The 60,948-nt window shown below is 50.8% G+C and overlaps 2 protein-coding genes across 12 annotated transcripts; one reads left to right on the forward strand and one right to left on the reverse strand.

The window, feature by feature from the left end:
• The first annotated feature begins 30,004 nt into the window (after positions 1 to 30,004).
• On the forward strand, positions 30,005 to 45,481 carry ROBO3 (roundabout guidance receptor 3). 10 transcript variants are annotated; one of them, XM_023645073.2, is made up of 28 exons: positions 30,005 to 30,164; positions 33,205 to 33,531; positions 33,837 to 33,994; positions 34,469 to 34,589; positions 34,686 to 34,824; positions 35,124 to 35,251; positions 35,538 to 35,662; positions 36,648 to 36,819; positions 37,139 to 37,344; positions 37,562 to 37,643; positions 37,941 to 38,106; positions 38,317 to 38,483; positions 39,023 to 39,144; positions 39,335 to 39,560; positions 39,768 to 39,889; positions 40,134 to 40,305; positions 40,463 to 40,648; positions 41,421 to 41,444; positions 41,526 to 41,568; positions 41,752 to 41,891; positions 42,188 to 42,382; positions 42,551 to 42,689; positions 42,862 to 43,074; positions 43,447 to 43,610; positions 43,739 to 43,849; positions 44,056 to 44,217; positions 44,727 to 44,917; positions 45,237 to 45,481. In XM_023645073.2, exons 1-28 carry the CDS (start codon positions 30,005 to 30,007, stop codon positions 45,246 to 45,248), a joined length of 4,173 nt encoding a protein of 1,390 aa, XP_023500841.1. In that variant the 3' UTR covers positions 45,249 to 45,481. The 10 variants fall into 10 exon arrangements, with proteins under 10 accessions (XP_023500841.1, XP_070129009.1, XP_070129005.1 ...); XM_070272908.1 differs by lacking the exons at positions 30,005 to 30,164; positions 33,205 to 33,531; positions 33,837 to 33,994; ... (12 more) ...; positions 40,134 to 40,305; positions 41,526 to 41,568 and having other exon boundaries at positions 40,559 to 40,648; XM_070272904.1 differs by lacking the exons at positions 30,005 to 30,164; positions 33,205 to 33,531; positions 33,837 to 33,994; ... (13 more) ...; positions 40,463 to 40,648; positions 41,421 to 41,444 and adding an exon at positions 40,812 to 40,955 and having other exon boundaries at positions 41,505 to 41,568.
• Positions 45,482 to 46,981: 1,500 nt separating this feature from the next.
• ROBO4 (roundabout guidance receptor 4) lies at positions 46,982 to 60,713 on the reverse strand. Of its 2 annotated transcripts, none has more exons than XR_011440535.1 (18): positions 60,474 to 60,713; positions 59,803 to 60,132; positions 59,359 to 59,516; positions 59,078 to 59,198; positions 58,654 to 58,781; positions 58,325 to 58,553; positions 57,965 to 58,077; positions 56,873 to 57,041; positions 56,529 to 56,714; positions 56,360 to 56,402; positions 54,248 to 54,384; positions 53,869 to 54,132; positions 50,304 to 50,411; positions 49,975 to 50,113; positions 49,593 to 49,822; positions 49,059 to 49,417; positions 47,774 to 47,980; positions 46,982 to 47,638 (listed from the first exon to the last, which is right to left on the reverse strand). XR_011440535.1 is itself a non-coding variant. In XM_014741293.3 (18 exons), exons 1-18 carry the CDS (start codon positions 60,541 to 60,543, stop codon positions 47,628 to 47,630), a joined length of 3,018 nt encoding a protein of 1,005 aa, XP_014596779.2. In that variant the 5' UTR covers positions 60,544 to 60,713; the 3' UTR covers positions 46,982 to 47,627. The 2 variants fall into 2 exon arrangements, 1 of the variants encoding a protein (XP_014596779.2); XM_014741293.3 differs by having other exon boundaries at positions 49,577 to 49,822.
• Between the last annotated feature and the right edge of the window lie 235 nt (positions 60,714 to 60,948).

Genomic DNA, 60,948 nt, shown 5'->3' on the forward strand with positions numbered 1-60,948 from the left:
GTTGCCTAATATGCTTCTCAAACTCTATGTACCAAACAGTTGCCAATCTTCCCCCTCTAAACCTGTTCCTTCCAGTCTTCCTCATCATTCCAGTTGCTGAGGCCAAAAACCATGGTATTATCAGCGACTTTTTCTCACTCTGTGTCCAAGCTATTAGCCAATCCTGTCGGTTCCACCTTCAAAATGAATTCAAAATCTGACTTTTCACAGCTTTCACTGCTGTTCCAAATCACCATTTTCTCTTGACTAGATTGTTTTGAGAACTGCTTAAGTGGTCTTCCCACTTCCATCCAGTTACCTCTCTGACCTTATCTGCTATTGCTGCTCTCTCAGTCACATTGGCCTTTTTGTTGTTTCTTGAATATACAAAGCACATGGATGAGCATCTTGGGTTGGGAATACTCTGTATATTACCACACATAGATGCCAGGAGGAAAACACATTCCTGAGGACACAAAATTTTGCATTTGCAATCCTCTTAGTTCTAGATTCTGCCATATGTGTCCTTCCTCCAGCTGGTTCTAATTTATACTCTTTTATTACAATAAAACTATAGTCAGAAGTCCTGAGTTCTGTGAGTCATTCCAGCAAATTATTGAACCTGACAGTGGTCATGAGAGCCACTAATTTGTAGCCAGCGGGTCTGAAGTGAGGGTGGCCCTTGGGGTCCTTGAATTGCAGGTGGTGCCTGAAGTCTTGGACAGAGTTGGCAGTCTGGAGGGCTGTGCCCTTAACCTCGAGTTTGGCTGCTCATGGTAGCATTAGAAGAGATTATGTAGAAATATCTAGTATGTCAGGCTGAAAGAAATAGTTGTGTCCTGCAGGCAATGATGGTTTAGAATCACTCAGTCTTCACACCACCTCATCCCAACCAAGCCCCCAATTTAGATCACACCCTGCATTAGATCCTGGATGGTCCAGAACCTTTAGCTGAACATCATAACACTAAATATTTGTACAACTTACCTTTGCAAATTGCTTTCACATTTGAGCTTCAAACAGGTCATATCATCTTCCTTTTACAGGTGAAGAAACGGAAGTGAAGGGGAAGACACTTGTCCAAGGTCATTAGACTCCAACACAGGTGTTCTGCTTCAATGAAGAGCTCCTTATACCAGGGCTCACAACGACAGAAGTCAGTTATAACACATATGCAGTGAGTATCTGTATCATCAGCTCTCCTTTAGCCCCTTTTGGGAAACTGAATGCAACTAGGTCTCTTCACAGTTAGGACTAAGGATTCTCTCCCACCCACATGATTTTCTCCTTTGAGGGTAGTGAGATTTGGAAGAAAATATCAGAAACTCAGGTCTTCTCCAGGGAGAGAACCACATATTCCCTTTGAGCTCATCCATTGTCTCCTCATACTACTGGCTCTTCGCAGGGGAGGAGAGAATTGTTACCCTCAGCAAGATCAAAACTGAGTATTTAAGGAAATTTTTAGTTCAGAGACTCAAGAGACCCTGTCCCAGAATTGGCATCCAACTATCCCACTATCGACATGTGCAAGTTGTCGAGTGCATTGCGAGGTGATAAGCCAAACCTACAAGCCAAATGGAAGATGGCACACATACAAATAGCCAGTTTCAAATTAAAAAAGTACTTGAAAGAACCAATTGGCTCTTAAGTAAATAAAATATGTCCACTCTCACTCATAATATGTAAAATACAAATAAAAGCTACAAGAAGATGCCATTTTTACCTGTCACATTGGCACAGAAAAAAATGTGATAACACAGTGCATTGTGAGATCTGAGGAGACCTCATCTGGCACCCTCATATGGTGCTGGTGAAGTTCAAAATTGGTGTAACCTCTGTGAAGTGTGACTTGGCAATATTTCACAAATATATATTTGCATTTGACCCAGTGAGCTCACTTTTAGGAATTTATTCTAAAGATGTATCCACATGTTAGTGTAAAGATGTCTGCTATAGATTGAAAAACACTGTTACAATATTTTACAACTCTTTCCATTAAGAGATGAGTCTATTCCCCGACTCCTTGCATCTGGAATGGCTCTGTGGCTTGCTTTGACCAATAAAATGTTGCAGAAGGGATGCTGTCCCAGAGCCTCACCTCAAGAGGCTTGTAGCTTCCTCTCTCATGCTCTTGGAATTCTGCCCTTGGACCAGTTGGTGGCGAGAGGATGGAAAAACACCAAAGAGGCTGTTAGCAGAGACGGGAGGAATGGGAAAGAAACAGCTGCTGGAGGTGGCAAATGCAGTGAGAAAATAGTTATTAGAGGCTGGAAAAGAACAACTTGTGTTACGTAGTGATAGAATAATTGGCAAAATGTTGCCTGTGGAAATTTGAAAGATAGAAAATGTACCTAATGAACTTTTAAAAATATGATTAAGGACGTCGCCAGACAGAATATTGAAAGTGCCATTTGGCTTTTTTCTAACTGTGCATGATAAAGGACAGGAAGAGAGACAGCAAAAGAGGAACAGTTACACTGACAAGCAGATTCTAGAGGAGATATAGAAGCCCAAGGATTTGCTGGTTTGGAAAACATAAATTTTTACCAGTTTTCTCAGCTGGTAAAAATTTCTCAAAGTTAAAGGAGTCCGAGCCAAAAATCAAACCCAGGGTATGGCTGTAAGAACCCTTGCTAAGACTCCTGAATGATTTAAGGTAATGCCTAAAGGACTGTCTCAACTAGGGCTTCTGAGAATGTTGAGGGTGTTTCCCATAGCAGCTTCAAAGAATTGCCTAAAAGACCTTAATTGTCTCCATATGTACAACATGGAACACCATGAAGTTCCCCTACTTTGATGGCATTATGTTAATGGGATCACTTGAATACCAGAGGAGAAGAAATGAACCCTAAGATGATTCAGGGCCCCGCCATATCAGTGAAGTTTTCAGGGGGCCAGTCGTCCGGAGCATGCCAAGATACCCATTCCTAGTAGGAGGCTAAGTTAACGCACCTTGCTTCTCCTGCCACTCAGAAGCATGGTACTGGTAGGCCTCTGGATTTTGGAGTCAGCATATACCACATTTGGGAATACTGTTCCAATCCATGTATTGGGTGACTCTGAAGGCTGCAAGTTTTGAGGGGACCCCAGAGCAAGAACAGACTGCAGCAGGTTCTGGGTGCAGTTTAAGTGCCCTTGCTGCTTGAGCCATATGACCAGCAGATTTGACAGTGCTAGCGGTGTTTGGTGTAGATGTGTATGCCATGTAGACCCTCTTGCAAGCACCATTAGGAAAGCTGCAGTATAGACCTCTAGGGCTCTGTTGCACGGCCATGCCTGCAACCGTTAGTGTTCCCAGAAGCAGATCTGAACCAACAATGGAGAGTTGGTAAATAAATATCCCAACTTCCTTACTCCTCACTTGGGATATCTCTGAGAAGTGCCGTACACCATCTCCCAGGGTTCCCCAATAGGATTAAACCCAGTTACCCACAATTCATCCTTTATTGGCTTCCTTCCTTTCTCTTGCACACCTCTATTTTCCTACTGGTGATCTTCTTCCCCAAATAAGCTCCTTGCACTCTAGTGCTTGTCTCAGTGTCTCTCTCTGAAAGGACCTCACTTAACCTACCAATAATTAGAAGAAAAGGAAAGGGTCTTGCTCATCTTTGACTCCTACCTAAAACAGAACTTTTTCCTAGAATAGAAAGTTCCTAAGCAGAGGCTGGCCTGTTGGTGTAGTTGTTATGTTCGCGTGCTCTACTTCGGTGGCCCAGGGTTTACAGGTTCAGATCCCGGGCGTGGACCTACACACTGCTAGTCAAACCATGCTGTGGTGGCATCCCATATACAAAATAGAGGAAGACTGGCACAGATGTTAGCTCAGGGCCAATCTTCCTCTCACACACACAAAAAGTTGCTATGCTGAGGCACCTGGTTTACTGACAGTTCAGTGAGCTCTCTGCTGTATTGCAAGTGCACACATACCCTCTTGATCACACGTAAAGCTCTGCCCAAAGGCGCCTGATGCAGCAGAGATGAAGGAGGCTTCTGTTGTCACAGAGCTTTGGGTCTGGTGGAGACTAAGAACTTCTATTCACTGACACTTTCTGGTAGACACTCTTCGAAGCATCTTACATGCATTATCTTATTTAAGCCTCCCTTTACAAGTGAGAAGATTAGCCCCAGCTCAGAGAAGTTAACTTACTTGCCGCAATCATATCACAGGTAAGTAATGGATCTGAACTTTGATGGTGGGACTGTCTGACCCCAGCTTATGCTCTAAACCTAAACTACTTTCCTATGTCAGTCACCACAGTCATACAATACGATGGAAAGTGTATCCTTCTTTAAAGGTGGAGCAAGGACCTCTGCCTGGCTCGACTCTTTCTCCTCCTGCCCTAAGAAGGCAGGGGATACAGTAGAGAATTCAGGATTGGACAGTGGTTGCAGAGAAGATTTGGGACTAGAATCAACAGACAGGAACAGAAATGGTAGGGACCCTACCACAACTGTGAGCCATTCATAAGACCCCACAACTCCCTGAAACTGCATCTCTGCCAGACAGCCTGGCTTTTCAAGATATAGGGAGAAAGTCCTATTTCAGTGCCTTAAGTGGGTAACGAAAATTCCTTGTTAAACAAACCAGCTGTGTCTATGTACGTATGCTAATAAAGGTTCTTAAAGTTAGCAGTGGGAAAAAAACAATAAACAAACTTATGAAATCTCCTTATGTTTATAAATTAATTTTAAAGATCAAATGTTCGTTTGAATGAGTCTAGCTATTTGCTTTGATCAACAGTATCTCAATCAAAAGTGGGTTTTTCTGAGCCTAGTCTCCTGGTATAAGAGTTAAGAGGTTTGCCAATCCATAAGTGCTACAGATGTGACCACAATTTTATTTGTTGATGGTCACTAATGGCCTATAACCATGGCACAACCTTCCAGGTAAACACTTAACTTTGAAGCTTAGTGGAAGATGATTCACTAACTTTTAAAATTATTCTTCCCTTATAAGAACATCATCCCAATAGGCTTGTAGCTTTTAAGTCCACACGCTCAGACACAGGTCTGAGTAAATTCACATATATTATTTGCAGTGCGTGGTGGTTTACATAAGGCCTTCCTCGTACAAAAGAGGTTGTTAGTTTTGCACCTCAAATTAGTTCCTGCCAGCCCAGCAACTAAAGCAAATTCCTTTGTGAAAAAAGTTTCCAAGCATGACCTGGTAATTGTTTTAATGGGTTTTCAATGAAGGGTGAAGTATCAGCCATGTGCCCTGCAGACATTCCATAAAAATGTTTTGACTGACTCAGTTAATCTACACAGAAAAAAACCGAATGGGCACTGCTTTAATCATCTTGTATTTTTTTCATAGTCTCTATCTTTATTGCAGATATCTACAAACATTTAAGGTGAACAAGGAGGCTGCAGCAGGGGCAGAGAATTGCCCAGTGAGGTACTCTGGGCTGGGGAGTTTTACTTAGCCTAAGATCGTCAGTGTGCACCTCAGATCTGCCCACTCCCAAATGAGGGGGGAGAGCTAAAGCTGATCAACTGAGAGAAAGAATGACCCCTGCAGGCTAAAAGGGTCATATCTCACCTAAGTTAGAGAGCATGATATTGGTCTATACAATTTCCTGTCTCCTATGTAAGGTATAGATCTGCTCTGACCTTGGCATTGCAGTGGAGGCTAGTATAGTCTCAGTATCAGTTGTACATACACTGGAGACGAGAAAAGTGTATACAACAGAAATCTTCATCTGCCCTTCTCCCAAAGAGTTGAGCTCTCCAGTAAGGCATAGATAGATAGATATAGATCTCTCTCTCTGTGCATGTGTAACTCTTGCTACAGTTATCGTATGATTTAGGTTTTGTTATATATTGAGTATCAGCTGAGGGTCGCACTCCTTTGGGGTATAATAGAGACCATCTGCATGTCTATTAGATTGCAAACTGGAATTTAGTAAGAAGGCGCCTGAGTGGATTCTAGAGTTAGAATAAAGCTTTCATTTTTAGTTTGAGGAAAGTCAGTATGGGCAACAGAACAAAGACCTCTTGGGTGGTGGGAAGTGGAGGGAGCCTGCCAGACAGAGCCTGGGAGAAGGAAGCCAAGGGATGTGACTGTAAAGTGGTTTAGGGCTGACACGTGTTTATGTGGTGCCAGAAACCTCTGGTTTGAAGTTATATTCTTTGCATTTTTCTTAGTTAAGTAACCCATGTTCCTACATCTACAAGAGGGTATACCTCTTTGCAGAAGGAAAAACTCGGAATGTTTCAGCAAGCAATAAGGAGGAAGCTCAAGGGATCACTCAAGTACACTGGCAGCAATTACAAAGGGATTTCCAAGCAACCGCTCTCCCTCAGCTCCGGAGTCATCTAAGTGGAGAAACAGCCCTTTGGTCACGGCTCTGATTTGAAAAAAGTAGAGTTTAGGCCAGGCTTCAAGTGTATGGTTAATTCTCATTAATGAGGCAAGGTCTGCCACCTGGTGGTAAAAAATAAAATGCCACTTGCTTTTCTCATCTAATCTCTCTCTCCAGGTCCGCCCCCTGCCCTCACCCCCCTTTTTTTTTAAATCCTATTTTTGCAAACCTGTCCTCAGCCTCTGATTTGGGACTTGCTTGCCACAGGCCAAAATCTCCTAACTGGTAATAAGATACTGACACCTTGAGGAGAATATTTCAGCAAATATCTGGAACTCAACCATCTTAAATCACCTTTGAAGTTGTTTTAGAACAGCTGGGAGAAGCAAAAGTGAAGAGGGGGGAACTGGTAGGTGTTTGGGTTCTCCTAAAGAAGAAAGCAAGCACTCATTCATTCATACACAATTGTCCACTACGTCACTGTTGAGTACGAAAACCTATGCTAATCAATTTGCAAACAGAATTGTGTAAGACAACACCCCTGCTCCTTTAGTGACAAAGAGAAGAATGGATGACCAAGTTAGGCTGGGAAAATAAATTAGGGTAATTCTTCCATTTGAAAGGCTGAGGAGGGTGCAGAATCATTAGAGTCCATTAGGGGGAGTGCTAAGTCTCCAGAAAAGAAACACACACTGGGCTAGTTCTGGAATATGCCCCCAATTCCTTGGGGAGTTAACCTATCTATCCCTCACAGATAGCGAAGATACTCCAGTACCCTTGGCAGCTTGTACTTCCAACACCTTCTCCAGCACTGCACACACTTCACTTCCTCCTCCTTTCACCAGCCCTTACTTTTCCTTTCCCACCAGGCTGGTGGTCTCAAAGTGTGGTCCCAGGCATCAGCACCTTCATCACCTAGGAAACTTCTAGAAATGCAAATCCTCAGACCCTACTCCAGACCAAGTGAATCAGAAACTCTCGGAGTATTTTAACAACTCCCCCCCCCCCCCAGTAATTTTAATGTATGCTAAAGTTTGAGAACCACTAGTCTAGAAAACCACGTGGATGTGGACCAGGCAGACTGGTGGGAGTGGAAGCAAACGGAAGGAGTAATGGATCCTACATGCCAATCTAGTTAGCCCCACAGAGTGTTAGAGGCAGCAGAGGAACAGCTACAAAGGGAGGAGACAGAGTCATTGCCCAGGCTCTTGCCAACTCAGATTGGCACGGGTATTGTGGACACTAACCCCCAAATTCACCCTAGGTCAAACTGGTTCTGGTACCAAGATCTTCAGACTGGAAACATGGACTTAGCCTTCATTTCCTAGAGAGGGAGCCCTACGGTGTCCACGGCAGGTGAGATAAACCACAGCTAAGCCTACCCCTCTCCCCGCCCCCCCCCCCAGCTCCAACTGTCTCCACTTCCTTCCAGATCCATGGGAGGCCCATCTCCCCTCCCTGGCAGTGTGGTATAGTCGGAAGCCCCCTCTAGCACCGACCCCCTCCACTTGTGGTTGGGATACCTCCATCGAATACTAACTCCATCAAACCCCTGGCCTCACTCTGCATCCTGCTCCCTCCTCTTTTGGATGGAGAGAATACTACTTTAAAGGGAAAGGCTATTTAAATGTACAGTGCTGCAGTACATGTAATACTTACCCATGGCAGGCATTATTCCTTAGTATTATTCTGCCACACTTTCCCACCCTACCCCCGTCCCATCTGTGCCTCCCCTTCCTTGCATTTCTAGCACAAAATGGGCACTTAGTGTGGAACCACCAATTGAAGCATGCTTCTGCTATCTTCTGCGTTTTTCTCAGCTGCTGCCAAAAAGTGCTACCTCAGGGCCAGGGGCGCAGTTTGTCAGTCTCTTCTGAAGAAACCACTCTTTTTAGGAGGAAAGTAATAAGCTTATTCGGGCATCTCCCCGTCCTCGGTTCCTCCTCCCCACGCGTGGGCACACAAAGAGCGGAAGTGGGGGTGGGGGTGGGGGAACAGGCTCCTTATCTCTGAAGTCCCGGGTCACCTCAGCCCGGGGTCCGGCTAACTGACCTGCAGACTAGTAGATGGGCCCTGGGCGGGGAACAGAGCCCTCCCCCACCTCCCCGGGCTGGGTGACTGTCAGGCCGCATCTGCTCCAAATTTATAGCTCCTCCTCGGGCCGCCGCCGGCCTCTCCACGGCCTCTTTACCAAGTGCAGACCCAGCTGAGACCCCTCCCGCGGGGAGGAAGCGGACACACCCGCGCCGGCCCCGGGCTGGGGGCGGGGAGCAGGTGTGAAGCGGGGGTCGCAGCCGCACGCGCAGTCACCCTCCATCGCACCGCGGAGACCCAGCTTCACCCCAACGTATACACAATGGCGCTGGGGCCAGGCCGAGGGCGGCTCATTACCCCAACCGGCCCAGGAGACGGAGGAGGTGGGAGCGGGGGAGGGCCGAACGCTTGACCGCCGCGCGCGGAGCGCTGGGCAGAGGACACCGGGCCAGTCGGCCGCCAAGAACGCCTCGCCAAGCCCCCAACGCCGGCGCCAATCTGGGCTCCCAAAGCCGGGCAGGCAGAGGAGCCAGGGAACAATGGGAGGCCCGCGGGGGCCGGGGAGGGCCGGGCCGCGCCCTGGGAGCGCGCTCTCCGCGGATTCGGCTGATGGCCCATTGTCCGGCCCCGCTCCGCGGCCGGCCGCCGCCCCTGCGCTCCGCTCGTGCGATTCATTCTCCTTGCTGGCCTCTTCTGCTCGAAAGGAGCAGCTAGCGCCGCAGACACGTGCCGCGGGAAGGGTCGTTCACTGCGGTGGGAGACGGCGGGAGGGGAGGGAGGGGCTGCAATAAGAAGGGACTGCACAGAGATAGCACTATGCCAGTCTCCAACACTGACCCTCCCGCGTGCCTGTGGATAAGGGGACTTTCACTCGCTCCCTTCCCCTGCCCCAAATCCTCTGTCTCCCCAGATTGACGACCCTCTTCTCTAACCCGAACTGTTCCAAGGAAGGTTCTTGCCTTTTGTTTTTTCCCTGGGCCATGGATGCCTTTGCTCGGGCTCTGGAATGCTGAGGTAAAAGGTGGGAGGTTTGGCCAGATGTTCTCCGGACCTTTTACGCTGAGGAAAGGAACTGGATAGAAGAGGGACGCAGGCGGAGAACTTAAGTGCCAGTTGTGACAGCTCCTAATTCCCAGCACCAAGTACCCTAATCTTCAGGCATCTTCTGTCCTAGAGATCTCACGCTGGTCTTGATGGCTTTGTCTAGTGCTCCCCTCTGTCACAGTATCACATTCCCTGGGAGACGGGGACCTTTGGGAAGGGACCTGAGAAGGGACCAGAAAAGGTTTGGGAAAGAGGTCCAGTAATAAAGGGTCCCACCACTGATGGTTGGGCTTCATGGGTGATTTAGAGTTGAATGGACGCTGAAGTCATCAGATCCAGAGGCCACGATCTGGCAGCCCACGAATCAAATGGAAGGACAGACACATTTTGGCCCATAAAGTATTTTTTAAACATTCTATTAGGGATAATGCATATTGTGGATAATAAACATATACAAAATTAGGGAGAAGAATAGAATGAACCCCCATGTACCCACTACCATGTACTATAAGTGCTTCAGCACTTATCCATTCAAAGGCAATCTTCCTTCATCTATTCCCTCACTCTCCCCTCATGATTTTGAAGCAAATCTCAGAAATCATATTTCTTCTGTGAATATTTCAATATAGTCCTAAAAGATAAGGGCTCATTGAATAACATAATAACAATAATACCATTATCACATCTAAAATATATAATCAATGGTCAAACTTCCTAAATGGTCTCTGTTTGTCTTCATTGTCGTTGGATCCAAATGAGTCCATACAGTGCAATGTCTCTTTTCACCTGATGTTTCTCCTTTAAACTCTTTTTTTCCTTGCAATTTATTTGTTGAAGAAACTGGGTCACTTGTTCTGTAGAATTTTCCACTGAATGTATCCCCATGGTGTCATTTAACATGTTCTTCTGCTCTTATATCTCCTGTAAATTGGTTGTTAGATATAGAGCCTTGATCAATTAATGCTTGATTTTTTTTTGCAAGAATACTTCATGGAAAATATGGTTTAATTGAATCAGGAGTAATGTCTGCTTGTCTGTTTTGTTGTTGTTGTTGTTGTTGTTGTTATATTAGCATCCAGTGATAATCATCGCTCAGATCCATTATTTCATTAGAGAATGCCAAATTGTGACATTCTAATTCTGTGATTCCATCTTCATTTATTAGCTGGAATATTTCTCTAAAGAAAACCTGTCATCAACTATTTGTTCATCCTGAGGGGCATTCCCAATAGGAAAAGTAGGGTAAATGCTTGATTCTTTTCCTTATTCATTATTTTTCCAAATAATAACTTGATTCCTTAGTATCATCTAAAGGTGAGCAATGATTTTTTAATCACATCATTATAAACTCATGGATTTAAATATATATTTTTTAAAGATTTTATTTTTTTTTCTTTTTCTCCTCAAAGCTCCCCGGTACATAGTTGTATATTCTTAGTTGTGGGTCCTTCTAGTTGTGGTATGTGGGACGCTGCCTCAGCATGGTTTGATGAGCAGTGCCATGTCCGCGCCTAGGATTCGAATCAAGGAAACACTGGGCTGCCTGCAGAGGAGCGTGTGAACTTAACCACTCAGCCACGGGGCCAGCCCCTGGATTTAAATATATTTGATGTTTTTCAAACCAAGTATGTCTTGACTGCATTGATATTTTAGAATTAGGAAATATCATATTAAAAATACTGAGATCTGGGGGCCTGGCCCCATGGCATAGCGGTTAAGTTCCATACTTTGGCAGCCGGATCCCAGGCGCAGACCTACACTTGTCAGCCATGCTGTGGTGGTGACCCACATATAAAGTGAAGGAAAATTGGCACAGATGTTAGCTCAGGGCTAATCTTCCTCAGCAAAAAATGAGGAAGATTGGCACAGACATTAGCTCAGGGCTAATCTTCCTTGGCAAAAAGAATGAAAGTACTGAGCTCTGGCTTCTCTTGTAGATGATCTGGCAATCCTGAGCCCCTTTCCAGCATGGCATCTGTGGAAGGGCATTGCCCCCTTTAGTGGGCATTTGTTCTTGTCCTGGTCTGCTCAGATCTTTTCTGTTATCTCCCCAGACCCTGCAGGTATAAGTTTGTAAACCAGATCCAATTGTGTTTCATTTCACAGATGAGAGAACTGATGAAGTAACTTATTTACCTGGGACTAGAAGATAATCTCCTGGTTGCCTCCCCAGAGGCGAGAACCAGCTGGACTCTGCCTTACATTCGATTTGAGCTGAGTCAGAGACCTTGGAACACCTCAAGATAACCTGCCTCCCAATTCCCAAAGCACACTTTGCTGAGGAAACTTGGGAGTATTCCAAACTCCTCTCTCTCTCTTGCCTCCCACACCTAGTCAGTCACCTTGTCTGCTAATTAGCCTCCCTGCCTCCATTCCTGTCCCCCTCCAATTCATCCTCCTCAATCCCAAAGAGGTTTTCCAAAACATCAGTCTAATCATGTCACTCTCTGACTTAAAAGTCTGTCAGCAACTCCTCATTGCCTGTAGGTTAGATCTAACTCACCTTTGCATGGCATACAGGGCCCTCATGAGCTGGGTTTTACCACATCTGCCTCCTTACCTCATGCTGTCCCCTTGTCAATACCCGGTCCTCCAGCCAGACTGACTTGTCCTCTGCACACACAGTGCTGTCTGTATTTGTGGTTTGCTTCTTTAAGCACCCACTCCTTTACCAGCTAACTCCCACTTATAGTTTAAGTCCCACTTCAAGCTTTGATCTTCTTTGAAAAACCTTTTTTGGCATGCCCTGGCTGCATTGGATGTCCTGCACTGCTCTCCTATGCATCCTGTGCTTTCTTTAAGAACAGCCCCTTGCCATCCTGGATTTTTGTTTTTGTTTTTGCTTTTTCAAATTAGCTTCGTTTTTTCACTTATCTCCTTCCTGGACCATGTGGGAGCTTCCTGAGGCCTGACAGGCCCTGCATCTGTATCTTCAACTCCTAGAACTGAAACACACAGTAGGCCATCAGGGAGGATTTGGTGGGTAAATGAAATTAGGCCAAAGAGATGAAGGTTTGTGGACTTTTTTGGTCAGAAGTAAGCTCCCCCTTCCCTTGTAGGGCGGGGACTTGATTTAAATGACAGCACCATAGTAAATTCACTCCCACAGATGCCAGTTAGATGCTAGGGCTGCCTGGGGCTGATGTGAGCATCCTGGGAACCGCGGCCAGTGTCTGCTGCACTGCCTGGATCACGACCGGAGCCCTGCTTGGCTAGGCCATCCGCCTACCGGCGTGTGTGCGCGCGCGCCGTACTGGACCAGTGCGTGTGTAAGATCCGCGGCCCGGTGTGTGTGTGTGTGATGTGTGGACCAGTGTATGTGTGTGTGAGAGATCCGTGGACCTGTGTGTGTGTGTGTGTGTGTGTGCGCGCGCGCGCGCGCGCACTCGCGCATCGCCCACCCCGCCTTCTCCCGCTGGGAGGATAATTAAAGCGCCAAACGGCGGAGCGGGCGGGCAGGGTTCCCGGGGGCGCATTTCATCGGGGCTGATTAATGAGGCCGGGGAGTTAATGAGGAGAAAGCTAAACGAAGGGAGCTGAGCAGCGGAAGGCGTCTCAGAGGCCCTGGAGGGGGCCCTCCGAAGGTATCTCCCGCCCTCTCTTTTCAGGGAAGGCTTAGCGCCAGCCACATGGTGCCCCTGGCTCCACTCACGCCTCTGGCCGCGGGAGGGGAGGGGTCGCCGCCACCTCACACTAGCCGCAGTGGAGAGCTCGCTTCTCCTTCCTTGCCTGTGCCTAACTCTGCTAAACGGAAAAAGAACTTCCCTTACCATCTAAAACACAACAAAGGACCTTAGGAGGCCGCCCACTTCTTTTCTCCTTGAGGAACATTGGGCGGTCCCGGACCACCTGCAGATTTCATTCCGGACTCAAGAACCAACTCTATCGTTACCAACTGAGTAACCTTAGAAAAATTACTTAGTCCTTGAGCCTCACCTTCTGCACTTGTAAAATGGGATCACACTCGTCGCCCACCCAAATGGCTAACGTTGACGGAGAACTTTGCAAGTACCAGACACTACTCTTAAGCATTTGGCTTGTATAACCTCATTTATCGATCCCAACAACTCTAGGAGGTAGGCTCTATTATTATCATCTTTATTCCATAGATAAGGACATTAAGGAAGGGAACGTGACATCACTTGCCTGAGATCACCCAGCTTCCTGGGGTGACCCAGCTACTAAGCGGTGGGGCTGGGAAGTGATCCTACAGGGTGACCCCAGAACGTGTGTCCTTACCCAGTGAGCAATGGTGCTAGCTTGCAGGGTGATTGTGAGGGTCTAATCAGATAACACACAAAAAGGACTGCAAACTAAAATCTAAGCAAGTGTGAGAAGAAGCCACTATTATTATTATTATTATTTTCATTCCCAGTTTTGAATCCAGGGTAAAGATAAGGCAGTGGGGGATGGACGCCCTGAACAGAGAGAGAACAGGCAGTGTGATGGCCTCTCGGACATTCTGCGGCCTGTGTCCTGACCACAGTGGTAGAGCAGAGCAGAAAATGACCTCTCGCTGAGCCCCCCATACCTACCCCTCAATGCACACACCTCTATGGTCAGGCTATGGACACACCAAAGGGTCTCTGTGTGCCCACAAGTGGCATAGGTGTAGTAGCTTCAACTTTAAAGGATAGAGTATAGTGCAAAGGGAGGGGGATGACTTTGGACTCAAAAGAACCGTATTCCAATATGAATCTGCCATTGACCAGCCGTGTGAGCCTGGTTGAGTTGCTTGATGACTCAGAGCCTCATCTGTCATTTAGGAATGGTAACTACTATCCACATTTCACTGGACTGCTGTAAGAGGACAAGCATGAAGCTTTGCATGTGAAAAGCTGTTGTAACTTTATGTTGTGCTTTGTATCTAGAAATGGTTAGAAGGAGAGTCCAGGGCACTTCCCCTGGGCGTGCCAGGGTTTTCTAGCAATAGGTAATGGGGCAAGGTGCCTGAGTCCTCCAATGAATACCCCCCCCCCGCCCCCCCGCAGCTGACTTTGGGATCTACAACTCCATATTGATCTCCAGTCAAGAGTGATTTGAGACCAGAAGTCAATCAGCTACAACAAAGTGTTGATGAGTCTGAAATGAGCCGATTTCCTTTGGATGAGTTTCTTCTGCTGGATCAGGGAAATTGAGGCTGCCCAGGCCAACTAAAAACAAATCAGTCTGCTCCCTCTTGTCAGACACAGCCAGCTTCCCCAGTAACCAGACTCTTAAGCCCCTAGCCCTGACTAACGCTCCACACCACCCCCCTCATTGTGGGAGCCGGCCAGCACTGGCAAAGGAGGGAGCATCAATAATTTTCTCCAAAGGAGCTGTGTCTAGAGAAACCAATATTTAACATCCCCATTTACATTGAAAGCGTGATTCTGATTATGAGATGGTAATGAGGGGATTAGCCAGAGGAGAGAGCCCCCCTGCCTGCCGCCCCCTCCCATTCTTCTTTCCATCACCCTGCACCCTGGGCTTATTCCTGGAAGAGGAGGTGTGGGGGAGGGTGCAGGGCACTCCCACTGGGAGAGCATCAGAGATGCCAGAGCAGGGCAGGGGTCCTCCAAGACCCCATCTGAGAGCCCCTTATTCATGTCTGGAATCAATTAGCCTCAGAAGGGGTGATGGGTGAGGTTTGAGACACCTGACTCTGAGGGTCCTTCTGTTCCTTTCCCCTAGGCTTGGCTGAGGCCTCTACTCTCTGTCGGGTATTTCAGATAGGTGAGTTTCTTTTGTCATGCTTTGTCTCTGAGGTAGAGGACTGAAGTAAAAATGTCTCCTGGGAGTATTTTTGCTTAGCTTTTGGCTTCTCTGGCTTAACCTCAAGCCCAGGCCCCTCCTCTAAATTCCCTGCATCTGTGGAATGGCATCCTTGTTCTCCTTGTCCCAGACCCTGCCTTTTAACTAGGCGGCGGTTTATCTCTGGCTCTTCCTGTGGGGTGAGGGGTGGGGGATGGAGAGAACCCAAGGGGGTCACCCATCCTGAGGCCCCGTTTGTTGGTGGACAATTGCGCTCAGACGGGATAATTCAGTATGTGATTGTGGTCACGCCCCCCCTTTTGTGCCCCTTTCAGAGCCAATCTCCCAGGCCCAGATGGGTTAATCCATAATGCAGACGAGCAAGTAATTGGCTGTCAGCCTGGCCCCTTGCACCCCCTCCCCTATTAGTGCCACTGCCCTAATGAAGCCCAGCTTGGAGAGCCCCCTTCTCAATGAGGCGCCAGTCCCAACCCAGCCAGGCACACATGTGTCTCTGCTGCTCTGCCTGAAGCCTGGCTCCCTTTAGGGACCCCCAGCCCAGCCTCCCCGGGGTGACCCAGCTGCCAGGGCTGCAGCGGCCCGGGGGGAGGCTGTGATGGATGGGAGGGAGTTAGTTAATAGAGCCCAAAACACATGGGCCCTGTCCCCACATCGACCCTCCCCCTCATGCGCACACACACACACACACACACACACACAGGCACACACACTTTTACAGCTTCCTCTGACAGCAGCCCTGGCCTTTTGAAATAGCCCCATGGAATATTCCCCACTCCGGTCTCCAACCTAAGCTGTGCCGAAATAGGACCTAAATGGGGGCTAGGAAGCTGCTTCCTTGGATACTGGCCCAAGTTATTGCTGCCCACTCCATCCCCAACCTCTGCCAATCTAAGTCCCCTTGTGGGTTTTGGGCAGAGATGGCTCAAGGCAGTGTTAAAAGATGAGCTTGGCCCTCAGTCTCCAGTGTCTCAACCAATATTGGAATCTTAGCAAGAGATTTTCTTTTCCTTAATTCTTGGACTCCATCTCTGTTTCCTGATCCTACTTCTCTTTCTCCCCACTTCCCAACCAATTCTTTAGTTAGTGGCAGAACTAGAAGCAAGCCCAAAGGACGAGGCAGGTATCTGCAGACAGAGCCCTTCTCTTTGCCGGAGCTGCCCTGTCTTGTGCTAAGCTTCCCCATCAGGTTTTGAGCTCCCTATCTCTGGAAGGATTCAGGCCAAGCCTGGATGAGATTTGTTTAAAATGTCATAGAAGAGAGGTTTGGGGAGGATATTTGCAAAGGGACCTACCATTCTCTAATTCCCTCCACTTACTTCCTATTCCCACCTCTCTGTTCCCTCCTTCACCCAATACAAAGAGCTGTGGCTTTGCTGTCCCTCATTCTGAACCAATGGAGGAAAGAAGAGACTGGCCACTGCCTGGGTGTGGGCTGCTTGTGGGTACCCACTGAGGCAGGAGCTCTGTGTCCTGAGGAGAGCCCCCCACCCATAATGTGCCTGTTCTCCTTCCTCTACTTAACCCTATAAGAATGATAAGTATATATTTTTCCCTTATTAATTAACAAAATATTTTTAAGTGGTGGAAAGATGGAAAAATTGTGTATGCATTCCCTCACATCTAATTCAACCATTGCTTATATTTTGGTTTATTTTTCTTTCCATTTTTCTTCATATGCATACAGGAAATCATTCAACACAACTGAAATATTTACTGAATGTCTTCGATGTGCCAGTGCTTAGAATTTTTCTATTAGGAATGTAACTCCAGATCCCTTCCTATGGTTCCTCCTCTTCTAATGCCAGGGTTATTGCCCTGGAATAGGTAAACCTTCTCATCATGGAGTATTTGGAAATTCTCACATTTAGAGATAGGAGTCTCAGAGCCTATCAAGGTTGGAATCCATAAGGCGCTCCAAAGTCACAGTAGGCAGTCCCTTTATGATTAAGACCATGGAAAAGAAAATTAGGTCCCCATGCTGATAAGTGCAGGGCCAGGGGGAGGAGGCGTGGAGGCAACTGACCCTGAAAAAAGTCTAGCCCCATTTCTGATTAGATGCGGGAAGAACACTGAGTGGTGAAATATCATTCAGAGGTTGCTTCTAGGAAATGTTGAATATTTATGAGCTATGCAATCAGGACCTAGGAGGTAAGCCTTTAAAAATAAAGAGGCAGCAGGATGGGGGTAGGGAAGATGGAAGGAGAGAGAGACATGAAAGAGAAGCCACGGGAAAAGAGAGGGACACACGAAAGAAAGGACAGAAGGGAAGAGTAGGTTCCCGTGACTTGTCAGAATAGTGACTTCTCTGCATGCTCCTAAAATCTAGCTCCGTCTCTACTCATTGTGTAGATAGCGAATGAGGTCACAAGGAAGCTGGACTTTTCCAGGTCAGGCTGTGCTTCTCTGTGGGAGCCCGTAGAGATCCTGGAGTCATTTTTATTCCAAGGATTGAGCTCCAGGATATGTCAGTGAAACAGAGCCCCTTATGATGTAGAAAACCAAGATCAGTGTAAAGCAGTGGAAGGAGGGGCTCCAGGGCAGAAGGATTCCTGTAGATACTAGAGATAGGTCCAGTATTCAAGGTGAATATATATAAATCTCTGAACACACACAGAAACAACCAAAGAAACACAGAGAATAGACTCAGTGATGTAACGTGGAAAACATTTCACATGTATATTTAACACAAAAGCATTTCCCTTTGAATGTAAATCATTAGAGGCAAGGGAATTTTCCTCTTTAATTGAAAAATGAGACATCCTCTGTTGTATTGCAGGGGATTTGAAGATCTTAATTGGTCTCTTCCTTTGTGAATTTGATGCTCATGCACAGAGAGAGACAGAGAGAAAGCGAGGGATTGAGAATGATAAAGAACAGAGTCCATTTCTGACTTCCCTGAAACTGCGGAAGTGCCAGGAATTACAGAAATGAGCAAATACAAAGAGCGGCAGGTTTAATACTGAAAGGTACCAGGGACTAAGGGGTTTAGAAAATAAAACCCGAATGACAGAAAAAGATCTGGAAGTCTTAGTGGATTATACTCAGCAATGTGATTGTAAAAGTCACTCTATTACTAGAGTTGCACAGAGAGTGAAATGTTGGGGGGAGAGAATAGGGGGCGTCTTCCTTCTGCTATCCTCAGATGCAGGTCTTTCACAGGGATGTGGTATACCAAGCATACAGGTGTAGGGTGAGCCTGAGTTTAAATCCTGGATCCTCCATTTGCTAGCCAAGTAACTTTGGGCAAGTTACCTAACCTCTCTGCCCCATCTGTAAAATGAGGGTAACGACAGTACCTCTTCATAGAATTATTAGGAAATTAAATGGGTAAAGCACTTAGAATAGTCCTGTCAAAAGTAAGTTCACAATAAATGCTATCTATTATAATTCACGTAATTCATGTCTTCATTAACATGAGCACTGACTACATGCTACACATTATGTTAGGCAACAGGGGTACAAGAATGAGTAAGATATAGTTCCTGTTCCCTAAGGGGAACTTAGAGCTTATGGAAAAGATAGACATCTAAGCAAATAATTAAAACATCATATGTTAAGTCATACAGCAGTGGAATAAACCAAGTGTTCTGGGAGGACCCTACAGTCTGGGAGAGTCAGAGAAGTCTTCACTAATTCGGCGATTGAAGCTGGATTGCCACGATGAAAGGAATCCAGCAGGCAGAGAATGGAGGGAAGAGGGCATTTCAGGAAGAGGAAATGGGGAATGGCAAAAGAAAAGACATCAGAAGTAGGGTGAGCACAACACATTAAAAACAAAGGGTAGCTTGGTAGTGGGATATAGATAACCAGAGAGAACGGGGTGAGATAATGGAGATCTTGGAAAGGCAGACAGCATCCAGAGTATGACCTCACACAACTGAGGTCTATCTTGTAGGAACTGAGGACTATGATTTTTAAGTAGGTGAGTAACATGATCAGATTTGAACATTAGAGACAAGCATGTAGTCCAGTGTCTGGTACTTAGTAGGTGCTTAGTAAATGGGGGTTGAACAAATATTTGACAACTCCCTGAAGCACAGAGGAGAGGATGGATTCTCAGGGGGAGACTGAATGCAGGGAGTTAGGTTGCAATAGTCAGAGTGAGAGATGATGAGAACCTAAACTAAGGCAGTGGTGGTGGAGATGGGCAGGAGGTACAGAGCTGAGGAAATGTCTCAGAAACTCACCGGAGTGGCATGCTCAGTTTGAGGTTCAGGGTTTAAGGGGGATATGGAGAAGTTAGAAAGATTCCAAAAGAGAGGTCCTGTTTATAATTGTTAACAATAATAAACATTGGGATAAACAAACAAGAAATGTTCAAGATCTACATAATGAAAACCTTAAAATTATTAAAGGACATAAAAATGAGGCAGATATTTTCTTCCGCAAACCTGTACCACTGGTCCTCAAGGGGGATAGGCATACTCCTTGCTCCTTATTGTTTAATCTGAACCATTCACCCCTCCTGCTCTTTAAAAACCTCCACATCTTTGAGTCTAATGTCATAAGACTCTACTACCCACCATCTCAGTACCACCCACTATCGACTCCAGGGCCATTCCATCTCACTCCTTGCAGATTTTAGCTCCCGGATCAATGTCTCTTACCAACTCTTCCCCTGCTCTAATTCTTGATGATTTTAATGACCACTTAGATGATCCATCTAGAATCCTTGCTGCTCAGCTTCTGGACCTCTCCTCCCACAATCTTGCTGTCTGCTCTACCTTAGTCACTAATTCCTGTGGTCATACTCTAGTGGACTTTGTCATAATCAATGACTGAACTACTCCATGATCTTTTTTTCAAGCATTCTCATTTCCAATCACTTTTTTTATTCCAAAGATTGGCACCTGAGCTAACAGTTGCCAATCTTTTCTTTCTTTCTTTTTTTTTTTTTTTGCTTTTTCTCCCCAAATCCCCCAAGTATATAGTTGTATATTTTAGTTGTGCGTCCCTCTAGCTGTGGCATGTGGGACACCGCCTCATTGTGGCCTGATGAGTGGTGCCATGTCCACACCCAGGATCCGAACCATGAAACCCTGGGCTGCTGAAGTGGAGTGCACAAACTTCACCACTCGGCCTTGGGGCCGGCCCCCTACATCTTCTGATATTCCAGTTCCAACAAACCTTAGACCCCACCAGAACAATTCAATGATCTCAATTTGTTCCATTCATCTCAACCTCTTTTCACCGTCACTCCTTCAATTTATCAACTCATGGCCCCACTTCCCTGTTTACTCAGCTTAAATTCCTGTGGTCAATCATTGGAATAAGTTTCTTATACATTCTCAACTTCCCTACCTGACTCTCACTTCTTTGAGCTTGTTTGGCTAATCCACAAAGTTGGGCAAATCTAACTCTCCACTTCTGCACCTACACTCAGGCAGCTGAATGTACCTGGAGAAAAATACAAAGCTATGCATAGTGGTCTCACCTTTAATTCATGATCACTAACCTAAAGCAGACCTCTAATGCTGCCCAGCAATTATATTGCATTTCCATAGACATCAACTCTCCTCTCTCCTAAGTGACTATCATACACTTTCCTCTGTCCTCCAATTGCCAACACCTCTTCCCCTATCTTCACTCTTAGCTGAGAACTTTGCTTCCTATTTCATGGAGAGTGGAGAAGCAATCAGAAGAGAACTCTACTGGCTCCCACCACTACATCTTACCACCTACTTATGTCTGTGTCCATGCACCGTACCCTTTGTCCTGTTCCTGTGGATGAACAATCGTGTGTCCTTACTAAGTGAACCTGTTCAGTTATGCACTAGACCCCCATCTCTCCCACTCAAGGACATTGTTCCAGTAACTTTCCGCTCTCCTCTCTGGGTCATGGGTTTCCCTTCTCTATTAGATCATTTCAGTCAACACATAAACATGAGGTTGTTTCTCCAATTTTATCAAAAAAAATTTTGATCCCACTTCTTTTTCAACTGTCTCCCTACAAATCTTCCCACTTCAACAAAACTCTAATTCTTTTCCTTCCATTTACTCTTGAATTTCCAGTAAGATTTTGCCTCCACCAATCCACCAAAACTGCCTTTAACAAAGTCAACAGTGACATCCACATCACTAAATTCTATGGTTAATCTCAGTCTTCATCCTGGTTGATCTTACTCCATTTGACCATTGAACCCTCCTTCCTCCTTCACCTGGTCTCACCCTTCTTTACTTGGTTTCCAGGACATCACACTCTCCCAGATTTCCTCATATGTCTCTGACCCTTCTTAGTTTTCTTTTTGCATCCTCCTCAACTCCCTAAATTCTAAATGTAAAAGTACAGAAAGGCCTAGTCCTTGGACCTGTCCATTTTTTCCTATCTTCCTTGATGATCTCATCTAGTTTTGTGGCTTTATATGCCGTTTATATGATGAGGACTCTCAAATTTGTATCTCTAGCCTAGATTGCTCCTCTGAACTTCAAGACTAGTTCATGCAACTGCCCATGTGACAACACCACTGAGATTTCTAACAGGCATCTCAGACTTAGCATGCCCAAAACTGATTTCCTAAAATTACCCATTGACTCTACAATGCATTTGGGTGTCCTCATCTCAGTAAAACCTTGTCAGCTCTATTTTAAAAATATGTATAGAATTCGACTACTTCTCATCGTGACTGGTACCACCTTGATCCTAATCGCTATTATCACTTGCCTGTGTTATTGCAAAAGCTTTCTAACTAGTTTTCCTTCTCTACCCTGGCCCCATCTTCAGTCTATTCTCAGCATAGCAGCCAGAGAAATCCTAGTAAAAAATAAGATTATGTCAATCTTCTGCTCAAAACTCTCCAATGATTCCCATCTCATTCAAAAAAGCACGAAAGTCCTTATTCTGTCTTACAAGGTTCTATGTAATCTCTCCACTCATGACGTCTCTCTCCTTCATGCACTCTACTCTACCCACACAGATCTCCTTTCTTTTCCTCCAGCTCACTAGTCCTGCTACTGTCTCAGGGCTGTTGCATCTGTTGTTTCCTCTACATGGAATAACTTCCTTAAGATAGCCCCATGGTTCATTTCTTTACTTCCTTAAGGTCTTTACTCAAATGTCATCTTCTCAACGAAGCCTTTTCTGGATATTCCATCTAAAATGTTAGCTTCTCCCACCACTACCAAACAATTCTTATCACTACTTAACTTACTATATATTTGACTTATTTATCTTGCTTATTGTTTGTCACCCTCATTAAAATGTAAGCTCCATGAGGGCAGGAGTCTTTGGTTTATTTTGATAGCTGAGGTATCCCCAGCTCCTAAAAGAGTGCCTGGGACAAACCATATAACCAATAAATACTTGTTTAGTCAATAAACGAATACTTTATTTTTTGAAAAGAAAGGATCAATGTCGTAAAGATGTCAAATCTTTTAAATTAATATATAAATTCAATATGGCAATAAAAACATCTAAAAGATTTTTTTAAAAGATTTTATTATTTTCCTTTTTCTCCCCAAAGCCCCCCAGTACATAGTTGTATATTCTTCGTTGTGGGTCCTTCTAGTTGTGGCCTGTGGGACGCTGCCTCAGCGTGGTTTGATGAGCAGTGCCATGTCCGCACCCAGGATGCGAACCAAGGAAACACTGGGCCGCCTGCAGTGGAGCGCGTGAACTTAACCACTCGGCCACGGGGCCAGCCCCTATCTAAAAGATTTTTCCCGAAACTTAATAGAGTGATAATTATGATTGTTTAAAAAGAAATTCAAGAATAGCCAGAAAAAGTCTAAGCATTAAGAGTAATGAAAGGAAACTACCAGAAAATAAAATATATTACAGAGCTATAATAATTGAACAATTAAGTACTGTCATAGTACTAAGAGATCAGTTAGATCTGTTAGATCAACTAACACAGCAGAGATTCTAGAGGTAGAGAAAAATTTACATAGGAATGTAGCATATAAGAAAAATGGCCCTACAAATCAGTGAAGGAAAGATAGGGACAGTTTCTTATCTGTTTTAGGGGAAAAAACTATATCTTTACCTTACTCTTTATATCAAAATAAATTTCAGATGCATCAAAGATCTAAGTGTAAAATATTAAAGCCTAGAATTATCGGAAGAAAGCAAGGATTCTATCTTTGTAATCTCGGCTTGAAGAAGGCCTTTCTAAGCATGACACAAACCCAAAAAGATATCATGGAATATATTAGTACATTTGATTTTATTTTTAAAAATCTGGCAAAGTATTTCAAAGTGAACAGTAAATGACAAACTGGGTGGTGGTGGGGATTGCAACATATGTATGAGAGACAGATAATACATTGTCTGCAAGGACATAAGAGGGCAAATCACAGAAAAATATGCAAATGGCCAATAAACATATGAAATATGCTCAAGTTTACTCAGAATTAAATATATGAGTATTAAAATGATGAAATGCATGTTTCATTTATTGAATTATAAAAAATTGAAAAATTTTATATCTGGTCGTGGTGAACAAATAGGTGCCTTCATACAGTGTTGTGGGACTGGCACTTGTGGCAATATTTTGAAGGGCAGTTTGTCAATATTGATGAAATTTCAAATGCACAAACATCTTGCTATGTAACTTTAGGCAGTTTACTTAAGTAAAGTTACTTTACCTTCTGTCCTTTCTTAGGTCCAATTTTCTCATCTGAAAAGTGGCGATAATAGTACCTCATAAGGTTCCTATGAGAATTACACAAGATTATGCCTGCAAAATGCTCAGGTCGGGTTCCTTGTCTATCTTTCTCGCAACTGTACCTCTGCCATTGAGAACTGTGTCTGGCACATAGTAGGTACTTGGTGAATGTCTGCTGGATGTATGAATAAATAGAACCAATCAATAAATATTAGCTATTGTTAGCTATTATTGACCTCTATAATTTCACTTCTAAGAATTTATCCTACAGATATGCATGTGTATAAAGATATATGTATAAGATATTTATTTGTAGCATTGTTTATTTAAAAAAATCCAGAAAAACTCAAATCTCCATAAATAGGGGCCTGATTCCAAATGTATGATAAGTCTCTGCAACAGATTATTAGGCAGTCATTAAAGTATAAAAGATGGAGGGCCAGCCCGGTGGTGCAGCGGTTAAGTTCGCACGTTCTGCTTCTTGGCAGCCCGGGGTTCGCCGGTTCGGATCCTGGGTGCGGACATGGCACCACTTGACACACCTTGCTGTGGTAGGCGTCCCACATATAAAGTAGAGGAAGATGACCACGATGTTAGCTCAGGGCCAGGCTTCCTCAGCAAAAAGAGGAGGACTGGCAGTAGTTAGCTCAGGGCTAATCTTCCTCCAAAAAAAAAAAAGTATAAAACATGGAGATACACATACTGATATGAAAGGATGCTCTAAAAATCTTGGTAAGTTAAAAAAAGCAAGTTGCAAAGCAGTACAAATAGTATAATCATATTTGTGTTTTAAAAAGGATAGAGATATATATGCTTTCAAAAATCTGAAAGGATACACAAGAAGCCATTAGTAGCTACCTCAGGCAAGTAGGATGAAGAAGTACTTAAGAGTGGTGGGGACTTTGAATGTTCATTTTATAGTCTCTTATTAAGCTTGGATATTTTAGCATGAGTATGTATTATACCTACAATAATAAAATTATTTTTAAAACCATCAAAATAGGAGCGCTATCTCCCTAGGAGAGCATCAGGAATAATGTGAGGGGAAGAAGGGAAGAAAACAGGAAAAGGAGGCATATTGGGTTGAATAGTATCCCCCCAAAATTCATATCCAGCCAGGACCTTAGAATGTGACTTTATTTGGAAATAGGATCTTTGTAGATGCAATTAGTTAAGAAGAGGTCACCCTGTATTGGGGTGGACCCTAATCTAATGACTGGTGTCCGTATAAGACACACATGGGGAAGAATGCCATGTGAAGATGGAGGCAGGGATTGGAGTGATGCATCTACAAGCCCAGGAATGCCAAGGATGGCTGACACCCACCAGAAGCTGGAAGAAGCATGGAAGGAATCTTCCCTAAAGACTTCAGAAAGAGCATAGCCCTGCTGGCACCTTGACTTCAGACTTCTCGCCTCCAGAACTGTGAGATTATTATATAGAAATTATTATTATTTCTATATAATAGATATAAATATATAAATTATAATATATAAATTATTATTATTATATAGAAATTTATTAATTTCCGTTGTCAAAGGCCACCTTATTTGTGGTACTTTGTAACAGAAGCCTTAGGAAAGTAATATAGAAGAGAAAGAGAGAGGGAGGGAGTGGGGAGTGAGAGGTAGAGAGGCAGAGAAGGCTAGTGGGCTCTGAGAGGAATTGTGAGGACTAACTAGTTAATCGGATGTCTTCACTAAACCAGTATTTATGAGTGCTTGCTCTGAGCCAAGCTGTTTAAAAGGAACCAAGAAAGCTCTTGCTCTCCCTAGTCACTGTTCCCTTTGTACTGGGATGTGGACATTTCTGCCCAGTTGCCTCCAGATTTCCAGATTTGGTGGAGTGTATTGCAAAGTGTCTCCCCACAGGTTCCTCCACTGGAACCCTGTGGGGAAAGGGGTACTCTTGGGCAGGGGGCCCTGGCTTATTATCTCAGCAGCTACGGGGGTTGAGCCAACAAACTCTGGCTCCTGCTGGCAGCAGGCTCCTGCTGTCTGCTTTCTAGCCTGGTGCCTGTTCTTTGCTCTCTGATCCCCCCTCCTGTTTGGCCCTCTGGCCCCTGACGGCTGGGTCACTGCCCCCTGGCATCATCACTCTGAAGCCAGCAACCCTGCTGGGTCATTCACAGGCAGGGCCTAGTGGGGTGGGGGACAGATGTTAGTTTTGTGCTCCCCTCCCGCCCCCGCAAAAACACACATATGCTCAGTGTGTATCAGTGCCCAGGCAGAAAGAGTGATGGGAGGCTGCAAGCTCTAGGGGGATGTAAATGGACTGGGCAGTGTGTGTGTGTGTGCGCGTGCGTGCACACATGCACTAAGGAGAGTCTGTGGCAGTAATCAGTGTGAGACAGGGGGGTTGTCCTCAGACTGCCCTCCTGGGCAATTACATGCCAGCAGCTTCATCCGCTACCAGCTGGCATGCAGACTTTGGACCACCAAGAAGCCTCCCATACAGCCCCCAGCTTGGTCACTGAAAATTCCCAGCCACATTCTCTGGCCTATGTGCTGGCACTAGGCCAAGGAAGTTGGTCTGGGATAGCTACTCCCTCCCTTGACACTCACACACACACAGGCGCACACACACACACACACACACACACACACACCAGTGCTGAGGGGAGGGGCAAAGAGTTCCTTTAGAGGCTCATGATTCCCAAAAACCACTCTTGTGCAGGGTTCTTGTGTTACTCATACTGATTTCCCTTTCCCATTTTCCATGCTCCTCTGCAAACCAACTCACCCAAAATACAAAGCTGGGAAAGAAATATCCCTCTTCCGCATCTACCACATAACGCCTGGTCCCAGGCTCTTTTCTGTGGCTCCACTTGAGTAGTTCCCTACACACACACACACATTTCTTCCCACCAGATGCCATAGCCCTGTCAGAATACACTTACCGTCCATTTCTACAGACTCAACTCCTCCTATCCTCCCTGCCTCCTGCTATTCGCTCCTCTTTCTGCCAACTCCCCTTCAAAACCTCCTTTTCTCTTTCTTACCCTTTCTAAAGTGCAGACTGTATTATTTAAAAAATCCTGGAAAAGAAGTAGTCTCCTGAGGCAGCAGAAGAGAGAGGCCCTGAACTCAACTCTGATTCTTTCTTCAGCCTAAGGTGGAAACTTATAAACAAATTGCATGGACTCCCAGACACAGGCCCTCCACTGACAGTGCACATACTCAGAGTGTTTGAGGTGCTGTACAAGCTCCTATAGTCTACAGGTCAGGAAATGGAGGCAGATCCAGTGAGTTACCTGCTCTCTCTAAGCAAGAGGTAGAAGCCAGAGTCGTGTTGGTAATTTGTGGGTGGGGAGGGGCAGGCAGTGAGGAGACGAGTAATCTCCTTCCAGAACTGCCTGTGGGAACAGCCCAGAGAGAAGCTGGACTTGAAAGAGTGCAGGGCCAGTTTCTGGGCTTCCCCCGTGACCTTAAGTAAAGAAGGGAAGGGGAGGAGAGGGCTGAAGAAGAGCAAGGATGTGCGATCCCGGCTGGGCCTTCTCTGCCCCATCCCCTGTCAGGCCCAGGGTTCCAGTACCACTAGGGTCGGGGTAAGGGAGCTCATGCTATGGATGGAAGGTATTCATTCTCCAGTACACCCCAGGTGAGCACTCCTCCCTCTTTTGGCATTATGTCTCAGTTGGTTTAAAGGGTGAGTATTCTAGAGATACAGGGGAGTACAAAGAAGGAAAGAGCAGACAAAATCAATAAAAAAGGTGGGAAGAGGAAAAAGAGAGTACAGAGAAGGAGTGAAGTGTAGAAGAGGGACAGGAGATTTGGGCCAGGAGAGTCCTGGAAAGGAAGAGAGTGGCCCCACTATTTGTCCAGCCTCCAAACCCAGGATGACAGGCATTAGGAAGCAGGCTTGCCCACGGGCTGAGTCGCAGCCTCCGCTCAGGGAGACCTGAGCAAATACGTCCTGATCCCCACATAAAGGGCCAATTAACTGCGCCGTCTCCAGGAACAAATCCGCTAACAGGGTGACAAGCCCCTAGACGCTGGCAGGCCCTGTGTTTGCTGAGAGGCCAACTGGGAGCAAATCAGGGGATTAGGATGGGGCAGGAGCCGCATGGTGGGATGCGGTTTCCTGTCTGCAGCAGCCTTGCCAGCCCCAGAGCAGGGCTGCCAGGATGCTGGATTTCAGTCCTGGTTCAGCCTCTGGTGAGCTGGAACCCCAGTAACTCTGGTCAGCAGGAGGAGAAACAGAGGGCCCCTGAACTGGGAATCTGAAGTGTCAGAGTAGAGCAAGTAGTCCGATTCCTCCTTAACAGACGAGGAAACTGAGGTCCAGAGCGGCGATGTCTTCTAATTGGCAAATTTAGGATTGAAACTCACTTCTGGGTTGGTCATTCCTGAAGGGATATATTTCTGGTGAGGACATACATCCCTTACCATCTCTCTTACCTGAATGAAGCCTGGCCCTAGAGAAAGGGACAGACCTCTAATCCCATCTCATAGTATCCTGGTACTTGAGAAAGAATGTGTCGCTACCCGAACTCGTCCCAGCCTCAAGGTCCGCTCAGGTTCAAGTCGTCCTCGGGGCACCAGACCGCTAGTCCAGCCAGGGCAGGCGAGGTGCTGAAAGAACAGCTCCCAGGGCGCTGCCTCCCCTGGGGCTGTCCCCGCCCTGCAATCCCCAGCACATTTTTGTTTCCAGCCTTGCGAAGTCACGCGCAGAGCTGAGGCGAGGGGTTAGGAGGACACCTAAATGCCCGTTAGTCTGAGGCCCCAAGAGCCGGCGTGTGGACTGAGGGAGGCGTTTTGAGACAAGCTCCCCACCCCCTGACAATGTCTCCGGTTCGCTTGAGCGCTGTCTGCCTGAAATACTCCAACTGTTGACTCCGCTTATTCTGGGGTCTATGACTGTGTAGCGCCCACCTCTCTGGATCGCGACCTCTTCACCTGCCCCCTCCCCGGTCAGAAGCAGCCGCCCAACGAAGGTGGTCTCATCACACTGAGGCTGACGGCTGAGTCAGAACCCGGGGCACTCAGCCATCAGCAGGGCCTTACCCCAGACAGGAAGACCCGGGTCCCTCTCTTGCCCTGACACCCCAACACCAACCATCTCCATCCTAGGAAAGTGTGTGTGTGTGTGTGTGCGTGTGTGTGTGTCGTCAGGGGTGGGGGACTGGGAGATCTTCAGGTAAAAAGAACTCCAGAAAAGTCAGAAGCATGCTGGGACTGGGGGGGGGGGGTCATGCTCCCCCTACCCCGCCCCCCCCCAAGAAGGACGACCTTTGTCAGGTTTGAGCAGATTTGCACGAGTTTTCCATCAACTCCATCTCTTCTCTTGCATTTGCCTTTACAGAAACAATATCGCTCTCTTTCTCTTTGTCCCGGACTCCCTAGGCCCCCTTCAGTCTCCTCAAAAGGGTAAAAAAATTTAATGAAACACGTCAGAGCAGAGTAATGCAAAAGTATGCAAATAGATGCGAGAAGTATGCAAATAGGTGCGAGATGCCTGGGTTTCCCTGGGCTTTCCCCTCCAGTTTTATCCCTGTTCTGAGTCTCCTGCAGGAACTACTAGATTAGGGCGTCTGGAGCAGGACTCCCGGATCAAGACGCGCCGCCTCACGCTCTGGCCTCTAGGCGACTGCGGGGCAAAGGGAAATTATTCTCCACCCACCCCCAACTCCCGCTCCAGACCAGCGCAGCCTCCTGCACTTACGCCGATAAGCCCCGGGACTTGGGAGGAACGGGAGCCAGGGCTTTGAGAGCTAGAGGAGAGGTCTTGCGCTTTGCCTCAGTTTCCTTGAGGGCCAGGACAAGAGAGGAGAGATTCCTGTTCTAAAGTCAGGCAAGGGCAGAGTCCGACAGAGCCTCGTCCCTCATCTTGAGTGCTTTGAGAAGGGAGGGAAACTCTCCTGCACTGTGCAGAACCCGACGCGGGACTCGGGACTCGGGACTCGGGACTCGGGGCGCGGGGCGGGGACTCCAACTCACGCGCTGCGCGACTCTAGTCTCTGGCCCTGCTAGTGGCCGTCGGGGTAGGGGTGGGAGGGTGAAGGGAGGCGGATTAATCCCTTAATTACGCCGTGATCGACGTGGCACCTGCTTTCCGCCCGCCGGGTCCCGGGGGACCCCAGCACTGGGGCGTGGAGAGAAGGACGAGGGAAGGAGGAGGGCACGCGGAGGCACGCACCGGACCCTGGCGCGCCGGCGGGAGAGCGGCACCGTGGCTGGGGCAGCGCGCAGAGGCTGTGGAGGGGCTTACGGCTCCCGGCCCGCGGGTCTCAGACCCAGGGGCTGGGCCCCGAGCCCCCCGCCCCGGTCCCAGTCGGGTCGAGCCATGCTGCGCTACTTGCTCAAAACGCTGCTGCAGATGAACTTGTTCGCGGACTCCCTGGCCGGGGACATCTCCAACTCCAGCGACCTACTCTTCGGTTTCAACTCCTCCATGGCGGCGCTCAACCACAGCCTGCTGCCCCCCGGCGATTCTTCTCTCAACGGTAAGACCCTGCCCCATGGGGACGTCGAATCCGGGGATGGGGGTAAGATGGGAGGGCGGCGTGGAGGGGGAGGCCAAAGCGCTTCTGCCCCAAGGTCCAGGACGGAGGGACGCCTCCCACGGCCTCCCCAGTAGTGGAGACCAAGTGATGATTTGGGGCCTTGAGCACCTGAGTGGGGATATCGGCGGGAGGTCGAGGGCTTTACTCCCCACCTCCCCAACCGACCCCCGCCGCCACCCCACGTGAGGAGGACCGTGTTGGTGATGGGCAAGTCCGGAGCTAAGAGAGGCCGGGACCCACAGCAGGGAGGGCAGAGGTAGCCGGCGGGCCTGGGCCAGGCCAGGCCAACTAAGTGACCCACCCAGGTAGCAGGTTTTCCTTCGGGATTCTAAGTTTTCCAAGAACTCACTTAGGACGAGATGAAGAAACCAAAACGTTGGATGTGTTTGCCACAGAGGACGACAGAGACGCCGACCGTTTCAGGGAAACTTAGAAGTTTGCCCCTCAGAGGTGGAACTCACAGCCGGCCCACCCTGGCAGAGCTGCGGCGGGCGGGCAGCGCCGGCGGCGAGGTCGTTACCGCTAATTACGGTGATTAATAAATGACTGAGACAGCGTGCTCTCGCCTAGCGCTGCGGGGTGGCGGCGAGAGCTGACCGCCGGGAGCCTCGGGAGAGGCCCCATCGCGCCCCCTGCCGGCCGCGTCGGGAACTCCCGCTTTCCCTGACGCCTTTGCCGGTGGTTTCCCTCGGGCTCCTCCTCAGCCCGCATCACTGGGCCTCCACCTACTCGAATGTAGTAGTGAGCACGGTGCTGGAGACTCAAAGGTGGCGAGAAAGGAGACCTGGGCAATGTGTGTGTCTTCGTGTGTGGAGTACTCCAGGTGCTGGAGGAGGAGCCCCAGAGCCCCATTAGCATGGCTATTAGCTATTCATTAGCTGCTGTGAAGCATCTCCTGAGACTGGGAATGACAGGAAAGAAATTCCAGGGAAAGGGCGCCCGCAGCTGTGTCTACAGGAATTAGGGGGAAAGGCCCGACCAGAAGGGTGTGGTATGTACGGAGGGAGCGGGGAGGAAGAAGATGGGGAATGAGCTGGCATCCTCCAATCTCCTGACCCTCCTAGGAGCCCAGAAGGTTAAGCACAGAGCCCTTCTCACAGATGCCCCAGACACACCTCTGCTCACCTAGTGCTCTTACAGACTGTTTTCACCACGCATGGTCTCATTTAAGCTCGAAAATTTAATGAGGTAGGTAGGGAAATGTTGATGGTCACATTTTGTCGCTGAGAAAACAAATGCAGAGAGGATGAATAATATCCCAATGGTCACAAAAGCAACATACAGCTTGGCAATAACAGACCTGTCTATTTCCATTACATCTGAAGGTCATGTGAAGGGGGAAAAGGGAATATTGGGGCCTGGTAGAATCTGTTTCAGGTGGAGAATGTAGAAGCCAAGATAAGGTAACGTGGGTCGGGGAGGAAGAGCCCTAAGTAGTGGTAGAATAGCCATATATATTTAGCCTTTCCCCAAGTCCTTTGCATACATGGTGTCTTATGACAGCCCTATCACTACTCACACATTACAGAGAAAGAAACTGAGACTGAGAGAAGTTACATAATTTGCACAAGTTCTTACAGCTAGAAAGTGTCAAAGTCTGAGATTCCAGCCCTAGCTGGCTCCGCGCCGACCCCTGAATGATAAGCTAGTCCAGTGTCACTCGCCATGGGGTCTGCCTAAACTGGGACTGGGACTGGGATGGGATGGAGGAGAAGAGTCGGATGAGAAGCGGAGATTTCCATCTGGAAGAGAGGAAATCGAGAAAATTACTCCCTTCCCTAAGTGGAAGGGAAACCCATCTTCTTGTCCCTAACTAGTTACATCAACTCTCCCCAGGACAGCACCAGCAACCTGGCAACCTGTCCAGCTTTGTCTCCATCATAACGTCTAAGAGTAGGGGCGAGAAATGAAGCCCAATCCCACACCGAGGCCAGAAGCAAGAGGTCCCTGCGGATTTTGAAACTGGGGGGGGGGGGGAGGGACGGGGCGGGGGGAGGGGAGGAGAGGAGAAGAGCCGAAGCGCGGGGTAGTCCCCGATTACACGAGGATGCAGCGGCGCCTACTGGCCGCCAGGGGCTGCAAATCCACTTTTGATGAAGCTGGGAGTATCCGAGAATAACCGGCTCCTGGATCCTGGAACCAAACCGATTGCAGAAGATGAAGCAAGCAGAAGTCTGTAGGCCAAGTGAGGGACAGGAGCAGAACATGTGGGTGAACGGAGCAGAGTGAACAAGGGAAGTAGAGAAATTTCTTTCCCAATGGACGTAGCCTTTCTTGGCTACATCAACGTGTAGAATAATCTGTTGAAAACTATGCACCTCTCAGAAAAGGAGCGTTTACTCACCTTTCCACCATCATTTCGTTCAATTCCTGTGACTTCACAGAACCCTGGAAGTGTGATCACCTGCCTGTCCGTAAGAAGCACTCTGTGCCCGTTCATGGACTCTAGGATAACAGCCCCTTCTAGTCCCAGGTCCCAGCTCGGTCACTCACGTCTTCCCTTTCCTAAGCGACCCCAGGCCGGTCCACGTTCTCCATTTCCCCGACTCGGGACCAGGCAGGCGCGAAGAACCAAGTGTTGGTGCTGGTGCCCCGTTCATGGTTGTTCACTGAGCCAGGACGATCTGGGAACCAGTGCAGTGGGGGACTGAAAACCAGAAGGCTAGAGACCGGGTCTACTTGCCAGGCCGTGGCCCAGTCACTCCCCACGGAAACTTGGCAGGAGAGGAGGCGGGTGTCTTCAGGCAGCCTAGAAAGCCGGCCTAGGAGTTGTGTCCTGATTCTGCCACTGATCTGCCCGTCTGTAGGCACCTCGTTTTGAGCCTAAGAACGTGGGGTGTCTGCCCAAAAGGAGATAGTGGACTCTTTAGAGAGAGCGGGTGGGCAGGGGTGGGCAGGCGGGGTTCTTTTTCTCTCTGGAGCCTCAATCTTTCTCCCAATTTCCCTGTCTGAATGCTCCGCGCCACCTCCCTACTCTCAGGGTCACGAGTCGAGCCGGAGGACGCAATGCCCCGCATCGTGGAGCAACCTCCAGATCTGCTGGTCTCCCGAGGCGAGCCGGCCACGCTGCCCTGCCGCGCTGAGGGCCGGCCCCGGCCCAACATCGAGTGGTACAAGAATGGGGCGCGCGTGGCCACTGCTCGGGAGGACCCGCGCGCTCACCGTCTGCTGCTGCCCAGCGGCGCCCTCTTCTTCCCCCGCATCGTGCACGGGCGCCGCGCGCGGCCCGACGAGGGTGTCTACACTTGCGTGGCGCGAAACTACCTGGGGGCAGCGGCTAGCAGAAACGCCTCGCTAGAAGTGGCAGGTGAGAGTCTCCTCGTCGGCAGCTGATTGCTTCCAGAGCCTGGAGGAGGCGGGAGGGCACGGGATAATCAGAGCCAGCCCCAGTCTCAGCCCATTCAATAGCTTCCTTTGCGACTAAGACCTTTGGTCTCCAAAGTCCCCGCCAGAGGAGGAAGTGGGCCTGGTATTTTCGCACCTGGGGGAGAGTTCGGGTCTGCCGTGATTCATCCCTCCCCGAAAACACTTTACTGATGTCCTCACCCGCGTATGTCACCCCATACCCTGTTTATTCCCCTGATTATATTCTGTCTGTCGCTCTTTCTTCAGTCCTCCGCGATGATTTCCGGCAGTCTCCTGGGAACCTGGTGGTGGCAGTTGGGGAGCCAGCAGTAATGGAATGTGTGCCCCCCCGCGGCCACCCAGAGCCCTCCGTGTCTTGGAAGAAGGACAGTGCAAGAATCAAGGAGGAAGAGGGAAGGATCACGGTTAGGAACGGTGCCATGGCTGGGGATGTGACTGGGGGCCAGGGCCATCATGAGGGGCAGGGCCATAGGCTAGGGGTGTGGCACTAGTGTCAAAGGAGGAAGGCCTGAACCTAAGGCTCTTGGAGGGGCAGGGAAATGATCTTGGAGGTGATAAGGACAGAGATTTGAGATCAGGGCATTAGCTAACTGGAGGCTGAGAGTAAGCTATTGAGTGAGGGAGAAGTAAGGATGAGTAGGATGGAATTGGTATAAGATAGGTGGGGAGCATGATGCCCCAGCGACTGGTGGGAGGCAGTCTGGGCTGTGGGAGAAAAGATAGATCTGAGCCCCACTTTGGGCAAATCACTTAAGGATACCTTATCTGATAAGCAGATCAACTCCACTGGTCTTCTTCATTGGCTTGCTGTGAGGATCAAATAAATAAACATGCTTTGATAGCTATAAAGGACCAAAGTTACCATTATTACTCTGCAGATCCGTGGAGGGAAGCTGATGATGTCACATACACTCAAGAGTGATGCAGGGATGTATGTATGTGTGGCCTCCAACATGGCAGGAGAACGGGAGAGTGGAGTGGCTGAACTTGTGGTACTGGGTAGGCACATGGAGTTTTGGAGTTATGGGAGTGTGTAGCCTGGGGAGTAAGTGGCTGTGCAGACCTCCTAACTATTCACTCACTCCCACTCCATAGAACGTCCCTCATTCCTGCGTAGACCAATGAATCAGGTGGTCCTGGCTGATGCCCCTGTGGATTTCCCATGTGAGGTGCAGGGGGATCCACTGCCTCGCCTACGCTGGCGCAAGGAGGATGGGGAACTGCCCATAGGCAGGTGAGAAGCCCCTTCCTCCTGCCTTTAAGGAAACCTAACCAGCTCAAGGGCATACCCTGCCCTCGAAAACTGGAGGGCAGACCCCCTCTTACTTGATGACACAGAGAAGTCTGTTCCCCAGAGCCTATGGCCCCTGTCCTACCCAGTCCCCACATCCACTCATGGGTCCATGGGTACCAGCTTCTGTCCTTGTTGAGGCCTACCTTGTCTTTATGTACCCTGATTCTGGTCTGTCCTGGGGAAGAGAGAGGGGGTCTGTAGCTGTGGCCAACCCAGCCTTGGGGTGGGGAGTGGAGCAGGTATGAGATCCGGAGCGACCACAGCCTTTGGATTGGGCGTGTGAATGCTGAAGATGAGGGGACTTACACCTGCGTGGCGGAGAACAGCGTGGGCCGTGCTGAAGCGTCTGGCTCCCTCACTGTTCACGGTGAGGGTCCACCTGGGACTGCCTGCAGCAGGGATGCAATGAGGGAAGATGAAGGATGGGTCGAAGTGGAGAATGAGGGAGAAAGGACAGAGTGGGAGACGTGAGTGGGTCATCTGAAGGAGGATCTCTAGAAGGAGCGAGAGAAGGAGAAAGCTAAAGAGGCTTGGGCAAGAGATGGATATCTGCTCCTACTTAAGCCAAGCTTGGGCTTATCTCTCCTGTTCCCTCAGTCTCTCTTCTTAGTACCCCTGACTCCCTGTTCTTTTATCTCCCCTTCCTTTCCCAGTCCCGCCCCAGCTGGTGACCCAGCCCCAGGACCAGATGGCAGCTCCTGGAGAGAGCGTGACTTTCCAGTGTGAGACCAAAGGAAACCCCCCACCTGCCATCTTCTGGCAGAAGGAGGGAAGTCAAGTAGGTGGCCAGCTCCAAGGGCCTTCCCACTAACTTCTCCTCTGGGTCTTAGCCTCCCTCCTCTATGTTCTGCAAACTTCTCTCTGCAGTTCTGTTTGACCTCTGGTCTTCCTAGAAGCCCTTGCAGGTTATTTGGGAGGATTAAATAAGATAATGAAAATAAAAGGCTTGGAACATATTGAACCCTTTTTAAATAAATGATAATAATACATTTAGGTGGTAGAGAAGAGTCCAGCATAGTAATTCTTTGGAGAATCTTTCTATCTGGGGCAAGGCTGTCCTGAGAATGTAGCAAATCCAATTAGATCCCTTCTCCTCCAGACCCCTGGGGCCTCGCTTTAACATAGGGCTCTGGAAACCGGACCAAAGCTGCTCAGAGTAGAACGTGGCTTCAACTTATAAGGGGTTTCCACCAGAGGGAGCGCACAGTCACCTCTCTTCAACTGCTGCATTTTAATTAAATTCTTAAATGAATAAAAATGCTGATAGTAGTAGAAGGTGGAGTAGGTATCAGTCAGGGGCTCAGCACGGTACTGTTTATCCTGAGACCCAAGCCTGCTTCCCTACCTTCCATGTATCTATCTAATGTAAAAATGTGAAAGCCAGAAAGAAAGGGAAAGGATTTAATGTTTATCATGCAAGGTATTAAAAGAGTTTCATATGATTATTTCGTTTAGTCTTCACAACTATCCTCTAAGAGTCAAATTTGGGGAAATTGAGGCTCAGGAAGATTAAAAACTTGCTCAGAGTTTCCCAACTAGTAAGTCATGGACCTGGGAAGTGCCCCCCAAAATCATCTCATAATATTCCCTCATTTTTGTAAATAGGAGTTTATTTGTTTGCCCAAGGTCACATAACCGGCTAGGGACAGAGTATGAACTAGAACCTAAGGGATTCTCTGGATTCCGGGGTTGATGGGAATGGGGATCTCTCTCTGCCCAGCTGCCCTCTCATTCCCTACCTTGGTTCCTGCCTCTGTCCCCAGGTCCTGCTTTTCCCCAGTCAGTCGCTTCAGCCCACAGGGCGCTTCTCAGTCTCTCCCAGAGGCCAGCTCAACATCACTGAAGTTCAGAGTGGGGATGCTGGCTACTATGTGTGCCAGGCTGTCAGTGTGGCCGGCAGCATCCTGGCCAAGGCCCTGTTGGAGGTAAAAGGAGGTACGTGCCCAAGGAGATAGGGCTGGACCCATGGCCTGGAAGGAAATAATGGCTTCAAGAGATCTGTTTTTCTTGGATTCTATACAATCATGTCTGCAATGGGTGGGGCGTGTTCCTGAGACATGTTCTTGAAGTTTGGAAATTAGCTGCAGAAGCCGCTAATAGATGGCTGGGCCCAGGCAGAGACTACAGATGGTTAGGGAAACCCCTCTGATCTTGGTGGGCAGGGGGATATGTGAGGGACAGAGAATGAGGACAAGGGGCTGGTTGTCTGGACACAGAATCCTCCCCTGAAGTGCCCAAGTTCTTCCTCTCTCAGCCTCCTTCGATGGACTGCCTCCCATCATCATCCAGGGGCCAGCCAATCAGACACTGGCACTTGGCTCCTCTGTGTGGCTGCCATGCAGAGTGACAGGGAACCCACAACCTAGCGTCCAATGGAAGAAGGATGGGCAGTGGCTGCAGGGGGATGACCTCCAGCTCAACCTAATGGCCAATGGTACTTTGTACATCGCCAATGTGCAGGTAAGTCTCACCCCTAGGTCCTGAGTAACTGAGAATGGCCATGCAGTCCACATGCCCAACTCTAGTAAGTACCCACTGGGACTTTAACCCCATTTCTACCCCTGTGCTCTCTCAGACCGCCTAGAACATCCTCCCCATCCTTCAGTATACCCACCTCCACCCCCTCGCCCTACCTTGCTCCCCTCCCACTTTGCCAGTCCTCTACCCTCTCCTGCAGGAGATGGACACAGGGTTCTACAGCTGTGTGGCCAAGAGTTCCACAGGGGAAGCCACATGGAGTGGCTGGCTGAGGAGGCGGGGTGAGGTTTTGCTTTGTTCCCTTGTTTTGCCGGCACCTTTCTCTGAACCTGCTTCAAAGGTAGTCAGTAACTTTCCAACCCCTAGGACCAATTTTATCTCCCAAATGCCATGGCCATGGTGGTGGGGAGGAGGAGGACAGAAGTGGTGCCCTTGGGAGGCAGACAGGAATAGGGGTTAGTTCCCGCTCTCCACTATCACCACTGTCACAGCTCCACAGCTCCTCTGAGAAGGAGGCAGGTTATACTGGGGCCATCCATTTCCCATCTTTCTACTTAAAAATTATCTCCTCACTGCAGAAGATTGGGGAGTATCACCAGATCCCCCTACAGAACCCAGCACCCCTCCAGGGCCTCCCTCTCAGCCAGTGGTCACTGAGATCACCAAGAATAGCATTACCCTGACCTGGAAGTCCAACCCACAGGCTGGGGACAAAGTCACCTCTTACGTGATAGAGGCTTTCAGGTATGGAGAAAGTTTTGACTGCAAACCTGGAAAGTTAAAAGCGGGGGAACCCTAAGTCCTTAGGGTCTTTGCTATTGTGGGGAGGGGGTCACCCCAATCCCTCTCTCAGGGTAAGGAGGTAGTAGGGGGCCATAAAGAATGGATAAAATGGAGTAGACAGGTTGGGGGTTCCCTGGCTTACACAACTCTGTTACTTCATTCTCATTGTAGCCAAGCTGCTGGCAACACATGGCAGACAGTGGCAGATGGTGTGCAGCTGGAGACACACACCGTCAGTGGTCTGCAGCCCAATACCATTTACCTATTCCTAGTGCGAGCTGTGGGAGCCTGGGGCCTCAGTGAGCCCAGCCCTGTCTCTGAGCCTGTCCGCACCCAGGGTGAGTAAGGTCAGAGTCCCTAGTTCATCGGTTGACACGTAACAGTACAGAGACCCCCTCTTCTAAAACCATGGCACTGTGGCAGCTTTTTGCTGCTGTGCCAGGTCTGTACTGGTGGCCTGGCGTGGAATAGGAGATCATGCTTCCCTTTCATTGAGGGAACAAAAGAAGACAAGAGAGAGAGAGGGAGATTGATTCAGTCATCTTGGTAGCTCCTTACTTCTGAAACTTTACCCACAGATAATGTGATTATCAGGACTAGAAGGACCTCGAAGGGGTCACCTTCATGTTAGAGATGAGGACCCGAGGCTTTAAAAGGTGCATATGCAGTTATATAGAAAGACACTCATGTTAGCCAGACACCCTGGCCCACCTCTGAAAGCCATTCTCCTGACCAGCCCCCTCTTGACCCTTGGGTGTGCTCTGGAATACTAAGTAGTACAGTCTGTGGGGCAGGGCAGAGGTAGGACACAAGCACATTCTCAGTCCCGACTCCCTGTCCCTGGTGGCCCCTGCTGAATGGGCTCTTTGGTCAATAGACAGCAACCCATCCAGGCCAGTGGAGGACCCATGGAGAGGCCAGCGAGGACTGGCTGAAGTGGCTGTACGTATGCAGGAGCCCATAGTCCTTGGGCCTCGGACCCTGCAGGTGTCCTGGACTGTGAGTGTGGCATAGGAATGAGGTTAAGAGCAGGGATCGTGATGGGAGATGGAGGGGACTCCAAGAATGGGTACAGGAGAGTGGGAGGTGAGTGGCTGGGGAAGACTGTTGAGTGGAGGAGGGGCTGGGCCTGGAGGACTTGTGTGGCCCCAGCCTCTCCCTCCGGTGTGCTTTGTCCCATCTCCTACAGGTAGACGGCCCAGTCCAGCTAGTGCAAGGTTTCCGGGTGTCTTGGAGGGTGGCAGGTCCTAACGGGGGAAGCTGGACAGTGCTGGACCTACAGTCCCCAAGCCAGCAAAGTACTGTGCTAAGAGGACTGCCCCCAGGGACCCAAATTCAGATCAAGGTGCAAGCCCAAGGCCAGGAGGGGCTGGGGGCTGAGAGCCCCTTTGTGATGAGGAGCATTCCTGAGGAGGGTAAGGGGGCAGGGCACAGAGCTCCTGGATGGACAAAAGGGAAGAGGGAGTGGGGGAGGATGACAGTTTGCAGAGGGAGAGCAAGGGGATAGGAGGAAAGGAGGGATGCGTCTCGGTTCCCTAAGATGTTAGAACTGGGAGGGAAGGTTGGGGCATGAGGGGCAGCTTGCAGTGACTGTGTCCTCACCATGCTCCACCCTGGCTCAGCCCCCAGTGGTCCCCCCCAGGGAGTGACAGTGGCCTTGGGAGGTGAAGGCAATAGCAGTATCACTGTGTCCTGGGAACCTCCGCTCCCCTCCCAGCAAAATGGGGTCATCAAGGAATACCAGGTACAGGGTTTGAGAAGGGACTGGGTGGGAGGGCTACGGAAAGGAGGAAGAGGGAGGGCCTAGGGAGGTGGGAACCTAGGCCTGGCTCTGGGGCTGGCGATGAGGTTAGGAGAGAGGAGGGAGGTTTCAGAGTGTTCTCTCCAGGCTGCATTATGCCTGGCTAAGCCCCCTCTACCACTCAGAGCTTCAAGTTTCCAGTGAGGCCAGAAGTCCATTTCTGGCTCTCTAAACCTGGCCTCCCTAGATCTGGTGCCTGGGGAATGAGAGCCGCTTCCACCTCAATCGGTCTGCGGCAGGCTGGGCACGCTCCGCGGTGCTCCGGGGACTGCTGCCGGGTCATCTCTACCGGACCCAGGTCGCTGCGGCCACCGGCGCTGGCGTGGGCGTGGCCAGTGCCCCGGTGTTGGTGCAGCTGCGTGAGTCCGGAGGGGGGTGGTGGGAGAGCCGAGCTCGGGAATTTAAGGGGGGGGGGTGGTCCAGGGTTAGCAGTGCTTTTTACGGGGTCCCGAATGGCCCCTTCCTAGCTCCTGGGTTTCCAGACCCCTACTCCCCTCACCTCTCTGACCCCCACAGCGTCCCCGCCGGAGGTGGAGCCTGGGCTCGAGGTGGGCCCGGGGCTGGCGGAGCGGCTGGCGAGGCTGCTGCGGGAGCCCGCCTTCCTCGCGGGCAGCGGTGCCGCCTGCGGGGCGCTGCTCCTCGGGCTCTGCGCCGCCCTCTACCGGCGCCGGAGGCAGCGCAAAGAGCTCAGTCACTACACGGGTGAGAGCCGGGCCTCGGGGTCGGCGCCGGCTGGGGACGCGTTCCGGCGATGGGCAGACGGAGAGGAGGGCCTCGGCCGGGCGGGGCCTGGAGATCCCGCCCTCCAGGGAGGGAGGCGGGCGGGATGCAGAGAGGGAGGGGGAGGGTTCCACGCTCCGTGCGTGGGGGCGGGGGCGGGAGGGAGGGGTCGCACCAGTAGCTCAGCCCCTTGGAGAGGGGCGGGGTACGCATCGTGGACCTGGGAGCAGTCAGCACGGGGGGAGAGGGCGGGGCCCGGAGGGGGCGGGACCTGAGTCCGAGGAAGCAGGTAGGATTTGCCCCTAAGACGCCAAGGGAAGAGTAGCCTTTGCAGTCAGTCTCAGTAAAGCAGGGCCAAGTCTGGAGGGGTAAGCGAACTTCCTGAGGGGGCGAGGCCTGGCAGGAGTGTGGGGGGTGGGGAGCGGTGGCCACAATCCGGGCAATAAATTGTGAGGCGGTGTCTGGGTGGGAAGGCGGAGCCGGCTGAAAGGAGGCTTGAGTTCTGCTGCTCCCTGGTAAGAGGCGTGTCTGGAGAGGTCTGAGGTCTGTTAAATCTGTGGTTCCCAGTTTTGGCTGCACATAGGAATCACTTGGGGAACTTTAGAAAAATACTGATGTTTGAGTCCCATTCCTAGAAATTCCGATGAAATTGGTCCAGGGGGAATTGGGATCAGGGCCAAGGAATGGACAAGAATATTTCTGACCCTTCTCCCCATTTCCCCTCTTCTTTCTCCGACGGGTCTCTTTTCGGAAGCCTCCTTTGCCTACACACCTGCAGGTAAGCCGTCTCTGCCCCATTGGGGTTCAGACCCCAAGTATGGGCTCTTCTCTCACACAGTCTCCCCCTCGTCTCCCCCAGTGTCCTTTCCACACTCAGAGGGCCTCTCGGGAGCCAGTTCCAGGTAATTCTCTTAACTCATCTCCCAGGATAATCTCCTCCACTGAGAGACCGCTCCCTTCCTCTCCAGGCCTCACTGCCTCCCCATGCTGATGGTCTCCCACTTCCCACCACCAAACACAACCATTACTGTCCTACAGCTCCTCTTTTGGTGCTCCATCCCCAACATTCATTTGCTCTCATTCAGGCCACCCATGGGCCTTGGCCCTGCTCCCTACCCGTGGCTGGCAGACTCGTGGCCCCACCCATCTCGAAGCCCCTCAGCCCAGGAACCCAGGGGAAGCTGCTGCCCCAGCAATCCTGACCCAGATGACAGATATTACAATGGTGAGGAGTTCTCATTCCCTCAGGGGCACACTTGGCCCCCACCACCATCCTTTCCTCTCACCCTGCTGGGACAAACTGAAGGGAGCTGAGGAGTCCCAGACTTCCTGAGGTTGGTCAGTCCTTGGGGAGGATGTGAGTTGGGGGAGCCTCTCTCACACTTAACCTTTACCCAGGTTTAGGGTGGGGAAAGAAGTTGATCAGTGGGATTGCCTTTGCCCTCCATTCTCCTGTTGTCCTCTATTTTTCTGTCTCTGCCCCCTGCCTCCTCCCTGGTCCTCCCTCTTTCTCCTCCTTAGAAGCAGGAATCTCCCTTTACCTGGCTCAGACGGCCCGGGGCACTGCCACCTCTGCTGAGGGTCCTGTCTATAGCACCATTGACCCAGCCGGAGAGGAGCTGCAGACCTTCCATGGGGGGTTCCCCCCAAACCCCTCAGGGGATCCAGGCACCTGGAGCCAGTATGCTCCTCCAGAATGGAGCCAAGGGGACAGTGGTATGACTCCAGTTCCTAACACCCCCATTTTAGCCCTGAGCAGAGTATCCCCAGAGAGTATCCTCTACCCTTCCCCTCTGGGACCTAGCCCAGCACTTCTTCTGACATGTCTCATCACTGCCTGTTTCCTACCTGTATCTTGGTGTGCCTCCATCCTACTCTCCTCAGGAGCCAGGGGAGGCAAAGTGAAGCTTCTGGGAAAAGCTGTGCAGATGCCCTCCCTCAACTGGCCGGAAGCCCTGCCACCACCTCCCTCTTCCTGTGAACTGAGCTGCCTAGAGGGGCCTGAGGAGGAGCTGGAGGGCGGGTAAGGATGTGCCCTGCTGCAGATGCCCTGTACGCATGAGACCAGCCCAGGGCCTCCTGCAGAGCGGAGGGCAGAGATGCTGGGAGAGGAAGGGAAGGGGACAACAGGAAGGCCAAGGGGAAGGTGTAGAGGCTACTCATTCATCCCTACCCTCCTGCCTCTTTGCCACCAGCTCAGAGCCAGAAGAGTGGTGCCCACCAATGCCTGAGAGGAGCCACCTGGCAGAGCCCAGCTCCAGTGGAGGGTGCTTGGTCCCTCCGTCCCAAGGGGAAACCCCCTCCCCAACACCTTCCTATGGACAGCAGTCCACAGCTACTCTTACTCCCTCACCTCCTGACCCTCCCCAGCCCCCCACTGATATTCCCCATCTCCACCAGATGCCCAGGTAGGGAGGTATATAGTACCTTGCACATTGTAGGCCTTTGGTACATATCTATTCAGTGGATGATTGGATGGATGGATGGATGAATCTGGGCTACGAGGTCTCGTGACTGCATTTCTTGGGGAGAAATGTGGAGGCTGACAAGGTGCCTCACTGCCTTCAGACTGTTTCTCCGTTGAAGTGACTCTGCAACCTTCCTGGGGCATTTGAAGGACATGGCGTCCCTCATGCTTCACTAGCTTGGGAGCCTTGTGGGGGATGGGCTATGTCTTATTCATCTGAATTTTAGGCTGAGTGGCCAGCACAGTGCCTGGCACATAATAGGTACTTAGTGTTTGCTGAGTAAACAAATGCTGAGGCCTCATGTCATTGCAGGAGGGTGCCCCTTGGGCCAAGTTCTCCTCTCAGTGTATCCCAGCCCACTCTGAGTAGCCATGAAGGGAGGCCTGCTGGCCTGGGTGCTGGCCCGGGTGCTGGCCCCATGGCTTCCCATCACCTCAGCCCCAGCCCTGTCCCTAGTGCAGCCAGCAGTGCCCCAGGTAAGTCTGTAGAACCGTCAACTTGCCCCCATCTCCCCATACCCCCAAAAGCTTGTTTCCCCTCCACCCCCAAGTCCCCTTCCTGACCCTGTCTTACTTGCTTCTCTCCTGGTCTCCTAATGCTACAGGGAGAACCCGGCAGTTGCCTGGGGAGATGACTCCTCCACTTCAAGGGCCCCATGCCCGAATCCGGAAGAAACCCAAGGCTCTTCCCTACAGGCGGGAGCACAGTCCTGGGGGTGAGGGGGCCCTTGGGCCTGGGAGAGGGTGACAGTAGGGGGAACAGGCAGGAAACCAAGGTTGAGCTCTGCGGGTGGAGGGAGGAGCAGGTAAACCCACATCTCGGCTGTTCGTTCGCAGCCTCTTGGTGCCGGGGAATGGGAGTGGGAGAAAGATTGGTATCAGGAGAAGCAGGAGACTCTGCTGAATACAGGTCTCTCCCCAGACTTGCCCCCACCACCCTTGCCGCCACCAGAGGAGGAGGCAAGCTGGGCCTTAGGGCTGAGAGCAGCAGGCAGCATGTCCTCCTTGGAACGGGAGCGCAGTGGGGAGAGAAGAATGGTGCCGGCGGGGCCCCTGGGGACCCAGTGGGGCACCCACCTGGATGGTAAGGAGGGCCAGGGCAGGATGGAGGGCCACTGCTATGTAAAAAGGTGGGCTTTAGGGCCCACCTAGTAATAATAATAGTGTAGTACAGATGGTGCCATCAATGGACTAATTTTCAACCCAGCTCACCCCTCACTTTCAGCTGGGTTCATGCATTTGATAAACATCAAAGACACTTGTCTCTCTAGCTCTCTGAGCAGAATCCCCTGGAGTTCCCAAATTGTGTCCTTTCCCAGGCCTGAAGCCCAGATGAGAGAAGAGTGGGGGCTGGATGTGCTGCCCCTCTTTTCCCAAGGCTCTGCTTGGGAGTGCCCTACAAGTTTCTGAGCACGTTTGATGTCAAGGCCATGTGCTGGGCACTCTGCCTCTCCTCAGCCCCCGGGATGGCCTGAGCCCTCTGCCTGCCCTCAACTCTTCTTCCGGTGCTGGGATTATGGTTGGGGTGGCATCGTGGGTGAGCAGAGGTGTTCTGTCCCCTGGGCCCAGCTGCCCTTCTCTCTTGTGCTGCAGAAGAGGCCTGGCTCCCTTACAGTCGACCGAGCTTCCTGTCGCGGGGCCAGGGCACCAGCACCTGTTCCACAGCTGGCAGCAACTCTTCGAGAGGCTCTGGCAGCTCTCGGGGCTCGCGGGGCCCTGGACGCAGTCGGAGCCGGAGCCGGAGCCGGAGCCAGAGCCAAAGGCCAGGACAGAAACGTCGAGAGGTGGGGCCTAGGAGTCTCACAAAAACGAGAGTGGAGGGCTAGGCAGGGTGGGCCAAGGGGTGACAAAACAGGAAGGTAGAGAAGGGCTTGTGGGGGACGTGTCAAAAGGAAAGGACCCAGTGAGTGAGGGAGAAGGGACGAGTCCTGGAGCACGAGGGAGAACGAGGGACAAAGGGTGAAGAGAAGGTGACAGAATAGAGGAGCTGGGCTCCCATAGGAGAACTGGGCCGGGAGAGAGGCTGATGTGAAGAGAGGCACAGCCCCTCCTGGGGCCTCTGCCCTGGGCCAGAGCCTTGCAAACCAGCCTCTCTCTCTCTAGGAACCACGATGACCCTTGATGCGAATATCAGGAGTGCCAGGAGGAAGGGCTTGTCCCTGGGCCAGGAGCCTCTCCCCCTGGTGAATGAGGGGGTGAGCAAAGAGGAGCAGGGAGGGTCTCTTCCCTCCCGGCAGTGATGCCTGGGGCTCCCTGAGGGATTGGCTTAGAAGCCAGAGAGCCAGCTCTTCCCCTTCCATCTCTTTCTACCGTTTGTGAAAAAAGGCAATAAAAAGAGTCTGAACCGAGCCCTGGGCCCTGTGTGTCTGGTTTCATGCAGAGGTCAGGAGGAAGGGGGCTGCTGGGGTCTGCGTATCAATGCACATGAGTAGCTTCCACTTCCTTTTGAATGTCTCCTGTCAAAAGCACTAGGCGAGGCCAGGGGCTAGGAGACAGCGACCTGTCCTGCCTCCTGAAGGAACTGAAGCCCACTGTGCCCCCAGGTACAACCAGAGGGACTTTCCAAATAACCAACAGTGAGAAGAAACTTGTCCCACCTTCGGAAAACCAAGCCAAGTCCTCTCTTAGGGCCCTCTTCTGGGGCATATGCATTCTCCTATAAGGAAATATGCCCGTCGCAATAATAATTTTTAAAAACTCAAAGAAAGGAGGAGCTGATGGGGCAAACCCCGGCCAAGAAGGAAAAACAAGGCTTTTCAGACCCCTGACCGCTCACAAAGGGGCCAGGTGAGGCCCAGATATGATTCTTTTGGCTGGCAGAGAATTTTTAAAAATTTTGGACGTGAATGCGGTAGTCCCCATCTCTGCCACACCCACAGCCCACACCACTGACTGGTTACCTGAGGTTTGTTTCCTTCTTGCTCTCCCCTGCCTCAGGAACTGCCCTGGGCCCCGAGGGGATGGTCGCTGCCCCCAAGCCCAGGCTCTGACCCCTCCTGCCACTTTGACCTAAGTGCAACTCCTTGTTTCTCCCTCAGTCTGGCAAACAGGGCTGGAATATTTTCAAAAGAAATTTTAACAGGAAGCTAAAAGAAAAACAAAACCCAAAAAGGGAAAAACAAATAGAGAGGAAGGGTTGTGTATCCGCAGCACTGAGTCCTCATCCTGAGATCACGACACTCCACCCAGACTGGCCTGAGTCCCCCAGGGTCCCGCCTCACTCAGCCTCTGAACTCAGAGCCGCCTCCAGGTAGAGCTGCTTGGGTTTGGGGGACCATCACCCCCTTTCAGGGCCTGCTTTCCAGTTGGTCCTCCCTAGAGGTGTCTTCCTGTGGCCCTGGTCATGCTTCCATCTTGTGGATTCTGCCCCTGCTTTTCCCCCCAAGTGAGAAAGGCGTGGCCCTCCCTGCCCTCCAGTAGCCTTCTGGGCTCAGGCCCTGGCCGTCCTGCTCCACCATTTCTCTGTTCTGTTGTTTTGTCTGAAGAGCATTCACCAGCCAGTCATTACAGGTAGTTCTGCCTGTTGTGGAATTTAGCTGCTTTGTCTATTTTAAGAAACCGTCTGGGGAGTGGTGTTTGGGGAGGCGCACTGGGGCCACTGAAAGCAGGAGTTGTCTTCTGAGGAATGATTGCTAAGACCAGCAGACCCTGAAAATCCCCCACTCCTCCCTTTCCTAGATTCTGCTTGAAATCTGATGGATGCATGCAACCCACCTCTCCCTTACAGAACAGAAGTGAGTGGCACTCTCTGAGTGTCAGTGAGTGCTTGATCCCTTTCTAACTCAGGCAATTCTTCCCTCTCTCCGTGTGCCCTCCCACAATGGTGCTCTGGGAATGATCTCACAGAATCAAGTCATTACAGTTTTATAGTATCAAATTCCAGAGTGACAACAGTATGAGGAGGGTGTTTTTGTCCCACATTTTCACACCTCCCTTCCTTCAGCTTCTTCCCTAGATTCATCTTGAACCCTCTGCCTTGGTACTGAGGTAGGGCCTCAGCCTCAGTGGCATTCCTCTTTGTCTCCTGTCCACGGGGTGGGTGGGGAGAGAGTTGAGCCTGCCTCGGTAGGACTGGTCCAGGTGAAGCTGAGAGAGGAGGCTCCTTCCTGCACAGCCCTCTCCCACAAGCCCTGTTGTCCTCCAGGGAGACCTCGGGCTCCTCACTTCCCGTGACCCAAGTGGGTGGGGAGGTCAGGAGGTAGGGCTGCTGCTTAGGCCAGAAAGGCCTGGTTGTGGGAGTGGATGGAACAGAGAAAAAGGCAAGGGCCAGGAGTCAGGTGAGGACTTTTGCTCCCCAGGGGCTCCAGACCTGCTTTGTTCTTATTTTGTTTTCATTTGTTTTCACAATCCCGGAGAGAGAACTCTCCTGGAGGCCGGGCAGGGTGGACCCCAACTGCAGAGAAGCATAGGCCAAGACCCCCACACCACAGCCTGGCGGGGGGCTGACAGGAGAGGCGGTTCTGATTCTCTTCTTTGCAGCCTCAGGGCCACACTTCAGGAGGAGTCTGTAGGAGAAGCGGAGAGCGGAGTTATCTACCTTGCTCCTTTTCTCTCCTGCTAGACCCCACGCTTCCTCTTGGCTCCTCCCCAAAACCCCTCTAGTCAAGATTGCCACAGTAGCCAGGCAGACAGACACTTACCGCCAGCCTTGGGCATAGGACAGCCAAGCTGACTTCTCTGGGGAGAGACCCGAGAGTCAGGGGGCCAGGGAGGCAGCCCCCTTGCCAGCCGCTGGGTGTGATTGTTCTCCATGTCCTCCAACCAGTCTGCCCTCCATTCCCACAGAGGCAGGGAGAGGGTGGAGGTCAAGAAGAGGTCATCCCGGGGGGAAGGAGGTGATGACGCATCTGTCAGGGAGGGTAGAGATACCTGTGGAGGGTTGGCCTTCACCCCTGGGGACCAGTTTAGGGCAGAAAGCTTGGAGCCTGCTTAAGGCATACACCTAACCCTAGACATAAGCTAGCCCCAACTCAGTCCATCAGTTCCACTGGCCATATCCCTAGAGGCCCCAGCCCCCTGGGAAAAGAAGACAGTCCTTTGGTTTCTTTAGAGAAAAGAGCTTGAACTGTTTCCTCCCGGCTCAGCCCTGGCCTTCTATCCATACTCCCGTCACCCTCTCACTCCTTGGGTATCCTTCTTCTGTCTCCATTATGGGCACTTCTGTCCTGGATAATCCTTGCTCTCCTATTTGCCACAAGCCTGGTTGTTTTGCTTGGGGGCAAAGGGTAGAGTTAGGGTTCTTAAGATGGGTATAGAGGATCTGATAGAGTGTATGAGGATGGGAACACCAAAGGGACATGGGGAGCCGTGAGCTGTCTTCTGTTGACATGGAGACAGTGGTCCCACTCTGCTAGATATGTGAAGGGGTGAGCCCACCCCAGCCACAGACAGGGCAAGAGGAAGGGCTTGGAAGTACAGCAGGAGTAAGAGAGGAAACAGAACTTCCCATAGTGAGGAGGCATCTGAAACACTGGGTTAGTAAGTAGAAGAAGTCAGGGGACAATCTGTTCTGGAAACCCACGTCTAGGTAATAGGACAGTCCTGGAGACCCATGTCTGGGTAAGAGGACAGTCCTGGAGTTAGGGGAATGGACCATACAATTGGCTGCCTCTGGGCTTTAGAATTGAACGATTGATCTATCCTTGTTCTTGTGGGTGACCTTAGGCAAGTTTATAAACTGATTTGACTTACAGTTTCCTCAGTTAGAAAAGAAAGATAAAGAATATCCTTATAGAATTGTTACTAATATGAATGTATATAAAGCACTTATATTCCTGGGACATAGTAATGACTCAAAACCCAGCTGTTTTAAGCGTGAGGACAACGTAGATGATGATTAGGAAGGTTTGCCTCTTGTTTGGGGAGAAGGGGGGTGTCCACTCCAAGAGGTGGGGCTGAGCAGTAAGATGGGATGGTCTCACATACCTGTGAAGACGCAGTCTGCCTCCCTGGGCTCCAGACCAAAGCCAAAGCTGTCCACAGCGACTGCCAGGGCCCGGGCGAAGTGCGCATCAGCGAGGAAGGAGCCATCAGAGGAGCTGACAAGGCTGGCTCGGGCGCTGGGGCCGTTGTCCTCAGAGGCTGAGCCCCAGCCGTTGGCCAGGGAGCCCTCACTGGGGGTGGGGGTGGGGCAGGGCCGAGGTGGGCACAACAAGCCCCTCACTTCGGACCCCACCCCTCCTCCAGCCCTGCCCATGTCTGCCAGCTCTGAGGCTGTCGGGACACTGATGTACCCATAGGTGACTGGAGGTGAAGGAGCCCTTGGCATGGGAGAGACACTGTTCCTGGGAAGAGGCAAAATGGGAGACTGTTCAGTGGTTGAGGTGGGGTAGGATGGTGCCATGGCAGAAACATTCCAGTTGAGGAAAGGGGAATGGGGTAGAGATAAGCACACTCCTGTAGCATGCTGTCTGCGGTCTCCGGTTATCCCACAGGCTACTCACCTGGGGGTCTCCTCACCCTCACTGAGCTCCAGGCACAGGGCCACTTCCTCAGGAGTCAGCACACTGTCCTGATCCTCCCCGAAGGATGACAGTGAAGAGCTGGACAGGCGACTGGAAGCTGGGCTGGGACCAGAGAGGGAAGAGGCCTGGGGGCTGGAGAGGCTGGGGGGACTGGAGGGGATAAGGCTGGGGATGGTGGCAGCTGGCAGTGGCGGGGAGGAGGGAGCTTTGGGCTCCTCCAAGTGCCTGATTGGGGTAAGACAGTGATGGCAGGATGGTTAGTGCAGTTCTTCGAGTCGCTGTCCATGCCTCCCTCCACCCCCGTCCAAGTCCAATCTCAGCAAACACCCGCCACACCCTCAATCCCCAGCCCTGCCTCCTGACCCATGCTGTCTTACTGGGTCTGTTGACTCTGAATGGGGGATCCACGAGGAGAGAGGGGTGCCGGGGGGAGAGGGCGAGTCACCAGCTCACTGGAGGAGCTGAGGAGCTGCGGTCCCAGGGCCCGCCAGGCAACCAGAGCTCGGGGCACAGCTCCTGGGCATGAGAATGGCAGAACCTCTGTCAGCCCCAGACCCCTGCCTGCCTGCCTGCCCAGCCCCCTCAGCTTCCTGACCCCACTCCCCACGCAGCCAGCCTCCCCAGGACAGGAGAAGCCAGATGCAGGGCTGTGGGCTGCTACACACTGCCGCCCCGCCTCGCTTCCCTCTCAGGGCCCTCCTCTCACCTGGGCTCTGGGGAAGGTTTTTGGAGCCTCTGTTCCCCAACTCCCAGGCCCAGAGCTCCATAGGGTGGCTGGCCCGGAGCAGCGGGGAGCTGTTGGCCTGGTGCAGCTCTGCAAAGAAATGAATCAATGGTTGGGGACAAGCCTGGGTGGGCTTTTCAGAGCCCAAGCACAGGCTCTATCTTCAGCTTTATCATTCAGTTAAGCTTAAGTGTCCCTGAACCCAGAGAAAAGGGAAAAGAACCTCCCTCTATCCTCTCCACTGCCCACCTTCATCCAGGCAGCTGTGACAGGGCGGAAGGAGCACTAGGCTTGGAGTCAAAAGACCTGCACTCATAGCCTGGCTCAGCCACATATTAGCTGTGTGGCCTAAGATAAATCCATTAACCTTTCTGAGCCTGTTTCATTTGTAAGCACCCACTTCAAATGATCATTTTTGCCAATAAATAAAAACAGATTGGAAAGTTCCCAGAGCCTAATGAATACCTTAAAAAAACAGCTTTCTTCTCCTTTACTGTATACACCCCAATCTTCCTGATCTCTATACCTCACATTGCTGCTCCTCTCATAAATTTTGGCTCTGTGAAGACACATACTCCTTCTTTTCTTGGAGAGAATCTGTCCATTTCCATTTCTCACACTGCAAATATCTCACATGGTTCTACATAGTCCTGCCCTGAGAAACTTGAGCATCTCTCACTTGGGGAAATGGGTTGGACTGTCAAGTTGAGCTGAGTGGGTAAGACAAAACCAGGGAACCCCAGACCAGTTCAAGTGGGACAGGAGCGGGTCGGCTGACAACAAGAGGAACTTTAGAATAGGAAGACGTGTTGGTCTCACCCAGGGAGGCAATGCCCTGCCCATAGACATTCAATGTTTGAGGAATGAATGAGTGAATTGGTGGATGGTATCAGAGTTGGAGGTGTGAGCACAAGATGAGACAAATCACACACAAGGTGGCAGCTATCGTCTGGCCCACATGGCCATTTAAGAGCCAGGACTCTGAGTGAACTCTGACAATAGAGAAGCTGAGGTGACTGAAAGAACAGACGCAGCCATGACCTGTGAGTATGCTTCTTAGGCCAAAACCCAAAGAGACCTAAGTTTAAACCAGAGAGGAACAGGGGAACAGAGGGAAGATTTTCTCAAGACCAGGAACCAGGAGAACATCCAGAAAAGGACAAAAGAAACAGCCTTCAGATTAGTCACGTGATCTGATGTCAATTTGGAAAGGGGATCTCTCCTTGCGGAACCAGAGACCAGGCAGGACACTCGAGGCAGAGCTGTCTAGTTAGTCTGATCTCAAAGATCTGGGGGCCACCGTGGGCTGGTTCAGAGCAGGGACAAGACCAAGGTTACAGCATTTACCAAGCGCCCATCTGGACTCTGGGAATCCATGTACAGCGGCCAGACCTTCTGAGTCACTGGGATAAAACCCCTCACAATAGCTAGACTTCCTCCATCGAAGTTTCCTTTTATACTTTGGCTGCTTTGGTTTTATTCATTTCCTTTAGTTGTATGACCTAGAGAATCCTGGAGGCCACCTTCAAGAGCTCCAAGTCTGCCATCATCAGCTGTGTCTTGTCTAGTGCCTGGCTTCTTGACTGAGTTCAGAAAAGGGGACACATACTGGTTGGTTGGTTTGCATGGAAAGCAAAGGGAAAAGGCCAGTCCTAGAAAAGGCTATATTTATCCCAGCCCTTTTTATTTCCTCCAAAGGATTCTGGTAACAAAAAGCCTCCTCCCACCTTGCTTGGAATTACTTGGATTTTAGTTTCAAAGTTATTTGAATTTAAACTATACAATAAAAATGTTATCAAGATTTCGTCAAATCTCATTGGGCATACCTGAATTGCAATACATATTCATTTGAATTAATGAATGAATGAGGATATTCAGTGTATGTATCTGGCAAGGCGAGCAGAACTAAGAACCTTATATAATGGGTGAGACGCGGGAGAGTGCAGTCACAAGAATATCAGTCGTGGAGAAAATCCACAACTCAGGTCAAACAATAAGAAAAAGGAATGAGCAGGTGAAGTGGGGGAGGGGGCACTGAGAGAAGCTGCCAGTTTTAGAAGACAAAGAATCATCAGTCTTTTGGACGAGATGACAGCAGTAGAGGCAATTTCAGGGCTCTTGAAAAGATCATGACATGATATTGCCCCGCTGCTGAGACCCCGGGAACCAGAGGTGGGCCAAGTGTCCACCAGCCCAGGGGTGTCGCTGTGGTCCACTCATCCTGGGGCAGCAGTGGGTGGGGCAGGGGTGAGGATAAAGAGGGGTGAAGTGAGGACCTAAACCTCTGAGTGAGGTTAGGAAGCCTCATCTCAGAAATGGACCTTTGCTTAAGAACTGGCTGTGGAAAACGCCTCACCTTTTCCCAGGAGCATTAATATTCTGAGAGGGACTATACGGCATATTCAAGTCAGCATCGTGCTCCACTGGAAAGCTGGTTTCTAAATGAGACTTATGCAACCTCTTTTTAGCTGGTGTTTCATTACCACTGAGGATTTCTCCTGCAAAAACTCTGAGGCAAAGCTAGAAAGAATGCCAGTTTCGCTAGTAATTAGAGTCATACAATTCTGGAAATTGGACAAGTTCTTAATTACTCCAAATCCATCTTTGTCTTCATAAAAGTTGGATTATATCCACTTAAAAAAAATTGGCTGTCGAACATTTGTAAATCTTATTAATCAGAACAGAAGGCTCACGAAGACAGCAGGCAGAGTGCAGGCCAATGTTCAGAAACAGGAGAAAAAAGTCGAGAGAATAGGGTTTCCCGAGGGCCCTCCCAGACAGGTTCAGAGCAGCCTTTGGAAGCAGGCCATTCTGGCTTCAACTTTGAGTTCTGCAGCTGATTGGCTTGTGGGATTTTGAACAAGTTACCCACTTCTGGTCCTCTTTCCCTATCTGTAAAATCTGAGAAATAATACCTAGCCAATATGTTGCGAGGACTAAGTGAAATAACAAATGTAAGTGATGCACCTAACGTATAGAGTTGCTAAAGAAACAGAGACTATAATTATTTCTCTCTGGAAAGTCAAGGAAGGTAGCTGAAAGCCAGGGAGAGATCTGGGCAGAAAGGAAATACTCATTCTCCTCTGGAAAGCGAATTAGGAGTCGGTGCCCATGTAGATCCATGCCTAGTGCACAAGATGAGTCCATGTGAGCCTGAGGCTGCATGCTAGCACTGGGAACATTCTGCCAGGTTCTAGAATTACTTGTATCCTGGTCAGGCACTTTCATTAGACTTTGAGCCCTCAGAGGGCAAAGACTGTATCTGATATCTCTTGTGTATCCATGTGGGGCATACAGTTGTGCTTATTAAATATTTGCTGAGTCGAATTGACTGCAGAAACACGGCTCACTACTGGTGTGGCCGAACCACCAAGAGCACAGTGTAAAGGAAAGCTGAGGTCAGCACACTCCTAGCTGAGTGCTTTGGTGATAGGCGTCCGCCAGTACAGGAGAATGGAAGCTGTGGGTGGGGTGCAGCCCACCACATTCCCATTCCTGGTTCCTCCTACCACCTACTTCAGGCTCTGTCTATCCTCCCCAACCTTACCCTGCTTCTTTTTGGCCTTCCAAGCCTCCGCCGGGGCCAGAGACAAGCGCGGAGAAGAGAGTCCCCTGCGGCTGCAGAGGCTGTCTGAGCTGGGCCAAGGACTGGAGAGCCGGGCCAGCTGGGGTGGGAGACGCCTGACAGCTGGGGCCTGGGGGCTTGGCTGGGCTGGTGAGCTGGGAGGCATCTCAGCGATGAGGGAGCCATAGAAAGTGCTGGTGTCAGGAAGCAGGGGCACACCTGGACTTCGGGGATCCCAGGAGATCACTGCAATAAAAACGACAGGAGGAATTATGGTGAGGCATCCCACCCTCCATCCCCCCTCTCCAGTCCTGGGATCCCACTCTACTGCCAGGCCCTGGCCCCCACTGGGCATGCTCACAGGAGCGCCGGCAGTCTAGGGAGTCCCGGGGGTCCACTCCCAGCCGGCTGCTGAGGCTGCTGCTGCTGCTCAGATCCCGAGAGCCAGAGGTGGACCGCCAAGTGTCTGCCAGCCAAGGGGAGTCACTGTGATCCATCCTGGGGAAACGGAGAGTGCGGGTGGGGCAGGAGAAACAGAGTGAAGTGGGAACCTAATTGGCCAAGACCTCCAGCTCAGAGGGAGCAGAAGGGGTTGAGAAGATGCTGGTGTCAGCTTTATTCTCAGTGTTTTTCAGCCCTTCACAAACTCCTTAAGATCCAGTGTTCCAAACTCAGCCCCACTTTCTTATCCCCAGGTCAGGGAAAGTCCAAGTTGCCCAGAGCTAGGAGGTATTACAGAAAGAGCTGTGTGTTGAGACGAAAAGAACACAGGTCTGGAGCCAGACAAACCCGGAAATCCCCATCTGCTGCAGCCTAGCTGTGCAATCCTGGGCAGCTAGGTCTATTGGCCTCTGTAAGCCCCAGTTTCTTCATCTGTAAAATGGCAACAATGAGGCCTTCCACATAAGGCTGATGCTGTGAGCTGACATGAGGAAATGTGAGCTCACTCAGCCGGCAGAGCAGGAGCTGGCTATAGGGATGTTGGCCTCTCTACATCTAGTCTGTTTCCCTTTGAACTGGGTATCATGCTGGCTGCCTGAGCCATCTTTCAAGAACAGGGATCAGAACAAAGCACTTCTCTGCCTAAAACCTTCAATGGCTCCCCATTTATCAGGATAGAGTCAGCTGCCCAGCACGGCTTACAGGGCTCTCTTTGGTCTGGCTTCCAGCTCCCTCACCTTATCCTTTGCCCTGAGCCATCTCACATCCTATGCCCCAGCCAGACCAAGTGCTTGTCTTTACCTAGGGACACAGCAGGCTGTTTCTTGCGCTCCCTTTGCTCTTCCCCTTCTTACTTTCAGGATAAATGTGAAACATTCCTCCTCCATATTTGCCCACCCCAAACTCCTCCTTGGATCTTGAACACGTTTCTGTGCTTCCAACACCGGGTTGCATTCACGTGCTAACATAGCTGTCTCTGCCTAGACTGAGAGTTCCTGGCAGAGGGAGACTGTTCTAAAGGAATGGATGAACAAAACGATTAGAATGGAATCTCAAGGACAGGGATAAAAGTCCCAGAGAGCCGTAGAAAGTTCAGGGCAGAGCAGACAAAGCCCAGGAGGTAGCTGGAAGAGAAAGGCCAGTGAACACAGAACAACGCAGGAACGTGGCACCAGCCAGCTTGGAACCTTGCTCTGGGCTGAGAAACTGACAGCAGAATGGTAGCCCAAGGCCTGGATATGACTGGCACATAGTGTGTGCTCGATGAACTTCTGTTGAAAGATGCAGGCTTGGAATGTGAACCTCCCAGAGGCAATCTAATGAGATAAAGAGCAGGAGGTGGGCAGAGATTAACGGCCTATTTAGTGTAAAACTCAGCCAACAGGAGGGAAGAAGAGGATGTCTTCTTTCTCAGTATCTTGTCTCGTAACTACAGACTTGCTCTGGCAGCCAAACTCCCCTGGAGCAGATGCACCTGCAAGCTGGTCTCGTTATTGAGAACAATGGGTAAGAATCTATGACGTGGGGCAGAGCGCCCTCTGCTGGACCTGTGGGTGGATTATTGTGAAGGAATGATCGCTCAATAGGTGGGTGACTTACCAAATGCAAAGGCACTATTGGGTAAGCACTGAGGGTATAGAGAAAATTAGAAATTAGACTGGTCCTCTGGTACTAGTTATTCTCCACCCGGCAGGTGAGTCAGCAGGAGAGTGTAGTAAGTATTAGTGAGAGGTCAATGACGAGAGCCCTGGGTTAGGAGTTCAGAAGACCAGTTACTAGCTGTGCTGCCTTGGGCCAAGTCACTGAAGTTTTCTAATTCTCAGCTTACTCACCTGTCAAGTGGTGCATTAGTAATATTATTGAAAGAGAAATTAATTCTCACTCGGAGTTCAGGGGAGATTCAGGTGCTAGGATCCCAAACTGCCTGGCACGGGGGAGACTACTGCTCCATCCAGTTCTCAGTCCCAGCTCCACTGTCCCTCGGCCCCTCTGCCCCTCTCTCACCTCAGGTCCCTCCCCTTTCATCTCTCACCTGTGTTTTAGAATGGCGTCCTCACTGGTATATCTGTACAGACCTGAAGAGGGCAGGAGAAGACTTAATCCAGAGTCTCCTGCACTTGGCCAGAGATCTAAACCCCTGTGGCATTCTGACTGGACCCAGGGAAGGCCTGACCACTTGGGCGTCTACTCCACCCTCTCACCTGGGCCCAGGTGCACCCCAGCCTGGCGCCGGCGGTGGACACACACAGCGGTGCCCAGCAGCAGCAGCCAGAGCACAACACCCCCGCTGGCAATGACCTCTGGTCGTCTCAAGGCGGCTTTCAGCTGCTCCAGGGTCCATGAACTGTGGTCGCTGGGTTCTCGGGTGGCTCGCTCCATGGCCTGCTCTGTATGAGATTTGGAGCTCAGAAGGAGGAGGCAGGTGAAGCAATGAGGGTCTGGTAGACAAGGTAGAGGAGCTGGAAGTGTGAGGTGGGAGCAGGGAGAGGAAGGTGGGAATGGGGGCTGAAGGGGTATAGGTGGGACAGGTGGGCACTGCTCTCACCTAAAAGGAGGCAGACAGGCCTACTGGGCTCTCCAGCCCCAGCGCCAGTGACTGCAGCCACTTGTACACAGTAGGAACCTGGCATTCGGGTGGCGATCTCCAGCTGGGTCTGCTCGCCTGCCACGGTCCAGTTGCTGGGGGGCAATGAGGTGTTGCCCAGGCTCCAGACCTGATACACAAGAAGAGGTGAGTACTCGCCTCCTGGCACCATCACAGCACCTGAACCCTTCATACAGATCACACTTTCGGCATGTGGTCATCTTACCCTGCCGTTCACCTGGGGCCACTCCCCCAACATGCGCCCACACTTCCTTCTCCCCTACAAAGTGAGAGAGACCTCTCTAGACTGACAGAGGAGATCAAAAGTAATCTGCTAAAATATGCGTTAGATCAGTGGTTCTCAAACTTCAGCATGCCTCAGCATCACTTGGAGGGTTTGTTAAAATCTAGGCTAAAATCGAGGCCCATCCCTGAGTTTGTGATTCATGAAGACTAGGAAAGGACCCAAGAATTTGCATTTTAAAGAAAATCTTTTGGTTTTTTTTTGCTGAAGAAGATTCACCCTGAGCTAACATCTGTTGCCAATCTTCCTCTTTTTGTATGTGAGCTGCCTCCACAGCATGGCCACTGAGGGGTGGTGTAGGTCTGCACATGGGAACTGAACCTGGGCCACCAAAGTGGAGCACGACAAACTTAACAACCAGGCCCAAGAATTTGCATTTCCAACAAGTTCTCAGGTGATGCTGACGTTGCTGGTCCAGGAACCACGCTCTGACACCCACTGCCTTAGAAGCTGAGAGTCAGACACAGCCTGATTTGATTCCTGTTCTGATTCCTATACCTGTAACCTTAGTGTCACTTTTCTTGTCTGTAAATTGGGGGTAATAACCCAGGGCCGACTGTGAGATGAAATGAGGCCATGTAGGTAAGTGCTTGGTGGTGTCTGGCAGACAGCAGGTCCTTGCTCAACAACAGTGAGCTTCCCTTGCTTCTCTGCACAGGTGCTTCTTCTCAGTGCCCAGAGCAAGGATGTGCAGGATGAGGGATATCCTGGCACCACCGGGAAGGAGTGTGTCAGCTTGAGGGGGTTACCTGGTAGCCACGGATGATGCCGTTGTGGTTTTCAGCAGGTGGTGGGATCCAGCTCACAAGGACACTGCTGTTGCCAGGTTTTAGAGTCACCTCCTGAGGAGGGGCACTGGGCACTGAAGGGAGGGAGGCAGGCTGTAAGGGATGCTGAGGGAGAGGACTCTAGGGAAAAGAGCTGGAAGGGGACACAGAATCAGAGCCCACACTGATGAGAATAGAAGCTTCTCCCAGCTCTCCTTGCCTGGCCAGGGCGGAAAGGAGTCCAGGAGTAGGCCTCACCATCCCGCCAGACTAGAGCGAGACAGTCCAGGGTCCCCAGAGAAGAAAGGGCCGGAGGGCATACTGGGGGCGTCTCTCCCTGACCTTGTTCTGGCAGCCTCAGGAGCAGCACGTTGCTGTCAGGGCCTCGAGCCCGGCCGGAGGATGGCCTCACTTTGAACTCATAGTCTTGGCCCCAGTGGAGGCCCCTAAGCTCCGCGCTCTGCCAGCCATCCAGCAGGACCTCTGCCCATGGAGCTCCCTGGCCTCCTGGGGGAGTCTGGGCCCTGAACAGGGCCGTGTAGGACTGAGCAGGTGCAGCAGGGCCGCTCACCTGGGAAAGAGTCCAGAGGAAGGGGGAGGGGTCAGGGAGCTCATGACCAGCCCTTTCTCAAGCTCTGGACTGGCTCCCACCCCTAGGTCCTGGGCCTCACCTTCCAGCTAAGCCACACAACAGGCCCAGGCTTGGTGCCTTTTGTGGGGTCCGGGTTCAGCAGGGTCGCGTTTTCCAGCTGAATTCGCACAGCCAGAAGCTCCAGAGGCTCCTTGTAGTCGTGGGGCTCTATAGGGAGTATAGGGCTGGGATGAGGCCTACAGGCCAGGGTGAAGGAACTGAGACATGGAACATTGCTCAGCTACAGAAGAACCAAAACCCCCAGATTTCCCAGGTCTAGAGCACTCATTTCTACTTAGGATGGGGGTGGGGGTACCTCCTCCTAAATGGAGTCCCTACCACTCTGCCCTGATCCCAGGTTGAGTCCCACATACCATAACCCTAGCCAAAAGCAGACCGCACCATCCTAACTGGAGCTCCCCACCTTGGCCCTGACTTTAGCTGACCACCCACCCTCCTCTTACCCTGGACAGACACCCTGGCTGCCCGGCTTTCCCGTCGTCCTGCATTGTTGGTGGCCACACACATATAGGTCCCTGTGTCACTCTTCTCTGCTCTTGCCATCAGCAGGGAACCCCTGGATACCTGTCAGGGCCAGGTGCATTGTGAAGTCTCCCATGTGGGGAGGGAAGCTTAAGGCCTCACTGCCTTCTCTTCCTCTAGCTCTGCAGGGGGACACGGGGCTGGAGGGCAGCTCAGTCCCTCAGGGTGTGCCCATACCCAGGACGGGATGAAGTACACTCACCGTGTGCTGCCCTGGCTGTAGGGCCAGGGGTTTCCCATCCTTCCACCATGAGACTGTGGGCTCTGGGTGGCCCCAGGGTGGCCCACACTCCAGAATCACCTGTTCACCCACCGTGGCCACCGTGTCCTGAGGCTGGGTCTGGAAATCCTCCCGAAGGACTGTGGGGAGGATGCAGGGTCAGCAGGGAACAGCACCCAGTTCTCCCCTCCCCAGAGCTCCCCCCACCACCCTTGCCTCATTCTGCTTTACCTAACTTTTTGCTGCCTTGTGTTCACTCTTCAGACCCACCACTCAAATCTCCCATCTAGGACCACCCCAACCCAGCTCTCTTTTCCCAATCTCCCAGCCCAGGCCTCCCCTCACAGATATCCCCTCAAACCTCCCTCACCAAAGGCATCTCACCCCAGGTGTGCCCCACCCTGGGCGTCCCTTCCCAGGCCTCACCAGCCACAGACAGCCGAGCACCTCGGCTGACTGCCGTGCCCAGTCGGTTGCTGGCCTCACATGTGTAGACACCCAGGTCTGTGGATAGGGCCTGGTCATCCTGGGCATGTCCTCGGCCAGGGGGCCGCAGCAGCAGGAGGGTTCCATCAGGCAGGAGGTGGTGTATGTCTGGGGGCACCATGCTCAGGGGCTGTCCATTCAGCAGCCAGCGGATGGTGGGAGGTGGCTGGCCTGAGGCGCGGCAGCTCATCTTGGCAGGGCCAGGGCCCTGGAGCAGCTGGTCCTGGGGATGGACTAGGATCTGGGGTGGGGAGTCCTGAGCCGTGCCTCCTGGGAGGGAGATGGAGGTGGAGCCCGATCTGACTACTGATGGCTCCCCCAAATCCTTGCACACCTTATCTGCCTTCTCTTATCTGAAGACCGGCTCCCAAATAACAAGCAAGCTGGGAAGGGAGAGGGCCAGTGTGCATGGGATCCAGGTGGGGGCCAGGAGGGCTCTCAATCTGTCTCTCTGTCTTACACACACACTTCATCATCATCATCATCATCATGCTCATCATCTCTGGCACCCCTACTGCAAAAGGGAAGCAAAGGAATAAGGAGGCCTCTTCTCCCGTCGCCAGGCCTTGGATCAAGGGAGCATGGGCTAGGAGAGGGAGGGCCACACTCACCCGTGACGAGCAGAAGTAGGAGAGGCAGGGGCCACCCGGCCCCAAGGAGGCCCACTCCTCCAGCGCCCATGGCTGCTCTCAGGCCGCTGTCCTTGTCTGAAACACTTTGTCCTGCTGCTCTGAGCTCACAGCGGAGGAAAGGAGGGGCGGGGCAGGGTGGTGGCGGTTGTTTGTGACCGAGACTCTGCCCCAGGAGGGAAGCAGCTTTGAGGAAACCGATGCTTCCTGCCTGGCCCTCCGTGCCTTGGAGAACTGGGAGGAGACCAGAGCAGAGAAGCTCTCTGACCTTGACCTTTTAGCCATAACCCCTGACTCCAACCTCAGCCCTAAGATTACCTGTGTTCTAGTCTGGGATTTCTTAAAGGTAACCCTTACACTAACCATAACTCCACCACAGCCTTTAACCCTAAGCCTCTATTTAAACCTGGAATGCCAATCCTTATCCCTTTGCTTCCAAGCTACCCTTTGCTAGAGT

This window comes from Equus caballus, chromosome 7 (assembly GCF_041296265.1).
Source record: "Equus caballus isolate H_3958 breed thoroughbred chromosome 7, TB-T2T, whole genome shotgun sequence".
Taxonomy (NCBI): domain Eukaryota; kingdom Metazoa; phylum Chordata; class Mammalia; order Perissodactyla; family Equidae; genus Equus; species Equus caballus.

What these genes read in the sequence shown, in the direction of transcription:
- ROBO3 (XM_023645073.2), top strand. Translation starts at nt 30,005, where the DNA reads ATGCTGCGCTACTTGCTCAAAACGCTGCTGCAGATGAACTTGTTCGCG. An exon ending in AGGAAGAGGGAAGGATCACG is followed by an intron (nt 33,995 to 34,468) that starts GTTAGGAACGGT and finishes ATTACTCTGCAG; the next exon opens with ATCCGTGGAGGGAAGCTGAT. An exon ending in ATGGAGCCAAGGGGACAGTG is followed by an intron (nt 42,383 to 42,550) that starts GTATGACTCCAG and finishes TACTCTCCTCAG; the next exon opens with GAGCCAGGGGAGGCAAAGTG.
- ROBO4 (XM_014741293.3), bottom strand. Translation starts at nt 60,543, where the DNA reads ATGGGCGCTGGAGGAGTGGGCCTCCTTGGGGCCGGGTGGCCCCTGCCT. An exon ending in TGGGGTGCACCTGGGCCCAG is followed by an intron (nt 56,403 to 56,528) that starts GTGAGAGGGTGG and finishes TGCCCTCTTCAG; the next exon opens with GTCTGTACAGATATACCAGT. An exon ending in AAACCTTCCCCAGAGCCCAG is followed by an intron (nt 50,114 to 50,303) that starts GTGAGAGGAGGG and finishes TCTCATGCCCAG; the next exon opens with GAGCTGTGCCCCGAGCTCTG.